Source organism: Diabrotica undecimpunctata, chromosome 2, assembly GCF_040954645.1.
Source record: "Diabrotica undecimpunctata isolate CICGRU chromosome 2, icDiaUnde3, whole genome shotgun sequence".
NCBI classification, from domain to species: domain Eukaryota; kingdom Metazoa; phylum Arthropoda; class Insecta; order Coleoptera; family Chrysomelidae; genus Diabrotica; species Diabrotica undecimpunctata.
Window position 1 is genome coordinate 167,951,210 of NC_092804.1, and position 66,021 is coordinate 168,017,230.

The following is a 66,021-nucleotide window of genomic DNA, read 5'->3' on the forward strand; positions in this document are numbered from 1 at the left end:
GATCTACCTATTTGATAAAATATATTTTTTATTTGCAAAGCTCAAGAGAACAATTTTGTCAGATTATAAACCTAACCCAAGGTTATCTTATTATATCGCTGATTGTTTTAAATCTAACAAATCGTAAAATTTAAAACTTTTTTAAAAGAATGTTAAAATGAATTAAATATTAATTAAAAATATTCACTATATACCGACAAGATCAAACTACGAACAGCACAAGTATTGTTATTTGCAAAGTTATTCAGGAAAATTCAAAAAGTTTTATCAAAGAAAACAGCTAAATTATATACCTAGGTAACTTTTAATTTGTTATTTTTATTGCATTTTTATTGTATAAAATAATTTTGACGCCGTCAGCGCAGTAGGAAAGGAAACTCATGCTACTACAAACTATGACCTTTATGTATACTGTTATAAGAGCGTTTTTAAAATATGTTAGAGGTTAATGTAACACGTGGTAAAATGCTCCTGCGCCTACTATCATCGGCAGTGAATAAAGTTCCAGTAAACGTTATAATATATAGTATTGTATGAATTAATGTAAGTATAAAACACAAGTGACAATTATTGGAAATGGACATTTATTAATCATAGACAAAGGAAAAAGAGAAAAGAACACATTTCATATTGTTTTAATAAACAATAAGTCCTTTTTTGGCTTTTGTATGTTTTCGGCATAAAATCTTGTTTTTTACACGTTCTTGAATCCGTTTCGGCATAGAATTAACAAGTTTTTTTTACGGTTTTCTTATATTTGCTGTCTTCATATCCATATTTCGATTACAGCATCAATAAATGTTGTTTTTCCTGTGTAATATACTTTACAATGGCCAATCGGATTAAGTTCGGATGAGTTCCCTGACTAGTTAAGTTTTGCATGTTTTGCCTATGAAAAATTTGATCATGAACACGTGATTTCATCAATCTCAGTTTTTAATCTATTTTCTTACAATTCTCCGTAGTTTTACGAGTTTTTTAACCTCCATCACCACCACCCATTTAAAGTAGCAGTTCTATTTTGAATTTCAAAATGCGTGTAGTGTGTGTGTATAAATGGATAATATTCGTTTCTCATTATTTTTTTATTATCAAGTACCTACAAGATTTATCTATAAAGCTAACATATATCTTAAAAACCTAAAAACTAAAATAATTTTAAAATTGTATAAACTGTAATAAACACTTTTTATATTTTATAACTTTAAGAGGAAATATTTTGTTTTTTTTCTTATTTCACATCAACCACGCAGGGTTATTAGTGGGATGATAAACACAATAGTTTTAATAATAATCAATATATTAAAATAATTAAATATTACTTAGCAAGTGGAGCAGTTGTTGCAAATTGGTGGTGGATCTTTACCGATTAAAAATTTGTGCTATTCAAAGAGCTGTTCACCTTGAAGCATTGGTTTTGGGTTTAATTTGTTTGCTGAATTTTCCCAGTAATTTTGTCAAATGTTATTGCAATGAACTCTAATCAGATGTTTCATGTCACTATAAGGATATTTTGTAATTTTTGTAGTATCTTCCAAGTTGATACAGCTTGTAGTTGCTAGTTATTCAGCTTTTTCATTTCCCCTGATTCCAGTGTGAGATTGTACCCAAATTAAAGCTGTGTCCTTTCCCGTGCAATGAAGTATTTCTAATTCATTTTTTATTGCTTGTATAATGGAATTTGTTGTATAAATTTGCTTTAATTTCAATAAAGCATTAAGTGAATCTGTAATGATGACGCACTTCATCGTGTTACTTGTTTTGAAAAAGTTAAGGCTTTTAATATAGCTTTGGTCTCGCCTGTGAGTTTACTACAATTTGTAAGTAAGTGTATGCTGTAAGAATTTTCTTCATCAGACTAATAAGCAGCAGCATGTTCATCTAGAGTTTTAGAGGCGTCAGTAAAATTTGTAAGTAGTTGGAGTAATGGGATATGATTTCTGCAAAAAGATGTTTAATTATCGAGAAATTTGTATTTGATTTGGGGTACTTTACCATAAGTCAATGGTCAGTAGGCGGGTTGTCCAAGGAGAAGAAATTGCATTTGTATATGGCAACAGACTAAGTTGATTCATGTTAAAATTTGTGATTTTTATCCTTTCTATTAGAGGTATACAGTTTGTTGTCTTTTTAAAAGAGAGGAAGCCAGGGTGGAAAATTTGAGAGAAAATAGGATGTTGTTTTTGAATTGAAATTTTGGCAATGTAATTTAGTGATAATTATTGTCGCCTTATGTTTGGAGGTGGCTCTTTAGCTAGAACTTGTAGACTACTAGTGGGACTAGTTCTTAATGCACCAAGTGCCAATCTCAACGCTGTAGATTGAATACTGTTAAGCTTTTTTAAGGTACTTTTGCTTGCGGCGTTATATCAAATGCAACCTTAATCTAGTTTACTCCTAATGAGAGATTTATATAAGTTTATTAATATTTTAGTATCGAACTTTATTAGACATAATTTTGAGTATATTTAACCTAGATTGACAAGAATGTTGTAGTTTGTTGATATGCAAGTTCCAATTTAAGGTTCTGGTAAAAGTTAAACCTAGATTCTGATTGTTTTAATAATAAATTATTTAAAGTTAGGTCAGCTGAATACCGACATCTGTTTTTATTAAAAATTATGTATTGTATTTTTCTGTAGAGAAGTTAAAGCCAGTTTTTAACGACCAACTCAAGCAGAGTTAAAAAAATTGTAAAATTTTAGTTGACGATTCTATATTGTTTGATTTGGTATAAACGACGATGTCGTCTGCATAAATACTGGCTTTAAAAGGTGCTCTATTTTCATGAATAACACTATTGATAGCAATTAAGAATAATGTTGGACTTATTAAGGAACCTTTATCCCATTATCTAATGTTTTTGTTAAGCTTCTAAGGCTATTGATCCTAATTCTTATTGATCGATTATTTAAAAAATTGTTTACAAATGCTAGTATGTTACCTTGAATCCCGTTATCGCTTAGATTTTTCAAAATGCAGTGTCTCCAAGTTCTCTCAAGAACTTGGCTTATATGAAAAAATATTGCAATCAGTTTTTGGTTGTTTGCAAAAGCTTCGTAAAGTAACATGGTTATCTGACGTCGATTTGCTTCTTCGGAAGTAGCCAAGTGCCATATTAGACGAAGGTTTAAAATTTTTTTCCAAGATTTTACACATACTACAGGTAAGCGAGATGGGACGGTAAGGAGTGGGCTGTGGGCTTATCTTTAGGTTTATTTGGCTTGATGATGGAAATTATTACTGCCTGGGAAATATTTTAGTTAGCAATGACCTTTTTTAATTGAAATCTTGATGACATTATTATTCATTTAATTTGATATTAGATTGTAGATGGATTGTAGATTAAGATATATTAAAAAATGATCATAAGAGTCAGAGTACCAGATCATACTTTATAGTTACTTGGTTTACATGCAAGAAGTCTATTATTTCAAAAATTTAATGAGTGACTGTAGATGGTAACTGGTATTCCCGACGGGCAAAATTACTAGTTACATAAAGTTTATTTACCACACCACCAGGAGACTTAAATCTAACCTCAAAATATGACGACAAAAATAGTTTTATCTACATAGGTATTTAATAGCGGAATAATAATAGCTGCTCTAATTTTTTATCGTAATCATTTTTGATTAAGTATTTGGTTTAAGTTATATTAGAAACAAAATAAAATTCGCAATTTTAATTTTATGGAATCATTTGAATGAATCTTTTTTGCCGTAATAATCGTTCTCGTTTTTTTAGGAATAATGTCAAATTTATTTTTAAAAACAAATATTAATTAACGCTGTGACTTTCAGTCTCTCAAATGAGTTTAAGGTGCCATAGAAAATAATCATTAATTCCATTATTATTCAATCAATTACCATCCATTTCAACATTATCTTCATTTTCTACAATAAATTTCTTCTTCATTCCCGTCGTTCGTTAACTTAGTCACGGCAGAAGTTGAAAGCCAACAAGGAGTGCTCTACAACCGAACTGTAAGCCCAAACAAGTATTGAAGACGTTTAACCGCAAATTATACCAAGCTTACAGTTGAGTAGCTATAACCTCAAATTCAGAACTAGTTCACAACAGAACTAATATAAAGCTGTCTATATAAGAGAATTTATCCAAAAATTGGCAGCTTTTGCTCGGAGTTAGCCGTGCGGATTCATGTGCCTTTAAAACAAATTCGTGTCGGTTTTATTAAATACCTAATATTTATCAAAAAGCTCAACAAATATGTTTAAATATTTAAGTTTCGTTTTGTTTATTGTGGGCATACATCATACCCAATGTCAAAAATTGAACTGGGGTGAGTAGACTTTTAATATTTTTGAAATTGTATCAATTTTCGCGCGCCATCAATGGATTTGGATTAGTCACGTAGACCCTGGTCAGGCTGTTATTAATTTTCGTAATTTTTCATTCTTAATTTTTTATTGCTAAATAACTAGTCGGCTGTTATGTAATAGGAATGGTGTTATGGGTCGTTAAAATGTCATTTATTAATAGGTGATATTTAACTGTAATGTAGTTTTTACCACTATGGAAGTACTTTAAAAATTTGATTCTTAAAATATTTATAATTAAGTATGGAAATTTGTCGAAAACGAAAATTAAAATAACAGTAACACTAGTAGAACACAGTATATTATATTATATTTAACTGTTTGTGTTTTTTACAAAATAATATAGTTTTACAGTACAGTAGCTACTATTTTTGTATTATTACAGGTATCTTTAATGGTAATTTATATACGTTTGTTAGGTTAAAACCTATGCTGATAACTTTTCGAAATACATATCTAAACCACAAATGTGGTTTCAAATTGTGGGAATCAATAAAACTAGTCAACTTTATATTTTTATATAAAACTTTTATGTAATAAATGATAATATCATTCATATAAAACAATGCAAAATTATTAAATAACCGATTTTTAATCAAACAAGATAATACTTATTCTGATTATTAATATTGTATAGTGCATTGTAGTAATTTATTGATGTATGACAAACATTGTGTCTTGCCAATACTCATGTTACATAAATTATTGAAGTTGTTCTTTATGTAATGAAGGACTAATCGGCTTAAAAATTACTACATATTACTTTTTTAATTTTTGAAGATTCTATACTTCAATTAATTTTTTAATCTTACAGCTTTCTAATACCCATATTACAATGAAAGTTAAGAAAATTGCAAAAATGATAAATTGTGCACGCAATTATAATTATTATATGTCAACCTTGCAGATTAACATTCGTTATTATCGAGTAGACTGCTATATTTTTTTACGACTATTACTTTAGTTAGGCGGATTGTTATAGTTTAAACCTTTTTTTCTATGAATATTTTAATACAATTCATAGAACTGGCATAATTAATCATCATCATAAGTTTGTCCACTGCTGGATGTAAGCTTCTTTCGAATGCATCCATGTCTCTATCCTGTGCACTTTGTACGTATTATCTAGTTTTTATGCATACTTTGTAGATCGTCTTTTTGGAGGACTAAGACTCATTTCATATCTCACTTAATTTAATATTAATACCCTATTTCTAACGGCATTTTCCATTCGATATTTCCTTTAATCCATCTATTACCGTCCATTGTCGCGACATGACTTGCCCCAATTCCATTTTCGCGTTCTTATTTTTCTACAGCATCTTCGGATTTCTGTGTTTGGAATCCGATCTCTTAGAGGTAGGCCTAACATTGATCTATCCATTCCATATTCCATGGTCCGTATTTTATTATCTTTTCTCTTTACCAGTGTTGGCATTTCTGCACCGTACGTGAGGATAAGTAGGACACATTGATTGACAATCTTTCGTTGAAGACACTTATGAGAACTAAGTTTGGTAGACTGTATCAATTTATTTGAAACTTACATCTTGTCTAATATCCGATTTATCTGTTATAATGAAATCTACCACATTTTTGACAGTACCGTTAGGATTTGCCAATGTCCATTTTCTGTGTGACTTTTTTATTGAAAAAGATGAGAGACCATGTTGCTGAATATTATAGTCCAATAACCCACGTTTTTTACCTACTCATCTTATTTTTTACCTATCTTTATGTTGAAATTGTCAACAAGCATTGTATAAAGAGGGCTTCAATTATATCGCTGTAGAAAAGTTATGGGTTTGTCGTCATCAGAACTTGATGTGGGAGCATACACTTGTATGATTTTGACGTTATATCTTGAATTAGCCAGTGGTATATTAGTTTTTGTTTCTCACGTTGTAACCAATACCCTCATACCTGATTGTCATCCCTACCGGAATATTAGAGACGATTTTCATTTACTGTATCCATATAACTCGCTCCTTTCGATCTTATGTCACTCATTTCAAGCATGTCCCATTCTATTCTCTTCATTTCGTTTATATGTGCCAGTTTGCCGCTTCTGCTTAGATTTTTAACATGCCAAGTAGCGATTTTTCTTGGCCTTTCGGGAATTCTTTGCATTCCTTGATGATTGAACGCTTGCTGGGGACTAGGAGCTGAATTTCGCTTTTGAATGACCTTAATATTTTCTTGGGAAATATTAATGCAACGGTTTGCCAGGATGCCATTGATGATTGAAATACCCAGAAATTTTGTCAACGATCAAACGAAGAAAACTCGAATATTTGGGTCACCTGATGAGAGGATATAAATACGCATTACTTCAAAATATAATGCAAGGAAAAATAGAAGGAAAACGGAATCCAGGCTGTAGCAGAATGTCATGGTTGCGTAATTTGAGAGAGTGGTTTGGCTGTACCACTAATGAACTCTTTAGGTCAGCTGTAAACAAGGTCAGTATAGCCTTGATGATTTCCAATCTCCGATAGGAGTGGCACAAGAAGATTTGAGAAATAAAACAACGAAGGAAACAAAGAAAATCTTGATAAATATTATGCGACTAATGCTCCTTCAGACTACTCTGTCAAATTTTGGTTATGTGAATTTTGTAGTGGTCGTATATCTACATTGGATGAACCACGTATTGGAGGGCCACCAATGCAGTTACACCGAAAAATGTGAAGAAATTATGAAATGGACTTAGCTGATTGTAAAGTAAAAGTGCGTGAATTTACAGAAACCACAACAATTAATAAAAAGCTCACTAGTCATATTGTGACCGAAGTTTTGAAAAATTATCCTGCGTTTGCTGACCATTGACCAAAAATATGATCTGGTGACCATTTCTCAGCAGTGCTTCAACCTTCTGAAGCGCAATCTAGCTGACTTTTGACGTCGATTGGTAACCTAAGATACGATCTAGTGCCGTTTTGGCATTGTCTTTGCGTTTGTTTTTTGTCTTAAAATATTCGTTACCACCTCCCCTTTCCATCGATACCTTGCACGTTGTTGTACGTTGAACCGTTTAGACGTTACAAGCTAGTGTCCTTTTGGCAATACGCCGCCATGTTTTTTTTCTGTCTCGACGTGTTCCCCGTCTCCTGCCTTTCCAACGAGCCCTCTTATGTGACGATCCGATGGGCCGTCGCGCCGCTACCACAAAATGATCAGAATGGACCTTAGAATTTCTTATGGAGATTTACATGCGCAAATGACCTGTTTTGTGCTCGCAGCCGTGCTGCCCTTTTGGAACCAGGATCCACCACTACACTACACGACGGCGGACTGAAATCGACAAAGTGACTCAATGAGTAGGAACAGTTATGACCACGGTATTTTGGGTGTGTTTGCTAAAGGTGACGTTAATGAACCACCAACACCAGAGGTGACGACAAACGAAGCAATAAATATTGAGGAGGAAGAGGTAAAGGAATCATTAAGGAAATTAAAAAATAGAAAATCACCATGAAACGACAGAATATCGAACGAACTCCTAAAGACCGGATCAAACAACTATTAAAACTAATCCAAAAAATAATAGAACAAAACAGAATTCCTCAAGAATGGAGATCAAGCATCCTAATACCTCTCAACAAAAAGAGAGATAAATCGGACCTAGAAAATAACAGAAATTAACACTTAAATTAACAACCAAAGTGATAATAAATAAACTGAATGAAATTATAACACTAGCAGAATAAGATTTTTTTTCGGGAAGATCATGCACCGACGCTATATTTATAATGAGGCAAGTGCAGGAGAAATCATTAGAATACAACAAACTGGCATATCTATGTTTCGTGGACCTTTAGAAGGCATTTGACCGGGTCAAATTAAAGGACGTTATCCACTTATTGTACAAAAGAGAGATACCTCTAGGAATAATCAAAACGCTCGAAAATATCTACCAAAACAACTCAATAAGAGTAAAATTAGTAAAAGTAAAACAAGTGATGGAGTTTAAATATCTAGGCCTCACATTATCTAACTAGGTACGTAAAAACTCGAAACTGAAGTGGAAGATCAAGTGAATACAGCAAACGGAGCCGCAGGCTGCCTGAGTGAAACAATATGGAGAAATAAAAATATCGGGAAAGAAATGAAAGGCAGGATTTACACTACAGTCATCAGAACAATAATGACATACGCGGTAGAAACACGATCTGACACAGAGAGGACAAAAAGGATGTTAGAAACAGCAGAGATGAAAACACTTACAACAATTGATGATAAGACACTATGGGACAGAGCTAGAAGTACATATTATATACGGCGTAGATGCAAATAGAGTAGTAAAGACAGCAAAAGACGTTTCCACAATCGGAAGAGGATCAGTAGGAAGACCACGAAAACGATGGAACGGCAACTTACTGGAGGCAACAGACAGAGTCATGTCTACATAAAAAGGAGAAGAAGAAACAAGCCTCCTCCGGCTTATTCTCCAGATTTTCCCCTTTGATTATTATGTGTTCTCAAATATGAAGAGATGCTTCGTAAATAAAAAAATATCTCGAACGAAGAGATATTCACGAAATAAGCACCTATTTTGTAGATCTTTGTATTATTAGGTCGTATAAACAAGTTAAAAAATCGCTGTCATCGTTATATTGATCTAAAAAGGGACTATATTGAATAAAATAAAATAATTTTCTGGAAAACATATTTTTTATTTCAAATATTTGTAACTCTTTATACGATCGAGGCATTAGACTTTGCTTCACTTTTCGGAAAGTTCAATTTATATTTTATTGACCGCAGCTCTATAAAAACCGTAAAATAATCCAATAATTAAATAATTCTACAAATGCATAATTATTTGCAATGTTCAGCTTTGATAAACAAATATTACAAGGTGAATTTTGCATTAATGCAGATAATATTCGCCAAGTTAATGAATCTTTTGTAACAAAAACTTAACGATTTTAAAGGAAACATTAATTTTAAACCTTGGAATGTCTGGCGCAGTAATCTTTTTCTTGAAAATATTAATCTAAATTGAAACATTTTTTTTTGTTTTTTTCATGATCTGTGAATTTAATATTAATAAATCAATATCGTTTCGGATATCCCCACATCTACGTATTGGACTTTAGTGACCTTCGAGTTTACCTTTTTTTCGTAAACATCTTTGATAAGAAATTGAAAATATTATTTGTTATTCTATAATTTAACACATTTATAAATCGTGTTATCATATTCTTCTATTATGTTGTCTTATATTTTACCGAAATAGTTCGCATCTTGAATTGAGGCGATAGCTAGAAGAAGGGCCTATCTGCTAAAACTGAAGTTTGAGAAACAACCATTCAAAGATTTAACATCCATGCCTAAGGCGAACCAACATTTGTATTGTTTAAGTGTTAGTCTTAAGTATTTTCGATCCATTGGTAAAATAATAGAGAACATCTTTATAAAATATGTCCTTTTTTTCTTTTCAAATGAAGAGTATTAAAACACGTTTACATAAGCCCTTCTTATGGAGAACACATTTGGCAGATTAAAATGTTTTCTGCAGAAGAAAGGCCTATAAATTTTTACTGTTGTATAAGTATACTTCTTCTTTTTCACTGGCTTTACAACTCGGCGTGAGCCTTCGCCGCATCCACTATCGCCCTCCTACGATCTGGCGCTTCTATTTCCCATTGTTGTATCCCAATTCTAGATAAATCAGCTTCAACAATATCCTTCCATCTTTTTCTCGGTCGGCCTACTGATCTTCTACCATCTGAACTTTCAAAAAACACCGTCTTTAACAGTCATCCTCTGATCGTACCACGTGACCAGCCTTGATATGTCTATGTTTTCAGTTCCATACAGAGTCACCAATTCAGCATTGCGGCGTCTTCTCCAATCCCCTGTGAATTCATCTCTTTGAGGGCCAAATATTATACTGAGAACCTTTCTTTCAAATACTAGAAGCTTAATGATTTCCCGCTGGTTGAGAGTCCATGTTTCACTGCCATATGTAATAATTGGGTGAATAATCGACTTGTACAGTGTTAATTTAGATTTTCTTTTTAGCAGCTTCGATCTTAATAATGTTGAAAGGGAGTATAATGCTCTATTTCCCGCAGCTATCCTTGTTGAGACCTCTTTTTCTATGTGGTTGTCTGCTGTGATTATCGCCCCCAGGTATTTTTCGAAGTTGTGAGACTGTAAAAGACTGTGTGTGAGACTGTATTTATTGAGACTGTAGAGTTGTATTTATTCGGAGACCCAGACTACCTCACGTTTCTTGTAGAATGCGTGATTGCATCTATATCATCAGCAAAGGCCAGCAACAGTTTTGATTCTTGATTAGCAAATCCTCCTGTCAGCTCAGACGATATTTTACTTATTGCATATTCTAAAGCAAAATTGAACAGCAACGGTGACAAGGGGTCCTCCTGCCTAAGTCCTGAATTGATACCAAATGGCATCGATGTTCTGCTTCCTATCTTTACTTGTACATATGAGTACATTTTCTTGGTATTCCCATTTCTAACATTGCTATCCACAATTTGCTTCTTTTTATGGAATCATATGCTTGCTGCAAATCTATGAAAATTTGGTGCACATAGTTTTTCCGAATATGGTGTGAGTCTCTTTAGCAAGATAGTTGATAGCACTTATATGATGTGCTAATAAGCGATATGCCTCTATAGTTTCGGAATTGTTCTATTTGTTTCCTTTCTTATATATGGGAATTATAACGCTTCCATTCCATTCTTTAGGCATTTTCTGTTGTTGCCATAAGTATACTACAGTTATATATTATAGTATACAAAGGTTTAAAATAATAATCAAGGTCTTTGTACAACAAGAAAACTTTTATTTTGTTTACACTACATTATATTTAATATAATTTTATGCTACATTTCCTCACCATCTGAGTCATCAGCACTACTCTCATTTTATTGTCCTTTTCAGCCGGTGTGCTTTCTTGAAATAAAAGTTTATGTTTGAGGCAGAAAGAAGGAGTTTGTCTGCACTGTACGATTTTTTCTAGGTAGACGGCCTGTCTTATAACCCCAAAATTTCTGTCGCACTGACTAAAGGAGTGTCCACGAACAGGATAAATATGTGTCACTTCGACTCTGCATAGTTTTGATATCCAAGAACAAAACCGTAATAAAGTCTGATTTTTATTTTGGCCTCCAGAAGAACAATATGCTTGGTATTGGATAATCTGCTAATTTATTGCCAAAATTAAATGGAGCTTCGCGGGCCACACTGCTAGACAAAAAGACCAACGTTGGAATACTACAATACAACATTGGAGACCTTACGAAAGTAAACGACTAAGAGGAAGACCACAGATGATATGGGTTGATGATATTAAAAGAATAGCCGGAAGAAATTGGAAATACATATGTTGCAGACCGATGGAAGGAGTTGGGAGAGGCCTACGTCCAAACATGGACAACAGAAGGCTAAGAAGAAGAAGAAGAAGCTAATTTATTGTGAATACAGCCAAAGATGAATGAAACAACACTACTTGCTCCCTTTTTCCATTCAGATTCTATAAAGGAATATACATAATATGAGGATCCATCATTATGCAGCACGTATATATTACGTATATATTGAATACGTACATCCATAAAAGTCTTTTATAGAACTGTTTTGTTATGCTGAGCTTTGGCAACCGTAGATTTTGTGCGTAATCAAATTCCAGGACAAGAATGCCACTATCATCTGTTGTTATTCTCAAGTAATCATTTTTTAGCTTGGAATATGCCTCGAGTCTCTTTTTATGGAGATTGTAATCAACACGGCATTCATCATTCCGGTTCTTTTCTAGTTTGATTTCACACTCACGACAATAATCACATGTGTCAGTCTTAGGTTTTTTGAACGTCAAATTAGTTTCTCTGAAAAACTTGAAATATGTCTTGTATTTCAGGATAAGATTATTCCCAGTAGTGTCTTTAAACAACTTTTGAAACTGCTCAAAAATGTTCTTAATCATTAGGTCTGGGTCGTCGAAGGTTTTTCCAGGTGTATAATGACTTGGTTTATCTGGAATAGATTTTAAATGTTCTAAAGCCATAGAATAAACGTCATCTGAAATTTTTCTTTGGCTTCCGTGCTTTCCACGTTTTTCATCAAGTGGAGTTTTCCCAACAATTTTTTTTGTAATACATATTATTACACGCTTCACTGTACTTGATATAAGTCAACAAAAAAAGAACGGCACATGGACACATCACAACCAGAAGTTTTAAGCTTGTATTTCCAGTGATACTCTCTGCTAATTTTGGGATTTTCTTTTTCTATACCTTTCTGGAGGCTCCCCTAATGCCATTCCACCTACTAGAAGAGTGTATTATTCTTTTTTGAACCATTATCATAAAAAGCGTCAAAAAAACGATTTTGATCTTGCGAAGTTATTTTTGCAAAATATTTTTCTACGCAACACTTACGGACAACAGAAAATACCTTACTCTGTATAGTTTTTCCCGTAAATTTTGACACATACTCCTGTCCACTCTGTCTCTTAGATTTTGCCACGTTTTCTTTCCAATGGTCTTTCTGAACATTTTTCTTTTTGGCACCTTTTGACACTGTCTTATCTAAACTAGCTTTACGACTAGCCATTGCTTTAAAATACACTTAAACTTACAGTTTAAAATGAAAATCTACAAAACGACCAATAAAAGTATATGCTGCAGAAACATTTACATTAAGAGCAAGAGAAGAAGAGCAATTGAAAGTTTTTGAGAGGAACATTATCTTAAATAGAGAAAACGAAGAGAATGCAAGACAATGGATGAATCACGAAATACAAGAATGGATGGGTCAAGAGAACATAGTTAGAGCAATAAAAGCACAAAAAATTAGATGGTATGGAGTATGGGCACATAATGAGAAGAGAGAAGAGCAATCTGTTAAGAGTTATAACGGAATGGATACCACCAGGTAAAAGAACTAGAGGCAGACCTAAACTGAGATGGAGATGGAGACAGACAGATGGAGATGAACCAGAGACAGACAGAAGTGGAAGAAGACTTAAGGAATATGGAAGTTAGAAATATAGAAAGGACAATCAAAGAGAGAGAAGAATGTAGAAAAGTAGTGAAAACAGCAAAGTCACACCAGAATGGGATGATCCCCCATACACAAAAAGGATCTTCAAGTGAAAACAGCTTCAGTTTCTTTTCTTGTCTTTCCACGGAATTTCCATCGCTTTGGCTTTTCCTTCCATCATGTGCACTATCCCATGTTCTCCGTATATTGCTCAAACGACTCAAACTAGCCAGCTAGTTTGAGTCTAAACGTTGAACGAACTCATCCCAGCATTAGTTCCTATGTTGTTGTAGCTGTGATTTGAGTATTTCGTATTTCAACATTTTGCAGAGTAATCATTTTCTTTTTTGATACCATATTTTGCACAATATTTCAAAAAATTATTGTCGAGTTCGGTTATTGCTCGTCGCGTGTTCTCCGATTTATTACCTGTTCATACATAACTTTTTATGAGTCATATCGTTGGATTGGATTAAATTCGCAGTAATTTGAAGGTAAATCGTAAGTGTGAACGTCCATGGAAGTTGCAGATATTTTCTATCACGAACTCGTTTTGTAATTAAATGTTTTTATGTATTTTGAGAACGATTTCCGAGTTGAAAATATGTAAAATATTTTCAATTATAATTGTGACTTGTTTCCAAAAATAAAGTAGTCAAACAAATGCTTTTATGATCTGTAATAACTCTTGTTGTCGGAATTTCTTTCCGAATACTAACATTTCAGTTTTATATAAACTGTAAGTTGTCTTCTTTTCTCAAATTCCATACAATACTCGGAAAAAATATACTACATGTTCCTAATTATCACAATTCTTTTTTGGAACAAAATATTCAAAAGTTTCCGTGATGTGTTTTTTTGAAAAACCCCCTTTTTCATGGTGATTTTTTTTTCTATACTTATGCTAAGGTCTTTGTTAAAACATTACTTTTTGATGAACAAAACGCAAAAAATTACTTTGTCATTTGAATTTTTGCCATTTTTTTTTTTGATAATTTGTTTAAAATTATAATAAAATTAACAAAATTATTAGACAATTAAATTGTGTGAAAAAAAAAATAAATAAGAAATTATATTTAACAGTTTAAAAAATATTATTTTCACACTGTACACTATGAAAAGTTAAAGATCTATGTAAAAAATTAGTAATGTTAGTAATTAGTAAGTTAAAAATTAGTAATATCACTTTCTTTTCTCAAAATTTTCTAGTTCTTTTGAAGTACGTCGACCTGATTACTTAATTGTTCAAATAAACACTCCGAGTTTGAGACTACATTATTGTCTCTTCGTTTTTGAGTGTTGCCTTGTTAAACAATGAAAGAATTTTTTTTTTGATAATCTTTGCCGTACAATCGAATAGTGTAATTTTTTTTATTTTCTATAATTTTAAACGAATTACAAAAAATCATTCACTCAAACGAAAAAAAGTAATTTTTTGCGTTTTTTCAATTTTTATGTATTTTTTTCAATAGGAACAACGTTTTTTGATTTTATTAAAAAGTAGAGGTTTCAACTATTAAAGAATGTTGTCAGCAAGTTTCATCATAACTGAATAACTTTAACAGAAATGAGAAATAAAAAACGCAAACATAGACGATTTTCTTCATTTTTCTCGGTAATTTTGAGGTTATGTTAAAAATGTATTAATACTTTATTATACAGGATATTCGAAGAGGAATTCGTTTTTCATATGTTTAACTGCAATTTGTATTTGATATGTGTGTTTGAAGCAAATTGATACACATTCCAAATTCATTTCCAGAGAATTCACACTGTAAATTTTACACTTATGATTATGATGTGCTCTAAACATGATAAGTTTGTTTTATATTTATATAAATGTACAAGTATTCACTAATAGATTACTTGGGCATATCCGTAGATAAGTTGATTACTTTGTAGCATATAATAACAACTTAAGTGCATATTTTTAATGCCTTATCATTGCTTAGAGCTCAAATTACTGGTCTACGTGACTGTTTCACACCTTAAATGAAGTGGGAAAATCAAGACATTTAGCTTTGTAATCACATCCTTGTTTTTATTTTTACTTATAAATACACATTACCGGCTTAATGCCAAAACAGGGTAACTCTACTTTTTTAAATTTTGGAGAAATCTACGTTTTAAACTGAAATCGTCTGATTTTAAAAATAAAAAATATTAAGTAAATAATATTTGGGATGACTCCTGATTGGAGTTGTAATAGATCCTGTTTTTTTTTAACTGATGAGCCCAAGAAATATTTATTTCTTTGTATCAGAACTGTGATCGTACCTGTAAAACATAATGCCTGGTTTGGATTTAAATATTTCCATTATTTTATTTGTAGTTAGTTAACTTTTTCCCCATTATTTGTGTTATAATTTTCATTATTACCTTTGACAGCGTCTCTAAGTCAAAAAAAGTCCCTATACTTAAGTTCTTCTACAATTTAGATCTACACGGCCTTGCCATACGGAAAATATTAAGCTAGTCATGCATGGTGTAAACTGGAACATACTTTTTCGCTTTTTTAATAGCACTATGAATACTATCTAGCCCCATATAGCTATGTCCACTCTCGAGAAAATTCTGTTCTATCACAGATAAGATAAAATTTATTTGTATTAAATACATAAGCAAGGCAGTAATATTCTGATTGCGATTCTGTTCAATGTAGGTGTCAAAGAAAAAATAGAGTTTAATTACAGCTGTATTTTTCGATATACCTTGATAGACATGTACCGATTCCCATGCATCCTCATTTTCCATTTTGGTTGTCCATAAAAAACAGTGAGTTTTTGGTTATTGCCAACTCATACACCGTTGTAGGTACGAACACCTAGGCTATAATACGTCGGACTTACATCACTAATTGGAATCTGCAATATGTTTTGAAGATCGAAAGTGCAATTTCTTACCAGATTCTTTTTCTCATATTCAGCTGTTTTATATAACACATATTTGACTTTGATCTTCTTCCAGGATCAAGAAAGACATATTATAATTATTAGAAAAGCTTTCAATATGTTTTTAACGACTTTTAAATCAGAATCAGTTGTTTTGTTGTAGGGTACATTTTTACCTTTTCAGTCATTGCAAACAAATAAACCTTCTCCTTTAAAACTGAAAGCATGTTCAACAACTTCTTTGCATACACAAATTGTTTTTATAAAAAAGGCCCTACAGTTCCTTCTTCGTTCAGGTACATAAAATTACATATCTACAAATTATTTTCTATGCACAATATCGTACTACGCTGACAGCTAAGTACTGTCATTACATGAAATGAAATTGTACACCGAAAATAACCTAACTAGCACTATTGTCTTGTTTTGTCAGAACTAGAATATTGTAAAAGACAAAATATTATTTTATTTTAAGACAATTCCAAATTGTTAATCGGTTTTTGGCTGAACAAAAGTGTCATCATTGGACCTGGTTTCTTTTTTGAGTCCCTTCTGTTTTTCACATTTAAAATGTGTTTGGACTTGCCTGCTTTTGTCAGTACGTTCTTTGAGAATTTTTCAGATGCAAAGGCTTAGACTCGGAACCGACAAAAAAGTGGAGTTAGCTTGTTTTGGCAGTAAGACGACGATAGTATTACGCCTGTATTTAGGGACTATACATAAATTGGTAAAAGTTGGACAGGTATAATACCTACAAAGAATGTTCTAGTGGTAATTATTCTATTTTTCTATTCTATTATCTAAACTTTACTATATATTCCTCTTTTTACTTTATAAGTAAATACATGGCATCAGAATTCTTTTTCCTACTATATTATCTGATTGTAGTTAAAGGAAACCGTATTTTGTCTTTTACATATTCATAGCAAGTGTAAAATATTAATATAAATGTAAAAACAAAATTTGTTTAATTTACTAATGTTTGTATTTTGAGAACGATTTCCGAAGTGGAAATTGAAACGTCAATAAGTGTAAAATATCTTTGCCAAAAAGGCTTAGATCAATATCTTTAACAACAATCTTCTTCTTTCTATGCCATATTAGTTCCCCTTAACGTTGGCGTTGGCAATTTTTTTGGCGAGTTAATCACAGTTTTCAGCTAGTTGAAATACCTAGTTGTTCGGTTCTGCGTATGACTGTCCAATAGCGAATATTCTTTAACCATGACATTTGCATCATTTTTACTCGTCTGTATCTCCCGATTTTACCTTATTAAATTAAAATGTATCTTAATTTTTTATCTTAATACTTAGTTCTATATAATTATAAATGCATTTATTTAATATTGCTTCGTTGGTCTGCATAGCTGTTCTGGAAGTTCGAAGCATTCTATCAATGCAACATCAACTTTTTCCGATATCCTTTTCGTGAACTAGGATTCATTTGCTTTCTATTCTGATTCTTTTGCTTTCTTTACTCTATGCTTGGCTATATTTTATATATATATATTATATTATATATATTTTTTTACCCTCCCCGGTAATCGAGCTGTAAAAGTAGTCCAGAGATGGAAGCCCCAAGGAAACAGAACAAGAGGAAGGCCCCGTATAAGATAGATAGGCGACGTAGAGAGGGATTTAAAACCATGAACATCAGGCAGTGGCCAAGTACAGTATCGGACAGGGCAGAATGGAAGAACATTGTTAAGCAGGCCAAGACTCACAAAGGGTCACTTCCTTTTTAAATCTTCGTTTTCAAAATCTATTTTCTTACCACTGTTATATAATTTTCTATATGGATTCTTATTGTTTGTGTTTTCCCGTCTTTGTTTTCTTCGTACCATATTTCATGTAATTTCTCCAATTATAGAATCTCTTAGTGAATAACCATAATTCTCCAAATTATGTCAGGACTTCCTTTCACGTTTCAGCTCATTTTATTACTATTTTTGCCGTTAATAAATCAACCTTTTTCATCCTTTAACATGCATCATTTGATGTTTTGTTCTGTTTCAATATTTTGGATTATACTATTAACCGCCGATTCATTGAGTAAATACATTTAAATGTGTTAAATAGATACATTCGCGTCAATTTAAATCAGTAAAAAAATATTCTTTATTATTATTATAATTAAAAGTTAAAGTCTAAAAATTTCTCTACAAACTATAAATCAAAACGAAGTAACGAAGTGCCGGATCATTTAATAAAAGTGATCGTATTTAGTTAGAAAGACAAACGCAAATTTCGCATTTCTCCTCACTATCCTGTTGCAGACTTGGCCTACGTGACTAACGTCATGTACTCGACTCAGTCCACGTGGTATATCGATTAAAAAAGCTTACGCCGTATGCGCCAAGTGCCAAGCTCCTTTTAGTTCACAAGCTGATCCGTCAAAATGTATCTATTAAGAAGTGCAAGCTAATGTAATTAAATGGAATGAAATTGAATACGAGGATCGGAAGTTCTAAATATTTTTTTATACAGAATGATCAAGTAGACTAGGAGGGTATTTTTGCGTTTTTTAACGGAATGAAATCAAGAGTGGGAAATCAGTTTGTGGGGATGGTTTTTAAAGAAATTACTTTAAGCGTTTGTTTATTGTCACTTTTTTATTCAAAGAGTTTAATATTTTATTATATGGACTTCGCAAGTATGCAAATATTATGCGCATAAATTACTTTGTTTTACCCAAAAAAATTCATAATATCAACAAAAGATAAACATAATTTTTTTTAAGAAAACCGACAGTTTTATTAGAAACAACAAAGTGGAATATTTTTTTATTAGAAAGTTGCATTTTATGCTAGATATTTAATTTTTGACGTTTGTTATTATAGCGTTAACTTTATGCCTACGCATCATAATTTTTTTATTTAGAATTAATGTGCCTCGGCTCCTATGGCTACTTAAACAAATATTCTTACAATAAACAATATTTTACAAAATAAAAGTGGTTATAATGATTTATTACAATGTCTTCTTCTTCCTTGTATGTAGGCTTTAAAGCCTGTTTCTTCTTCAATATTAGCCTCCTAAATTGTTTAAATTATCGCACCATCTTTTTCTTGGTCTGCCAATACTTCTTCGTCTATTTGGTGACTTATCTCGTGCCATTCGTACTATCCTATCTTCTGCCATTCTACTAATGTGTTCGTTCCACTCCTGTTTCCGTTTTGTCACCCATCCATTTATGTCTTCTATATTGCATGCCCTTCTTATGTTTTCGCTTCTCTCCCTATCCAACAGACTTTTCCCTGATATTCGTCGGAGTATTTTCGTCTTGTCTCCGCCGTGTATGTTAATATACGTCTAATTGCCGCATTATAGATTCTTGTTTTTGTGTCTTGGCTTAGGTGTTTGTTCTTCCACCTCTCTTTGGCTTATTTGACTACTATTTTGACTCCCTTTCGTGTTTCTTTGTAAGTTTTTTAATCCTCAGGGTCTCTTTGTTTAGTCAATTTTTTGTTTTTGCTTGTATCTCCTCTCTCCACCATTCGGTTCTTCTCATATTCATATTTGGTATTTTTGTCTTGCCGCATATTTCTTTTGCTGCTATTATCATGCTTTTTTCATCTATATTTGTGTCCCTTTCTCTATCTTTTAACAAGGTATCTAATTTTTCCTGATACATTTTTCTGTAGTTTTCTTCTTTTAGTTTATAACTTTTTATTTTTTTCATTTGCCTTTCTTTTCATTTTTTTCAGTCGCATGATCACCAAGTAGTAGTCGCTTCCAATCTCTGCTTCTCTTTTTACCTTTGTGTCTTATGCTCTACTCCATTTACTGGCGCTCACCAGAAAATAGTCTATTATTGATTTTTTGTTTCTGTTTTCTGTTACTTTTGTATATGACCAGTCTGTTTTCCCTTCATATTTCTTTTATTCTTTCCCCGTTTCTGTTTAATATTTCTTCGACTTCCTTTCCCATTCATTCCTGTAGTCCTTTGTTGTTATCCCCCAACTCTCCCATTTAAGGCGCCCTTTACAATTATATTCTCTTCCGCATTATCAATCTTTAATTGTAGCTCTTCAAAAAATTTCTTCAAAAATTCAAAAAAAAATTTGCGTGCTTGTTTTCGCCGTAAAAGTATTACTGATCATGTTTCGTCTTTCATTAATTTTATTTTCACTGTTAGTTTTCTCTCGTTGACATCATTTTGTTCTGCAATATCTTTTTCCCTATTTGGTGCGATTATTAGTCCCATTTCTTTCGCCCTCTCCTTTGTGCCCACTTCTGATCAAAATAATCCCGATCCTTATCTTTTGTGTATTTTTTTAATCGTTTTTCTTTTATCTTTGTTTCAGCTATTCATAATATTTCTATTTTTGGCTTATCACTTTGTTTTTGTATTTTGTGATTTCGAATTCTTGTCCCTATTCATCGCCTTGTGCGCCATTGTATTCGTTTCTCTTTTTTATTTCCTTTCAGTTTTTTGAGATAATTTTTTGAACCATCATTGTTCATTATTATAGTCCTCTTTCCCCTCTCTTCCATTTATCTTCATATATCCCATCTTTTACCTTTATATTTTTTATCCTTCGTCCTCTCGCGATTTTTCTGATCTTGGCCTGTATTTCTCTTCCTTTCTTTGTTAAATCGGACTCCATGTAAATTTTTTGTCCTTCTTTTTCTTAAAAACAGAGTTTACTTGATCCGTAATATCCGTATAATCCATACTGTTGCATGAATATTGGTGGCATTCCGTGAATATGTATTTCATTGTCAAGTGTGATTGACAATTTTGACAGGAAGGACGTGTACTAGAGGACATCAGGTAGCCATGGGTTAGTTTTGAATGACCTATCCAAAGTATTCTCATCAATATAAGATCTCGTCATCAGATGCCTATAGAGCCAAATGTAGAATGGCTGTTTATCGAACATTGTATATCATTACCCTTTTTTTTATTAGATAGTTCGAATATAGGCTTCTTCTATTTCCTTCCTTGCATCTCTGTCCCGTGCCAGACGTTTGCATAAGTCTCCTGCAGACTTCTTTTGATAAAAGATTTTGAATTTGAATGTTCGTGTTCGAATTCATAATGACAGATGATGACAAGTTGTGCGTAGTTCTCTGCAATTTCATTATCTGCTATGCCAATAAGAGACGGTAGCCTAATTATGGTAGCTGTTATGTTTCGGAAAGAGATAATTTGGTGAGACTCTAGGATCTTGTGGAAAATTGGATGATCGAAGGCATTTAAGAGCTTTTAGTATGTTTAATAACGTAAATTTAAATTTTTCGCCTTTGTGAATTTTATGATCGTAGAAAAAAAAAACACAAATTAACTGTCTACGTACATTTTAATAATTATTACAAATTAATTGATATTAATTGAAATTAGAAAAAAATTAATAAAACGACTTCTTACACGTCATTAGAAAATTGTCGAAAGACTTTGGACTTGCACAACATAACGAGTGGACAACTACCCACACAATTTTAATACATTTAAGCCACACGTTTTTAATACATTTGGAAGTGACCACAAATACTAAGGATAAGCTCATAAGAAACCAGATCGATTATATAACAATTAATGAAAAATGCTAAAACTCAATCACGATAACTAAAATATTACTGAAAGTAGCTCTTTCTTCAGATCGTAACTTGTCGATAAGTGACATAAAACCCATAACAACCGACTCATTGACTAAACACCGAGTGTATTCAAAATGATAGTAACGAAATAAAAAAAATAAAAATAAAGAGGTTTTGGAAAAGAAATTAAAATACCGTTAAATTTAAATATGCAAAAGGAACAAAAAAATTTACTGTCCAGTTATAATGCATCTTGGGTTAAACCTGTTTACGCTGCAGAAGGATAGGCTGGGACGACATTTGGTTTTAACTTGAGATTAACTTCGGACCACGTTTGGATTAACCTTAGGATTACTTTTTACCACGCTTGGAATTAACTTTGGGCAATATTTGGACTGACAGGATCCTCAGTAGACGAGAGAAAAAGAAACAAGTAAAGATAGGCCAAGAAAACTAAAGATGAAAATATAAAGAAATATGAAAGGCATCAAAAATATCTTGCCCTTCGACAGGGGTCTCCAAAACACACTAGTCGAACTTCACTACATACTGCTCAGCTGAAAATGACAAAATTGAAAAGATATGCCCTTTAGAGAGAAATATTTCAATAGAAAAATTCCTTTATTTATCTTGGTTGGTCGAGAATAGACGGAACTTATCTAACTAACGGCATATTTTTGACAATAATAAAACGGTATTTGGGAATATTTGCAAAGAAGATGAATTGAATTGGTAGATTTAGCAACGTTTGGGTAAACAACTACACGGCACTTTTTTAAAATGGTTTATTACGGGTTTTACATATACGGGTATATCAATCCCTTTTACCGACATGTTGTGTGTACTAGGCCTCCCCTCCTACTGCTCAAAAAAACTTGACAATTAGCAATTCTTTGTACCGTGTGATTAATCTGCTCAGATCATCTTAATATTTGCTGTCTCAGTTTGTTAAAACCTAATTTACTCATTCTTAATTTTATCATTTTTTTTTTCACTCAACTCATCTTCACTCCATTCTCAATTCCGCCACATTCTTTCGTTGTTTCTCTTCATTCAGTTCCGCACATCAGAGCCTCCTAAAGCTATCCACACTTTCCTAGGAATAACTTTCTTTATTTTTGGAAGAGCTTTAACCACTTCCTCGTTTGTTATTTTGGTGACCATTGCGGTTCCTGTCTCCGTTAACTGATTTTCTGTCAAAGTCTTTATTTAATGAATTGTCATTTAGTGAAATTTAATGAAAGATGCCATACGAATGCCATTAGCGATGTCTATCATGTCACAAAATACGTTTTCTTGGTTAGTAGTAAACATATTCGTCGATTTTTGTAATTTATATGAGAAATATTTGTTTCTATTAAAATAAAACATTTGAGTGATAATTTGCTACTTCTTAATTATAATAATCTATAATACATTCAAATACTTGACAATTACTCGTGGTGCGATACTAATAATCTCAATAAATTGTATCGTTTGCTCTACAGACAACATTGTATTTGAACGTGAACACCATTAGCAATTATTATAAGAGTAGTTCAACCACCTGATTTTTTAAACAGCATATTATACATACAGTGTGTAAAAGCCAAATGGAATAAATTCATTATTTAGGTTACTGTACATATTTATAAAAAATCCCGAAACACGTCAAATTTAAATTATAACTTGACATTCTTTAACGTGAAAATGCAACCCCTACCTTCAACCCCCTTAGAATGACAAGATTGACAGGTACAACCCCCAATTTTTAAAATAGGAAGTATAGGCTTGTGATATATCGTTTGAAAGGTCTTTTCATTCTTCATTCAAAAATGTTGCCGCTTTCAAGTTTATCAAGATTAATTAAGATAAAATAAATTAAAATCATGTGGTTACCGAAATTCGCTAAAATATACTCAAAACTTATTTCCCGTTTAGGTCTTGATAATGAGAAAGTGAACAAAAACCATAGCAATGTGGTTTTTAGATGGTAACCATTAAAAAACTTTAAAGAATTTCCGTGGCAACGTTATTCTAACACGCATTAGTAAATTGTTTTATTTAAGTTGTCAGTATTTTAATTTAAGTAAAAAGTTCGTTCAATTCAATTCTGAAAAATGGTTAGATTAACGGAAATGCATAAATTAACAGTTTTACAAATGATTGGTTACGGAGATGATACCCGAACACAACAGGAAGTAACTCGCCTATTTCATGAGAAATTTCCTAATTTACCGCCTATATCCCAGGGAACAATAAGTACAATAGAGAAGCAGTTTCACGAGTTTGGTCATGTAAGGCAGATAAAAAAAAAGCAGCTGCCAATGCACTGAGCGATGAACTCAAATTAGATGTGTTGCTTGAGTTTCAGGAAAATCCACATACATCGTGTAGACAGGCATCCACTACATTCAATGCTAGCCATACATCGATAGTAAACATATTAAAAGAAAATAAATTGCATCCCTATAAGATGATACCTACTCAGGAGCTCATGGAAGACGATTTTGATAGGAGAACTTTTTTTTGTGAGCAAATGATGGACATGTGTGATAACAATATTATCCAATTAGAAGACGTTATGTTTTGTGATGAGTGTACTTTTTCACTTAACGGTCATGCTAATCGGCAAAATTGCCGCTACTGGACCACGGAAAATCCTCACTGGATGAGAGAAGAACACACTCAATACCCTCAAAAGGTTAATGTTTGGGCAGGGATTGTAGGAAACAATATCATTGGTCCCTTTTTCATTGAGGGCAACTTGAATGGCAACAATTATTTGGCACTACTTCAAAATGATGTCATTCCAACGTTGGCAAATTTATATCTTGATCCAGGAAACCCTCAAGTTCCAGCGAATACGATATGGTTTCAGCAGGATGGACCACCACCACATTACCAACTTAATGTCCGGCAGTACCTCGATACAATATTTCCCAATCGGTGGATAGGGAGGCGAGGATCGATTGAATGGCCAGCGCGATCACCTGATCTTACATTATTAGATTTCTTTTTATGGGGATATGTGAAGAGCCATGTGTACAAAACTAAACCTTCTGATTTAAATGACTTAAAAGAACGAATAACGCTTGCGATTAGGTCGATCACGCCTGTTATGTTAAATAATGTTAGAAGACAGTTTTATTTGAGATTAGGATGTTGCCAAGACGTTCGCGGTGAACATTTTGAACATCTACTTCATTAACATTCATAGTTCTTTTTCGTGTTCTACATTTTATTACATTTTGCATTACATTTTAGTTTTTGATTGTATTGTAGCGAATTTCGGTAACCATGATTTTAATTTATTTTACCTTAATTAATCTTAATAAACTTGAAAGCGACAACATTTTTGAATGGAGAATGAAAAGACCTTTCAAACGATATATCACAAGCCTATACTTCCTATTTTAAAAATTGGGGGTTGTACCTGTCATTCTAAGGGGGTTGAAGGTAGGGGTTGCATTTTCACGTTAAAGAATGTCAAGTTATAATTTAAATTTGACGTGTTTCGGGATTTTTTATAAATATGTACAGTAACCTAAATAATGAATTTATTCCATTTGGCTTTTACACACTGTATAACATATCACTCACTATCCACTACAAATTGTACCTACTAGAAATACTGTCGTAGTTTGTTTTTGACATTCATAAAATAAATAAGTAATCTCTATTTCCAACAGGTTTATACATAATCATAGGAAGTATAGAGATAACCGCATATTAAGTGAACGTAAAAGAGATTTTCTAATACAACAAAAACAAATGATCAGCAACGCTTTGCAAAAACTTCAATTGAACGATATTGTAAATAATTACGGTGTATTACAAAAAACTATTGTTCCTGTAACATTTAATTATCTTTTGAAGAGAATCGAAATAGATATCGCAATTTGAGTTTCATTTAATATGTTACATATCCTTATAATTGGGGTCTGCGAATAGGAGTATAGAAAAAAGTATTGTCTAACATATAATTAAATTAGTTAAATTACCTCCTGTTTCTTGTAGAACGAAAGTCTTTTAGATTTAGAAATATTCAAATCAATTTTATTCCCAGCCTAGTCTACTTGACTAACAAATTGAATGATGTCTATTAGTTGTCACTATCTTTGATACTGAATATTTTACGGGAATAAGAAAACAAAATATCATATCTATCTATCCTATCTATCTGTCTAAAAACCTATCAAATATGAAACTGGCATTAGACAAGGAGATTCGCTGAGCCCATTAATTGTATGAAATCATAAAGAAAGTTAAAAAAAGAAGAGGATATAGAATGGGAGAAAAGGAAATAAGGATAATATGCTACGCCGACGACGCCATAATAACAGCCGAAAATGAAGATGACCTACAAAGATTAATTAAAGAATTCGAAGATACGGCGCTCATATACAACATGGAGATCTCAACAGAGAAAACTAAAGCGATAGTGATATCAGCGGAACCGAGAAGATGTAAATTAGTTATAAATAACAAAATAATAGAACAAGTGATGGAAACTGAATACTTGGGAATAAAACTGTTAAGCTACGGAAAAGTGGAAGAAGAAGTACAAAAACAAGTGAACATGGCAAACAGAGTAGCAGGTTGTCTCAACAACACAATCTGGAGAAACAAATACCTCACAACGGAAACGAAAACCAGGATATATAAATCAACAATAAGACCGATAATGACGTACACAGCGGAAACACAAAGACTACTGGAAACAACAGAAATGAAAGTCTTACGAAAAATAACAAACCAAACTCTTAAGAGTCAGAGCAAGAAGTGAGGAAATACGAGCGAGATGTGGTATAGAGGAAATAAACGCGTGGACCAAAAGAAGAAAAGTGGAATGGAATCAACACATCGAAAGAATGACAGAAAATAGAATAGTACGAATAACAAGAGACAAATCGCCAAATGGAAGAAGATCATTGGGACGACCGAGGAAAAGATGGTCAGACAACGGCTAATAACCGAAGTAAAACAGGCATTTTGCCTATTTATAAAGTAGGAAGAAGAAGAAGAAATAAACAGAGAAAAGTTTTAAGTCATTGGAATTGTCATCTATGGATATCAGACAGAGTAGGAGCCATAGGTTAGGACCGTGAGGAACTCTGGAGCCAATTTGTAAATTCGATCGACTTTCACAGTCGTGTACTAGAAGATTTTATTTCAATTAAGTAAAACGATATTAATAATAAAAGTCTATTCGAAAACCCTAAAAAATCCAATTTAGCAGTATCACCACAAGATCGAAGTGCTAGTTTTATTTTTGTATACGCCTACTAATATGTCACTTTCATGTACTTGTGTTAGAATTTCGGTATACAGTGATGAGTGTTTTACCACCCGGCTTTTTAACGTAAGAGATAGAAAACACAGTTACCTTGTGAAATAAAAAGAGATGAAACTGGTAGAGGTGGGAAATAATCGGTAGAAACCTATAATTTACATTACATCACATTACCACTATCGATAGTCTCACACCTTTAGACGTTAGCTTCGAGCTAAATCACCTCGGTCATAATTATTATGAGTAACGTCGAATGTGTGACGTATTTCCATTTTTTAATTTCGCATAAAGTAAAAACTGATTGACCACAATAAAGCAAAAATGTAAATAAAATAATTTAATTAATAGTAATTATTTAATCTAAAGTTTTAAATTATTAACCAAGAATAATTTCTACTATGATTTGAGTAGTTTCATACACTCTTGTCACGGAATAATCACAATCTTTCGTGGATTAGTGGTAAGAATTCGACACAGACGTCGCAGACGATTAGAGTTCAAAACCCACATGTGGTTTTCTTTTTTTTTTAATAATTTGAAATTATGCAGATATCGTTTTGCTTTGAATCGCTAAACATTTATGTCAGTCGTTACTAGTATTAGAAGTGTTTAAAGTTAAACATAAATATCTTATTGAAAAAAAAGTATCGTCGTACTTTCGAAAATAAAGTAAAAATTCTTCAAATTTAAAGAACGTTTAAAGAATGTTTAAATAAGTAAAAATAAGCCTTCATTAGCAACAGAACAATAACCCAAACTGTCACTAAAGAAATATAAAAGTTTGATGGATCAGAGTTCAAGTCACGATGTTCTCAAGCAGGCGCTCAGGGTTCAAATCCCACATGAAGGTTTTACTTTTTTACAAATTTGAAATTATGCAGATATTATATCGTTTTGCTTTAAATCACTAAACATTTATTTCAGTCTTTATTAGCCGAGCATTCATTGAATTGTGACGGCCCTGCAATGAAAACGTACATTCATCGGTAAACAAAACGTTCTCTAAAAAATGTTCATCTTGGTGTGACATTTCCATTGCAGTTCGACAAAATTCTAAACGTCTATATTGATCCCCAGGGAATTTTTCGTTGGATTTATGAAGTTTATAGGGACGGTATCCATGTCTTTTCAAAATTTTACCTACTCTAAATCTTGAAATTCCATATTGTTCTCCGAGACGAGATGTTGATTGGGTAGGATTTTGCTCAATACTTGCACAAATCAAAGTGTCCCTTAGTTCCAAATCTGGATTTTCCTCCCTTCGTCTACGAACTCCTCTTGGAGCGAACACGGATCCATAAGTAAAAAAATTACGTATAATAGACTGAATTGTTGATCGTGCTGGAGCCGGCCTATTTGGCCGGCTCCAACATATTTACGAATTGTTGTCTAATCATGTTGTCTGATAATCCATTCACATGCCAGACAACAATTTGCACTTTTTCTGTATTAAAAAGTTTCTGTTTACCGTGCAAAAACACTTCTCGGTATGTTATTATTTGATGGCTTGATGATTTGGTTAGCTGTAAAGCAGGCAGCTGTTCGCGCGCATCCATTACAATGTTGTTAATTGTTTTGAAAATCATTACCTGAACAGAGGAATTGATATTAACACTGAGAATTTAGTGATGGATTTGGCATTAAACAGTCTTAACCGGATTATTTTGCAATCACAGCTGAAGACTGTAAAACTGAAATTGAATTTGAATTATTTTGTATTTCTATTTTTTAACATTGGAATAAGAATAAATTGTAAATAATGAGTTTTTCGAAAACTTTTTATCTAATATGTATCATATTTTCTATTATTTTTTGATTGAGTAAAACAACAATTTTATCCTTGGTGTGAATTGAACCTCAATCTTCTTGTCACTAGACCACGTCTCTAACTATTACACCAATTCCACATACAATAATTGTTTTCGGATAGAACATACCTACCTTTAGTTTAATCAAATATTTCAGTTAAGTTATTTTTATTATTAAATAAACTTAAAGATTTATAATTTAAAATCGCTAATAATTAATGTTTTTTACTATAATATATCTTAATTTATTCAATCATTTATTCTAACATCAGAAATTATTAAAATAAAATATTTTCGATGTCATCCGTATCATTATGACTGAAGTGAAATAGCCACGTCAAGAACTAGCTTTATCTCGTACTATCTCACAACTTAATCTGTCTTCTATCCTTTCCGCTATTTTGCCGGGTGGTAAGACACTCATCACTGTATATTATAAGTTAATCACAGTTCAGCGTCCCCAAAACCATTAGTTAAGAAAGTTTCCGTAAAAACCAACATACTTCAAATCGGTCACCGTAGACAGACGAGAAAAAAAAATGTTAAAACATATTACTGTAACGAAGTAAATGATGATTATTAATGTGAACTTTTCGGTTGTGGAGCCTGATAAAACTGGCTCATATCTGCCAAAAAATATCACCAGAGGTAAAAGAGGAAAGATTATTGACAAATAATAAAACATATATGATACAAGAATATAAATTTGGTAACCGTTGATAAATATGTACCATTGTTAAAAGTATTTGTAAGTGACGGTTTAACCTTTGCAAATCAGAGTGCCATGACCTTGAATAGACTGATAATCCTATTAAGTAATGTTTCATTGTGTTCTTTCAAATACGTAAAATAGTAAATAAGTCGCAAAATTTAGTAAATTTACATCACAAAAAACGTTCGCTTGGTCAGGTACACCAAATTTTTAATTTCATCATAAGTTTGGACTTGACTTTAAATGCGTATCTATAATGTTTTTATTTCATCATTTTTTTGTAGCCGTCTTATTTTTAATTATCGTCTATATTTACCGGTGTTCTTCATTTTAACAACCTCGTTATGGATTACTTGATTGCCTATTCGAGCGTTAAAATCCCCCAATATTATCATCTTCCCTCTGACTTGATCTTCTACTACTTGAGCATTGATACTTTCTGATAAGCATTGACACTCTTTGATGTGATTTTGGTGTATTAGTAAGGCTACACATTCTTCGGCCATGTTTTCTTTTGCTACTCCACTGTAGATTAGTAAAGATGTAGTTTTAGTTCTACAAATTAGATGATAATAATTCTGTATAGAAAATAATCAATCTAGGTATTTACTTTTATTTGCGTGCCAGAAAAATTGAAATAGAAATCCAGATAATTATTATGTTGCGTATACTAAATTCTTATAATTGTCTAAGATTCCTATGTATGTAAATTTAATCTCTTAAATAATAAAACTGGTATCGCTGAATACTATGTTGCATAATTTTGAATTATAAATAATAGACGTGAACTATAAAATCCTTAAATCGATTCAGTCATAAAATGAAACATAAAATATTCCACAAAATCGCAATTATTAGAATCTAAAAGAAAAATTAACAAATATTTTCACTCTACATAATATTTTATGTGATTATATAAGTCAGTAATGTGATTAAAATTTCCCAAAACAAATGCGTCAATTTCAAGTTTATTATTTAAATTTAAATAAACCAGATACGATTAAATTAATTCTTGTATATTCCCATACATTCATGGTGATACTGACTATACTTTTGAATACTCTTCCTCAAGGTTCTCTTCATATAGCTTTTTTGTCGTCTTTGTCGGAAACATTATTACTGCGAATAAGGGAGTATACAAGCAACTTTAACCGAACTTGTCAACTTTAACCGAACTTCAATTATTTACCTATCTATCTTCTTCTTCTTCTTCTTCTGGTTCCTATCCGTTTCGGATGTTGGAAATCATATTGGCAATCATGACCTTGCTCGCTGCGGCTCGAAACAGCTCCGTTGAGGTTTTCTTAAACCATGTTCTTAAATTCCGCAGCCATGATATTCTCCTTCTACCGGGTCCTCGCTTACCTTTGACTTTACCTTGCAATATAGACTGCAGCAGGGAGTAACGGTGCTGATTTTTCATAACGTGTCCCAGATATTGCAATTTTATGCGTTTGATCGTAAACACAATCTCTGGTTCCTTCTTCATTTTTTCTAGAACTTCCTTGTTCGTGACCCTTGCTGTCCATGATATTCTCAGCATTCTTCTATAAAGCCACATCTCAAATGCTTCAAGTTTTTTAATAGTGGTGTCTGTAAGCGTCCATGCCTTCGCCCCGTACAACAACACAGAGAAAACATAGCATCTCAAATGTCTCATTTTTGTATCTAGGGATATGTTGTGACTTTTGAAGATGGCGCTCATTTTGTTAAAGACCGTTCTTTCCTTTCCTATGCGGCACTTTATTTCCTGTACATTGCTCCACTGTTCGTTTATAATAGTTCTCAGGTAGCAATACTGTTTTACTATACATGTATAGATGAGCCCCATTTATATTCTCCTTGCTGATAATCATTTGTTTCGTTTTGTGGGTATTAATGTTTAGTCCGTACTGTTGACTCTACTCGTTTATTCTATCCATTAGCCTCTGAAGTCCCTCTAAACTATCTGCTATCACCATGGTGTCGTCGGCATATCTAACATTGTTTACTCTTTCACCATTTAGAAGGATGCCTTCGTCTATTCCGTAAAGAGCCTCGTTAAAAATTTTCTCTGAGTACATATTAAATATCAACGGCGATAGGATACATCCCTGTCTAACTCCGCGTAGTATTTTTATGTGATCTGTTTCTTCTCCGTTAATTTTCATGTATGCGGTCTGATTCCAGTATATTTCTGAAATTATTCTGAGGTCTTTGTCATCCAGGTCTGCTTCTTTTAAAATGTTTATCATCTTTTGATGTTGAACTCTGTCAAATGCCTTTTCATAGTCGATCAAGCACGCGTATACGTCGCAGTTAACGTCCCTGCATCTTTGAATCAGTACCTGTACTCCGAAAAGTGCCTCTCTGGTACCCACTGCGTTAATGAAGCCGAACTGTCTGTCCGATATTTGTTCCTCGCACTTCTTATAAATTCTTCCATGGATGACTCTAAGAAACAGTTTCAACATGTGGCTCATTAGGCTGATTGTTCGATATTCTTCGCACTTTTTAGCCCCCTGTTTTTTAGGTATCGCTATGAATTCTGATTCTAGCCATATATCAGGGATGATTCCTGTATTGTATATTTTATTGAAGACAGCCGTGATCCAATTTATTCCTTCTTCCTCCAAGAGTTTTAAAAATTCAGCTTCGATATTATCAGGCCCTACAGCTTTCCTGCTTTTCATCCGTTTTATTGCTTCTTCTACCTCGGATTTAAGTATGTCCGGGCCCGTCATCCTCTCTGAAAATGGATGCCTATAATCCGTTCTTTGATCTTGAAAAAGTGTCTCCAAATATATTCTCCATTTGTTTTTCATCTCTTGGGTGTCAATGATTAATTTTCCATTCCAATATCTATCTTAATAAATAATAATAAAAGTAATAAAACATCATTGGTTAAAATGGACTTTTAGACATCTTAGTCCAGGACGCCGCCTGACTTCATACTCCCGGCGGTAGTTCCCGAGGTACTTTAAATCGCCCTGTCGTCACCTAGACTATCTTTTTTCCTTTTCGGTTTTTCTTAATCACTGCACGGGCATAGTTGTTTAAACTAATCCAACCTGCTTTATTTTCAATCATTTTTCTCACTATGACAAAATTCACACATGTCTCCCTTTCCAGTTTCTTCCTTTGTACTATCCATCTGTTGCACTCTAACGTCGTATGTGTCACAGTGTCCGCAGTATAGGCATTCATCCGAACCTAGAGAGCCTTTTCGAACCTAGAGAGATAGGCCATAAAACACCCGTGTCCTGTGAGCATCAACGTTAGGAAATAATCCAGTCGCCTGTAGTCATAGTCCACCCAATCTCTCATGTTCGGGATCAGCATTTTAGTTCACTGTATCATTTTGATGGTAACAACACTCCTTTGGATGGTGAAACATTCTTCTTACCATGTTTCAATTAAGCTCTCCCTTTCCTTTCTTCTCTTGGCCATAGTAATGGCCATGGTCTCGCTCTTTTCTTTCCACTGCCAACACATGTAGCAGACTTGTTCCGTCCACTCGTGTCATGAGCCTCCTGTAGGCCGTTATCTCTACCGCCCTACTCAAGACTGGTGCACAGTGATATTCCGTATAGCTGTATCAAAATCGGGAGATACCTTCAACAAAAAATCGGTAGATTTCAGTAGATCATATACACTGGAGTGCAAAATTAACCGGACACTTAGATTTTTATGTATTTTGTCGTTTTTAGACAAAAACAATAGTGTCTTAAAATGAAAAAAAATATTTTAAGTTTATTTAAGTATTATTATAAGTATTTTCAAGTTCGCCTTTATTTTTTTTTGTTTTCTGCTTTTCAAAAATTGCAATAAAAAAATGATGATAACAAAAGAAGTAGCACAAGTTGTTGTTTTAGAGGATGATGGGCGAAGCATTCGTTACGTCGCCAATACTTTAAGAATTTCTCGAAGTACAGTGTTTGATGCAATAGAACGATTTCCGGAAACAGAGCAATACATCAGCAGGTTAGGTCAAGATATACTAAGAACCACAGGTCAATCTGAAGGTCACTTTTTTAGATTGCGAGCGGTACGCGTTCGCACACTATCACAACCAGTATTTATTCAACGATTAAATGATGTCCATAGAAACACAGTTTCCATTTATACCTTTCGAAAACGCTTAACTGAATATGGATTAAGATCCAAAATAGCTGTCACGGGACTATTTAAAGCAGAACTTCGCTCGCAAACATCTTAATTGAGGTGTTGAAAAATGGGGTGCTTTGTTATTGCCAGATGAATCAAGATTTAACAGATACTCATCAGATGAGCGGCTTAGGATTTGGAGAAGAACTTGTGAACGTTATCACCAATGTTGTTTTACTGCCACGAGTTCAATTTGGTGAAGATGGTATAATGGTGTGTTCAGGCATTTTTCTAGCGTCTCATACAGAAATTGTTACAGTTCTAGGGGGCAATTTAAATGCTGAAAGGTATATGAAACAATGTTTGTAAGATCATTTAGTGTCATTTGCCCCATTTGTTGGAGAAAACTATTGATGCAAGATAATGCTCGTCTACACATTGCGAGAATAACACGGGATTACTTGGATGAAATTAAGATTCCTTTATAACCAAGGCTCCCAAGGAGTCCAGACTTAAATCTAATAGAGCATGCGTGGGATATTCTGGGATGACGCATCCGACGTAACCATATTCAGTTTCAAATCATCAATGACTTGGAGCAAGCAGTTTGTGACGAATGGAAATAAATTCCTTAGGAAGAATTTGCTGCTTAATCCGAAGTATACTTGATCGAATGAGCGCAGTAATTAGGGGTCGTGGAGCTAATACAGCCTACTAAATATCGTTTTTTATTAAAAAATGTTCAAAATTGAATTTTTGTTTCTTTGCAGATTTTCAAATTTTTCGATTTTTTTTTCTTTTCTCTTTGTTAAATTCTTGACTTGTAATAAATTTTACTATTCAATCTTGTTTATTTATTAAATACTCAATTAGAAATATCAAAACTTTTTTTAACGCCAGTTTTTAGGAAAGATCTGGGTGTCCGGTTAATTTTGCACTCGCACTCGTTTATATGACGTATATCATATAAACACTTCATCATCAAAAAAAATAAGTCAAATAAGTAATACTTAATAAACAAATATAAAATTATTATGTTAAAGACATTATTATAGAATCTTCGGGACTTTCCCTATCTTTTAAAAAGTAATCTCCGGGGATTTCCCTATCAGTTGATTTGGTTATGTATTAAATGCATTAAAAATGTATACAAACGTATTAAAAATACTGAAAATTTTTTGATGGTAACACAAATTGTATTATCAAATTTATTTTTAAGTAAAATATAAGTGCATTTTAATATTTTTTCTCAAATCAATAGATCCAAAGAGTATTTCGGTAGGTGTAAGACCCTCCTTTCGGATTTGGTTTCCCCAATGTTGGGCATCACCCTCCCCAACGCAGCCCCACTATTCTCAGTCTTCCGGGCCACCTGCCGCACGTGCTATCCTATTTTCCATTCTGGTTCAACGTCACTCTCAGGTACTTTACGGTGTTCTTGATTGTTAGACACCCCTTCGCACATTGTACTACCACACTTTGCCTGTTCCTTTTCCCCTTCAGAATGACGACTTCGGTATTTTCTACCGCGAGTTTCAGTCCGTGCTATGTCATCCATTTCTTCACGATGCCGTCTGCGTTCCGAACCCGACATTAATAAAAAATGTCGGAAAATGAAGAGAGGAGATCCTGACAAGTTGTGGTCTAAATTTAAAAAAATATCAGTAAATATAAAGAAAATCACAAACAAATAAGACGAAAGATAGTGGAGGCAAAGGATAAGTGGCCTTCAGAAACACGTGAAAGACTTTCAGCAAAAATACTATGGACAAACTTCTCCACAAGACAATAAAGTAAAAGGAAGGAAATTCTTCATTTAATAACTGTAGTTTTTCAACACATTATCATCCGCGCATTTCAGATCCGTTGACAGTGATACCGACATCACCTCTGGCAAGTGCCTCTTTGAGAATATGCTCAGAAGACAAAAGCAGTGGCGACAAGATCCACCCCTGTCAAACCCTACCGAGAATTTTAATTGATTCAGACGTATTTAGGCGAATTCTGACATTTCCTTGATGGTGATCGTATAGCTTAAGTCTTTGTCGTCTATTTCTACTCTCTTCAAGAATTTCCATCAATTTTCCATGTCCAACCTTGTCGAATGCTCTCTTAAAGTCTATAAAGCACATGTACCCATGATTAATTGACATCTCTACACCTCTGAACCAGTACTTGCACGCTAAATAGTGTCTCTCTCGACTTCTAAGAGAATACAATATTAATCAAATGTATAAAAATTTATACTTTTGCACAAGTAAATATTTTTAAGGAATAGAAACTTAAATTTACAATGGTTATTCAAGTAATATTATTTCCAGGATTATTTGGCTCTTTAACCTTTCCATTTCTGTCGGAAAATATGTTTTTCCATGACAGTTATTTCCGTATTTTTAGCTCTAGTATATTTTGTATATCATCATCATCTTGGTGCTACAGCCCTTAGAGGGCCTCGACCTTCTCAAGCTTTCTACGCCATTCTGTTCTGTCCCTTGCTTGCATTTTCCAGTTGCCGACTCCGATCTTCTCGGCATCTTGTGTTACCCCGTCCATCCACCTCAGCTTTGGTCTACCCCGTCTTCTCATTCCCACGGTTTGCGCTTTTTTATCTTGTTGGATTCAAGGGCCCGGTCTACATGTCCTGCCCACTGCAGGCGGTTTCGCTTAATTATAGTGGTAATATCTTTACCACCAAACGTATGCTTGTAGATATTCTGCAGTTCAAAGTTATATTTACGCCTCCATATTCCGTTCTCACAGACCGCTCCGAATATCTTGCGTAGCACCTTTCTTTCAAAAATCGATAGGGCGGATTCATCTGTTTTAGTTAGCGTCCATACCTCTGATCCATATGTGAGAACGGGGACTATCAGTGTTCTATACAGCCTTACGAGTTTTTTGAGACAGACGTTTGTTAGCTAAGTACTTGGATAGACCATGACCTGTTTACAATTATTATTCGCCTTTTTATTTCCTCAGATGTGTTCTTATTGGGATTAACCGATGTCCCTAGATATATGAACTCTTTGACTGCTTCGAAGTTTTGGTCATTGATGATTAAATCTGCGTCAACATTTCCAGCTCTTGTGTTTGTGTTAGTCGCCATGAATTTGGTTTTATTTTGATTCATATGTAACCCCATTCGTTCTGCTACTGCTACTAGCTCGGTTAGGATTTCCGCAGTTCTCGCCCTGGTTCTTGTTATAATGTCCACGTCGTCTGCATATGCTAGAATTTGAACTGATCTATTAAATATTGTTCCCCTGCTATCTAAATTAGCGTCTCGTACAACTTTTTCTAAGGCGACATTAAAAAGCTGACACGCCAGCTCATCTCCCTGCCTTAACCCCCTATGTATTTCAAATGGGGTTGACGAGTCGTTTTGAATTTTTACTGCTGATAGCATCTTCGCCATTGTCACTTTTATCAAACATGAGTTTTTTTGGAATTTCTAACTCATTCATAGCGTTGTAAAGACGTGGTCTTAAGACACTGCCATATGCCGCTTTAAAATTGACAAAAATATGATACATATCTAGGTCTATATTTTGTATATACAAATATTAAAAAAGAGTAATTTTGAACGTAATTTCTGTTTTTTTTTAGATCTGGCAGTAGTTGTACGTAATGAAATCCAACTACTATCTGCAACTGGATCCATTTTAGAATCTAGAAAACCGTTTTCTTCATTAAGAGCAATTACGTACGATGGTATCAGGGATCAGTTTGTTGTCAGCGACACTGACAGAAACAACGACACAATTTTCACTGTCCGCCTATCCAAAGAGACTGCTACCGAACCAATAATACATAGTCCTCCCGGTGACGTACAGGTGAGTTAATTTTTGCTTAAAATAGTGACTCTATTTGTGCCTTTTCGTCAACCATTATCGAACGATTTTTTTAATTTTGGTTCTTTCAGAGGAGTTTGTAGTGGCTTTACTTTTACCCTTTTTATTACTGGGTATTGGGATCTTGTAATCAGACCCCACATGTTTGAAATTATTACATAATCTTAGGTTCTATAGGTTGCTGGTTCACTGATATAAAAGGTAATTAGCTGTGTACGTAAGGTACCAATGAGACTGCTTCTTAAAAGCTTAAATCTAGCCCAATAAATATAAGTGAAAGGTGATTTTAACAAATTTATTCTAAATGCATACTTAACATAAAAGCATATGAAAATATGTATCAAAGTATAATAATAATAGAAATAGTAAAACTAATGTAAATGCCCGGAAACTAAAACTACGAAATTATACCTTTAATAATGTTCCACTCACTAAGAAAGTCTGATCTTTTCTCTCGTCAGGCCTTTACGGGAAATAATATATGAGCTCATAAGGCCCGGCGCGCATATTGAACCCAGTCGAGACGCAGTACACGCCGGCGAAATGCGTGGACAGTTTTGTGAAGCACGGTTAGAAGCGATGTACCGCAAATTGAACAATTGTACACACTCTGACTCTGGACTCTGGTCTGGCCCCTCTACGACCAGCTCATGCACACGCCGCTCACACGTGGAAAGGTTTCGCAATCAGCCAGCGTAGTTTTCGTGAGTCGTGGCGTGCGTGTTCCACTCCCACTATTCCCTGCTATTTACTTTTATTTGTTTTTGTTTCCGAGATGGACATAGTGATAATAGAGGAGCTGATTTAACTCGTTCGGGATCATGCCGTGGAAGATGATACCATTCATCTACCGATTCAGAGTCCAGTAAATTGATTAATAAATGCTTCTCGATTGAAGTCATTTTAGCAACTGGCCACGGTGGCAGACCACGAATTGGTTCAATATAAAAACACGGGTCGCCCGTGGCCTCGGCGTGTATTGGGCCTCGGCTGGGTTCAATATGCGCCAGGCGCCAGGCCTTAGTCATATTCCCTTTCCTCATTGACTGTGTTTATTGGTATCACTTGTCTAGATAGATGCCGCAACTTTGCAACTCGATCTTACAGCTTCCACTAATTTCGCGAGGAATCACTTACAATTCAAATGTAACGAGTGTTACTGGTTTCTAAATCGTTTACGAGTACGAGATACAAGTACTTTTAAGACACCACGAGTGCTTGTGTCCTCTTTCACAAACATATATCAACTGTCTTTCGATATTGTGTTTTTAGTCACTTAAGGTAAGAAAAAGAGGTTGCTGTGTGAATTCAGCAGATGTTGGCGTTTCCTGTCTATTGTATAAATACCGTTCAAACCATTCCCAATAAAAATGGTCCATGTACTTCTCTGAAATTAGTGGCTGGGTATACTTAAGTAATGAACATGGAAATAGTCTTCTGAATAGATAAATATTGAATCACTATTTTTGTGAGATTTTCGAACACTCGGTAAGGTGAAAAGCGTGAGTAGTTTGCTCACGAGGCGACGACTGGAGCAGTATTCTTGAGCCAAGGGCACGGAGTGACGTTTCGTTACGTTGTACCGTTCGTCAGTTTCATGATTCCGACAAGACTTGCCTTTCAGAAACTCTGCCAGCATTCGTGTGCTCCGTTTTGATCCTCTACTTAACTCTAGCCTGATTTGATTCGAGGTGTCAGAAAAGTTACTACAGGAATAAATAGCTTGTGGTGGCCATGCGTTCATAGCGACTTCAGTTTTGATCTTTCGATGTCAGCTTTTCTTATTGTTGCTTAGTATTTCAAAGAGTAAGTACGTATTTCCGTTGAGATTATCACTTCGAACCGGATGATCTCCGAAAGCGTGATACGTCACACTAATCCCCTTAAAACCACATAAAATCGTCAATTCTACATGCTATTCATACCTCACTAAGATATCACTATTTATTTATACAAACTGTTCAGGGAACTCGGGTGGAATATTTATTTAATATTTTGGTAGTCTCAATGCAGCAACTCTTGTATTCATTTATTGGTGTATCCATTGATTGGTGCACTCTCATTTAATAATTTGAGCGTTTAATAAAATTTGTAATTGTTATAAACAAATAAATGATAGAATTAATCAAACAAAAGATGACCCATTCCTAACAAAATGCAACATTTGCATTTTGTGCATAAATTTTCCTCTATCCTTCCTTTTTTTATTTTCTTTTTACAAAACAATTAAATTAGATAAAATTAAACAGTTATTATTTAATTCATTAATTTCATTGTCGAGTGTTTAGTGTAATTTGATTACAATGTAATGTAAACCTCGACGGTAATGTAAACCTCGACGATATTATGTAATTAATAACGAAAAGTTGTCAATGTATGCAAATTTTTCGTTTGATTTAAATACACAAATAAAATCGTTAGTTTTAATTCCTGACATTTCTAGAACAACACTTCTAGAATGTTAACTTTTAAGTTTAAAAACAAATTATTTGTCTATTGTATGTAGATAAACCTAAAAAACCGATATAAACAATTGTTAATAAGTTAAAGTTCCTATCAGGTATTTCCTATTAAAATTTTGTATTTCGGTCATTTTTTGGTGTTTGTTTGTTTCTAATTTTAATTAAAATTAATTATAATAAAACAACGAAATATTTACTAAAAAACCTCAACAAAAAAGATGATTAAAGTGTTCTCTAACAAAAAGAAATATTAAGTCAAACTTAATCATATGTGTGTTTCAATGATTTTGAAAAGACGTTTGATCGCGTACAGCATACTCAGTTAATTACCGCCTTGCATTGCCGCAGAGCATTCAATTAGATGACATAGAAGTCACAATGATTTCCGAACTTTACTGCAACCATACATCCATTATTAATACCAAAAACAGATAATCCAAGCTCTAAGCCAATCTGTTACGATAGGAATTCATATTCCCTCTCACTCTCCTTAACGTAAATATTTAGGAAGGCTTTAAAAGGTCCAAAAAAGGAATTATTATAGGAGGAGAAATAATAATATACGATACGCAGACTATACTGTGATTCTAACTGAAAACATCGACAATCTGCAGGTACTAATCAATAGAGTTGACCTATAATGTAAAAATTGGAGACTGTCTATAAATCTATGATGTCGCAAATCCATGAAAAGTTTGCAATAGTTAGGTATGATCTGTCCTGTTGTATGGATGTGAAACTTGGAGCTTAAACCTTGAACGCCGATATCATGAATAAAATTGAGGCAAATCGTGGATGTGTCGAAGAATACACAGTGGACTAGCAGAACCAAAAACGAAGAAATTTTACGAAGAATAGATCAACGAACTCTCTTAAATGTTCTAGGTTAATAGAAAATCTTAGACATATCATCAGAGAACTAAGATATGAATTCCTTGGGCTAATTGTCAAAGGTAAAGTCGAAAAAAAGAAATGGATAGAACGGACGGAAGAAATTCTTTCTGGTTGAGGAATTTGCGACAGTGGAAAGGTTTGGCAGCAAACCAGTTACTAAAGGTATGCCAAGATCAAGTTAACGATGTTATAATCATGACAGTCATCGAAGTTTCGTAAGGACATGGCACTATAAGAAGAAGAATCATAATGTATATCTAAATATAATGCATGGCCTCAAAAAATCATGTAAGATATAGCAAAAGGTGAACGATATAGAAACAGATAATATACCGATTGCGAGAGGGGTCAGGCAAGGATGCGTCTTGTCTCCGACGCTTTTCAACGTGTACTTACAGGTCATATTCAGAAAAGCCTTATGGGAAAGAAAAGAGGGAATAAGAATCGGTGGAGAAATCGTAAAGAGATTTGCAGATGACACGGTAATTATGGCTGAGAGTATAGAAGAACTACAAACTTTACTAGATGCAATAAATATTGAATGCATTCAAATGGGACTCGAAATCAACACATATAAGACCAAATTTATGATAGTATCAAGGAGTACAATAAATAATGAACAACTAACTCTTGGTGGACAGCAAATAGAGAGAGTGACAAAATATAAATATCTGGGAGCTTACATCAACACAGAATTAGATCCAGACCAAGAGATCAGGGTACGAATAGAAATGGCAAGGGCAGCGTTCTTAAAATTCAAGCAATTGTTCTGTGACAAAAATCTGAATACTGCGCTGAGACTGAGGTTTGTTGAATGTTACGTCTGGTTCCAACTATTGTACGGGGTAGAAACATGGACGTTAAGAGCGCAAATAGTTAAGAAGCTTGAAGCCTTTAAACTTTGGATATACAGGAGAATGTTAAGAATTCCATAGACTGCCAGGGTCACCAATGAAGAAGTGCTGAGAAGGATGGGTCGAGACAAAAAATTGTTGAGAACAATAAAAGTATTCAAGACTGCATACCTTGGACACATACTGAGGAATGATAAATATAGTCTTCTGCAGGTCATCATGCAGGGTAGAGTTGATAGCAAAAAGGGAATAGGTAGAAAGAGGAAGTCATGGCTGCGAAATATTCGAGACTGGACAAACATACTGTAGACGAATTATTCCACGTTGCAAAAGACAGAGAAACTTTTAGAAATGTGGTCGCTAAACTCCGTTAATGGGGACGGCATATGAAGAAGAAGAAGATATAGCAAAACGTGCAAATATTTCACAAGCGGCATTTATGGATTGTATAGTTATCATAGCATTAAATAAGAAACTTGGATACAGAACTGCAAATGGAGAAGGAGCGGCTTTCACAACAGATAAATATAACAGTTCCTATCAGCTTCCTTCCCAAACCACCATATTCTCGAACAAAGTTTATTGCCGCGGAAACTTTCTACTAAGAGAAGAGACTAAGTGATCATATCCAGATTGCGACTTGGACATACAAAGGTAACCCATGATTTTATATTAATAAAGGAATCTCCGCCGATATGTTATGTGTGTGATAGTGAACTAACAGTACAACATATCTTCATAGCTGTCCTCGCTATGTACTAGAACGACAACAACGATAGTTAGGTAACACCGTAGAGAACGGTTAAGTGAAAATAATACATCTAAAATTCTTAGGTTCTTACGTGCCATAGGACTGAAACCAAATTTAGTATTAACTTTAATTTTTCACATTTCATGCAAATACAGTTCAATGCTAATAACCCTTTGTGGTTGAAGCAAATTGTAAATAAAAGAAAATTGAAATATTCGCTCGAAATAGTTCAGTTATCTATCACAAGACGAATACAATGGTTAATAACAATAAGCGTTTTATTTAAATCTTATATTTTCTTCACAATCTGGCATCCGTGTACAGGTTTGTATTAGATATCCGACATATACTCGAGTAGAACTCTGCATAGAATTAAGTTTCTGTTAATAGTTTTTAAACTTTAATACTAGAGGCCGCCACTTGACGGCAGATTAAAAGTCAAAAATTTGTCCGATAAAGATTGTCTAACAGACAAATATTAATCGTTTATTGTAAAACTCCTTGCTATCTCTACAAAATAGGTAAACACAGAAACACCGATATGTGAATGTAGAACCATTGGAACAGTGATCCATATACTCTTTGAATGTCTCAATATTTAGCACAAAAATATGGATCTGTATTTAGAACTATTAAAAGCAGGAATAGAGAGTCCAATATCTTTACATAGTACTCTATACAAACCCTCTGTATGGTTTAACCCTCAAATAGATCTATAAAAAAATTTTAAATAAGAAAAAAATTATAAATTCAGAAAATACTGGAATATCGTAACGTATAAAAATTTACGTATCATTCAAGTATCACCCACCCAGCTGTCAATTAGTAGTAAACAGAAATTTACCCCTTCTTATGCACTGCCTAGAGCAAGATATCATAACCTTACATGTACTGGGTAAATGATTATACAATCGAAACCCAAAAAGAACGAAGAAGAAGAAGATTGTCTAACTATTCTTTTTTAAACAATGCCAATACAGTTGAATACATTGAGTAAAACTCTTTCATTTTTAGGGGCTCGCAATTGATCCTGTAGAAGATGTTTTATATTGGACGAGAGCTCTCGAGAATACCATAGCTTATGTGAGATTGAACAGCTCCGAGCACATTCCTGAAAATTTTATGGCTTTCAAAGATATAGCCCCCCATGCGATTGCCATTGATGTTTGCAATCGGTAAGTTTTTATAATATAAAAATGTATTATGGTAATTTTCATTATATTTATTATTCTTTATTATTATTCATTCAACCTTTCGATCCTGGAGTATGCAGTTTTTAATTTTTGTCTATATACATCTAAAAAGGGCTAATGAATGAAATAAATTTGTTTTTATCTATTCAGCATTTTATGAACAAGAACAAATGTTGTTTCCTTTAATTTGCACTGATATAGTGTACTATACAGTGATCAGTGTCTTACCACCCGGCTTTTTAACGTAAGAGATAGAAAACACAGTTACCTTGTAAAATAAAAAGAGATAAAACTCGTAGAGGTGAGAAATAATCGATAGAAACCTATAATTTACATTACATTACATTACCACTATCGATAGTCTCACACCTTTAGACGTTAGCTTCGAGCTAAATCACCTCGGTCATAGTTATTATGTGTAACGTCGTATGTGTGACGTATTTCCATTTTTTAATTTCGCATGAAGTAAAAACTGATTGACCACAATAAAGCAAAAATGTTAATAAAATAATTTAATTAATAGTGATTATTTAATCTAAAGTTTTAAATTATTAACCAAGAATAATTTCTACTATGATTTAAATAGCAGCAGAACAATAACCCAAACTGTCACTAAATAATTATAAAAGTCTGGTGGATCAGAGTTCAAGGCACGATGTTCTCATCCAGGCGCTCAGGGTTCGAATCCAACATGGAGGTTTTACTTTTTTAAAAATTAAAATTTGAAATTATGCAGATATTATATCGTTTTTCTTTAAATCACTAAACATTTATTTCAGTCTTTATTAGAAGTGTTTATAGTAAAACATGAAAATCTTATTAAAAAAACAATGTACTTTCGAAAATAAAGTAAAAATTCTTCAAACATAAAAGAACGTTCTAAATAAATGTACTTACAAAAAATGTTTAAATAGGTAGAAATTCTATAAAAATATTCTAAATAAACGTATTTTATTCTAATGAAATGTATTTACAAAAAATGTTCGAATAAGCCTCCATTAGCAGCAGAACAATAACCCAATCTATTATAAAAGTTTCGTCTAACATTAGTTAATGTTTCTGGACTAATACCTCTCATTGAATCAAAGATCTTTTCTCTTAATTCTTGGAGAGAATTATGCCTATCGTCTTCAATTCCATATAGTTTGGACTTTATATATCCCCACATAAAAAAATCACAAGGTGCAAGATCAGGTGATCATTTACTTTTCGAGGACGCTGGGTACGAGCGACATAAATCTGACGAGGATTTCCTCGAGACCAATACCGAGCATTCATTGAATTGTGACGGCCATGCAATGAAAACGTACATTCATCGGTGAACAAAACGTTCTCTAAAAAATGTTCATCTTGATGTGACATTTCCATTGCAGTTTGACAAAATTCTAAACGTCTATATTAATCCCCAGGGAATTGTTCGTTGGATTTATGAAGTTTATAGGGACGGTATCAATGTCTTTTCAAAATTTTACCTACTCTAAATCTTGAAATTCCATATTGTTCTCCGAGACGAGATGTTGATTCGGTAGGATTTTGCTCAATACTTGCACAAATCAAAGTGTTCCTTAGTTCCAAATCTGGATTTACCTCCTTTCGTCTACGAACTCCTCTTGGAGCGAACACTGATCCATAAGTAAAAAAATTACGGATAATAGACTGAATTGTTGATCGTGCTGGAGCCGGCCTATTTGGAAACATATTTACAAATTGTTGTCTAATCATGTTGTCTGATAATCCATTCACATGCCAGACAAAAATTTGCACTTTTTCCTCGACCGTTAAAACCATTTTTACGAATTGTTGTTTCAATAAAAAGTTTCTGTTTACCGTGCAAAAACACTTCTCGATATGTTATATATTATATATATGTTATATGTTATATATTATTTGATGGCTGAAGGCTTGATGATTTGGTTAGCTGTAAAGCAGGCAGCTGTTCCCGCGCATCCATTCCGATGTTGTCAATTGTTTTGAAAATCATTACCTGTACAGAGGAATTGATATTATCACTGAGAATTTAGTGATGGATTTGACATTAAACAGTCTTCACCGGATTATTTTGCATTCACAACTGAAGACTGTAAAACTGGAATTGAATTTGAATTATTTTGTATTTCTATTTTATAACATTGGAATAAGAATAAATTGTAAATAATGAGTTTTTCGAAAACTTGTTACCTAATATGTATCATATTTTTTATTATTTTTTGATTGAATAAAATAAAAAATTTTATCCTTGGTGTGAATTGAACCCCAACCTTCTTGTCAATAGACCACGTCTCTAACTATTACACCAATTCCACATACAATAATTGTTTTCGGACTGAACATACCTACCTTTAGTTTAGTCAAATATTTCAGTTGAGTTATTTTTATTATTAACTAACTTAAAGATTTATAATTTAAAATCGCTACTAATTAATGTTTTTTACTATAATATATCTTAATTTATTCAATCATTTATTCTAACATCAGAAATTATTAAAATAAAATATTTTCGAGGTCATCCGTATAATTATGACTGAAGTCAAATAGCCACGTCTAAAACTAGTTTATCTCGTACTATCTCACAACTTAATCTATCTTCTATCCTTTCCGCTATTTTGCCGGGTGGTAAGACACTCATCACTGTATAGTGTTTTTTGGTTTTGACTAGAGACTGACAAATTTTAAATAACTTACTACTGTATCTTATAGAAAAAGGGTCAATGTCCATTTTTACTGTTTGGAGAAAATTGTGTTAATACATAAATATACTTTTTGAATATATGAGTATATTTGGATCGGATCATGTAATAATGTTAATTTTTTTTTAATAATCACGGATATACCATTTTTTTGTCGCTTCTAGTAAAGATAGTGCAAACACTCCTGACCATGGAGCTGCGCGAAGGCGGAGTCAAAATTCACGTAAAGACAAAAATGTTCTATTGTAAGTGGAATTATACTAACCAAACTGAAACGTTCTACCTTTGACGTTGCATAGTACAGTACGTTTCGCATGGAAGTGGGGACAACCAAATTTCGTCTACTGCGCCGTGATCAGGAGTGTTTGCACTATCTCTACACGTATTAGAAAGAAATGCACTGAAAAAGGCTGTGAGGTATATCTCTAGATATACAGTTGAATTAAATTTAAGAACAAAATTATATAATAAGTTGTCTTATTTGAATTTTTGTTTTTCAGCTACATTTATTACACAACAAATCCCTCAGGCAACAAGCCGACTATTGAAAGAAGAAAATTAGATAGCACAGAACACCAAATTTTAGTTAATGACACGATTTGGACTCCGGTAGGTTTAGCGATCGACTACAAAAATCAACGACTATATTGGGCGGACAGTAGAATTGGATCATCAACTGGTAGGATCGAAAGCATCAGTCTTGGTGGAAAAGACAGAAAACTCTTCATGGAAAGAAATACAGTGCAGCCTTTCGGATTAGCTGTAGATGAAGAAGCCGTCTATTGGACCGATACTAACAACAATGCTTTATACAAACTATTAAAAACCGAAACAGATCCGTCTACGGCCCCTGAGAAAATCGCGCATTTTGCTGATACACCTATGGGGTTAGTAGCTAATTTTTTTATGAACGACTGTAAAGGACTTCCAGAAGCTATTAAAGAATATCAACAACACCAAATGCAATCCAACCAAAGTAAAGAATTTGATACAGAAGAAGTCTTCCAGTGTTTCAACAGCGGCGTCCTTAAAAACAACACTTGTGATTGCAAACGTGGCTTTAGGGGAAAATTCTGCGAAATATCCGTTTGCAGCAACGATTATTGCTTGAACGGAGATTGCTACCTATCGTCATCTGGTAAACCAACATGTAATTGCAATAAAGGTTTTATTGGTAACAGATGCCAAAAGAATAAGTGCGATAGTTACTGCTTAAATGCAGGAGAATGTATTATCACGTCGTCCATGAATACACCCACGTGCAGTTGTCTTGAAGGATTCATTGGAAACCGATGCGAATACAATGAAGAAATTTGTGATTTGTACTGCAGTAACCAAAAAGACAGCGGATTTCCCGATGAATTTCAAATAATGTGCAGGTAATTGATCATTTATACTATGCTAAGTATTTATATCATCATCATCTGGACGCTCATATTCCTACGTCATGTGGTTTACATGATTACACATACACAAATTACATGAATACATTCATTCATACATTCCCTCAAGTTACGAAACCATGAGATTCTTCTCCTTCCTACACTTCTCTTGCCCTGGATTTTCTCTTGTATAATTAATTAAAGTATGTTGTATCTTACATTACGCATAACATGCCCCAGATATTGCAGCTTTCGTTTCTTGATGGTTTCCAATATTTCCATTCTTTTGTTGACTCTTCTCATGATCTTGTTGTTTTGTTACATGCTCGGTCCATGATATGTTCAGGATTCTTCTATACACCCACAGTTCAAATGCTTCCAACTTTTTAGTAATCGACGCGTTAAGTGTCCATGCTTCTATCCCGTAAAGCAGAGTCAATATAATTTGCTAGTCCACAAAGCACAAAGTACCTTTCTCATTTTATTGAAGTTTGTTCGTTCTTTATCTATTCAAACTTTGATTTCTTTGGAGTAATCGTTTGTGTGATTAATTATTTTGCCAAGATCATTGTAGTTTTCAACTTGTTCTAAAGTTTTGCCGTTAATTGTCAGGCTTTCATCATTATTTTGGGTTTTTGATGTCCTCATAAATTTAGTTTTGATAATCCATATTCTTCTCCATACTCAACTGTCTTGTTCATTAGCTTTTGGAGGTCTTGTAGGTTGTCTGCTATTATGATAGTATCGTCCGCATATCTAATGTTGTTAATCACAATACGAGGAAAGCATTTCTACAAAATTGTAATGCATGGTGACTTACTTCTAGTTAGACATTGATTAGCTCTATAATCGATTGATTCTTGTGTCGAAAACAGAAAATCTCTGGTTATCTTCATATGATCAATATATAATGACATTTATGAACGTCTTAAATGCTGTAGACTTTTCCATAGTCGCCTAAGAGGCATGGTAATTTGCCCAATTTTTATAGTAGATGTTTCGAGTTTTGATGGGATTCAGTGTAGTAGGAGCTGTTAAGCACACAATACTCAACTGCAGGAAACAACCGAGCTCAGACTCGACACTTAAGTGCGGTAGGAGGTGGTCCCCACGTTGGGCCCCATTTTTATTTGTAGTCTCAACTTCTCAATAGTTTTTAGTTAAATTCACTTCTCTGCTTTTCTTCTTAATAGTATCTTTTCAAAATAAACTTTAGGGCAGTTAATTGTTTAGGTGACTGCCTATTTGTAGGAAACTTTTGAAACTTAATAAATATCACACAATGTCACGGTAATTAATGACTAATCATCTTCTATACAACTTAATAAAACCAAAAAGAGGAAAGATCTTAAAATGAACCCTATGTGATGAAACTTGTTAAATTTCACGCCAAATATCTTCTAGGATTTATCGTAGAAAGTTAATAAAAAGTTTCTAATAAAAGAACATTTAATTTAAAACACGTTATATATAAAAGAAAACAACAACCTTTAAAGCAGAGCCAAGGGTAAAATTTTTTAATTAACTGGATTTAACATGTTGTGACGAAGATCGTTCCATAAAATAAAGTTGAAGCCGACCCTGTTGATTTTAAAACAATCCAGAAAGTTATATTAGTATTTTTGCCTTTTTGCTAGACAAAATAAGTTGAAAAGCAATCTTGTTTGAAAAAAGATATTGAGCGAATTTATTAGTGATTGTTAATAAAGTGAATTTTTATGGTTAAACATTGTTTTTATTGAAACTCACGGACTTTGCATACAGATTTAGATAAAAACGAGACAAATACTAAGGAACAATAATTTTTTTAGGTGCAGTTATATTTATTCAGAGAGAAACAACAGCTCTCCTCTCCAATCTTCGTTACAAAGTCAACCAGATCTCCTTTCCAAATTTCAAGATCCTGTGGTTTACTTGTCGGCCATCATTTTAGTTTGTGTGGTGGTTATCATCGGCATGTTAGTCTACATCCACGTCGTTCAGAAGAAACGTCCTAGAATTCAGAAGCGAATCATCGTCAGCAAAAACGTCACTCCTCTTACATATCGACCACAGCCGAATACAGAACAGTGCGAGATTACAATCGAGAACTGTTGCAACATGAACATTTGTGAAACGGTAAGTTAAGTTTAGAAATTATGTAATACAGTATAAAAAAGATGACGACATACGGTTACCTTCGACCTGGAGACCTCTGATAAAGAAAATATCGTCCGCTTCACCCGCCAATCAAAATCCTACTGTCGAAATGTTCGCGCCAACTCCCGAGCCAATCCCCACTCAAACGACGTCACCATCGACGGTATAAAAGAACCGTCATCTATTTCTAGCACCAGTTGTGATTGTTTAGTGATCAGTGTAGTAGTATCTGGGGGCTCGGGAGACAGACCCGAGCCCCCATATTCCAGTTAAACCCGGAAGACTGTTATGAACATTAATTCCTGTAATAGCATTAATATTAGCTCTAGGTTTAAAATATTACGTTAAATTTTTTGAGTGAAAAAGTATAGAAGGAATCAAGAGTGATGTAGCGAGCATAAGTGGACGTGTATTAAGAATAATTTTTGGATCGGTCAAAGCAACAATATATCGGTCAATAATTAGCTAAAATCTAAAAATAGATCTTCTTCATGTGCCTTGTCCGTTCCGAACGTTGGCAATCAACATGGCTATTCTGACTTTGTTTACGGCAGATCTGAATAGTTCAGCAGATAAAAATAGATGGACATCTCAATATGCCATCCCAATAAAGATATTGAAGTTCCTGAATAAGGGAAATATACAGTTGTTCACGAAATGGTCAAATGCCTGAAGACTGACCTACTGTCTTTGTTATAATACCACAATGTCAGAAAGCGATGGATTTTGTACAATTAGATTGAGTCATGTCCTCAGAATCGTTCTCACATACACATTGCATAAGAAGCGCGAAGAAAATATGGGAAATCTCAATTTGGGAACTTTGATGGCGGCGAAAAGGTACCGACTCAATTTGAAGTGCAATGAACATTGATGATAACCAAGGTCTAGAGTCTGTGATGGTGAACTGAATTACCAAGAAGTAAACTTTAAATAATAAATCTCGTGAGAAGGCGGAGTTTCCAGTGCGCAGAGAGAGAAAAAATATTCGGCCAGAAAAGAATGAAATTTACCAAACATTACTAAAATTGTACCGCTTGATAAACATTCGCTACATATTAAAAATTTTACAATGTTGTCAGTGATCACTTTTGGGTATTTTTAGTATATCGAAATGAGTTTTAAATAATTTACACAGCAATTTTAATAACTAAATGGATAAGGGAATGTTTTTTAGTGAGATGGATATACGGTGTGTCCCAAAAAATTTTATACAAATGAAGACAAAGTTTATCTAACATTTTACAAAAAAAACTATTCTTGAAAAAAGCTCAGCATAGAAGAAAAACAAAAGTAATGATTTGATTAAAATATAATACTTACCAAACAATAGATAATTATTATGTCATTCCAATACGATTAAAAGACTTTCGTTTTCAAATATCCTACTTGGAAAACTTTATCGTTTCATTGTTTTACTGGTAAGTGTTTACGTTTCAAAATAGATATTTAAATATTGCAATAATTATATGATTAAAAAAGGTAAAAGAATTAATAAGTTAGACTTACTCACAATCAATTTAATTTAACTAATCGGACGACCGGTTTCGCTTTCTATAATATGCAAAGCATCTTCAGGTCACGATACAAAGTTAAAATGCTGAAAATAATAATCCCATATTAGGGTGTTGTCTAATAAAGATAAAACAAAGGTAGGTGATATAAATTATATAAATTACAGTAATTATGCCAATATTACATGTCTGTGGTTTTATAAATGAATAAAATGTTTAAGCAGACAAGGTAAGACCCACAAATTGGTAAAATAGTCTATTAAACTGTAATGAATTAATAAATAAACATTACTTACATGCCGGTACTCTATTAATTGATGGTTGAAAGAACATGGTTCAAACTATCTTGTATTGTTGATTGGAGAACTCAGGTCAACTATTGTAATTGTTTAACAGTAAACGGGGAAGTTCTTGAGGAGACAGATTTTATCCAATGAAGTAGAGATAGGTGATTACATTACATTTCACCTACCTTTGTTTTATCTTTATTAGACAACACCCTAATATGGGATTATTATTTTCAGCATTTTAACTTTGTATCGTGACCTGAAGATGCTTTGCATATTATAGAAAGCGAAACCGGTCGTCCGATTAGTTAAATTAAATTGATTGTGAGTAAGTCTAACTTATTATTTCTTTTACCTTTTGAAATGGACTCACACAAGCAACACATTCATGATTTTTCATAATTATATGATTCATACCATCATAATTTTTTTTTATTATAACAATACCACATTCAAAGACACACAGACAAAGCAATCGAACACAAAACAGCCGATTGTAAATATATCGTATAAAAACGATAAGTTTAGCACTGAGATTGCAAAAACTATTCGCATGTTTTAAATAACGTTTTTGCCGATTGACCATTTACCTAAAAAATAACTAAGGATATAATCTATTAGCAATTATTTTTTGACTATTAACCGGATAATTTGCTCTTAAACTCCATGCCACTAATTTAAATACCTCTAATTTAGGTATATCTACTTTTTTATATCACAATTATTTATTTCCCTTAAAGTTTTTAATTTGAACATAGTTCTGGAAAAAAAACTTTTGCATAAAATAAGTAAAACCAAAATAATGTTAAGAGAATACAAAAAAACTAAAAAATCACAACAAAATCAAATTTAAATAACGCGAGTAAAAGAAACAATGCAACAGTGTAAAAATATTCATCACCTCACCGCATAATGTTTATTTCACAAATGGTTTTGCTGGACCCCCACTTTCAAATTTGTTTCTGCGCAGTAATGACCTTTTAATTTCATACCTGTTCCACTGTAAATTGAGTCTCTTATATTGTTGTCAGAGAAACTTGATTTTACATTAATTAAGATTATCTGTTAACCAGGTTAAGACTGGGTGGTGAGCTTTCGACACCAGTCGAATCTTAAATAAAAGGGGGCCACCAAATTGGGTTTGGAAGCCTCTGTCCCTACTGAGATAAAAAGAGGGCACCATACTACGGTTGTCCATATTAAATGCGAGGGCCTCCATCCTAGGATGAAAGTGCTAGGATCCTAATTAGATGAGAAAGTGCCAAAATAAAATATGCGAAGAAACAAAAGGTACAAAAAATAAGATCTTACCCTAAAAGGAGTCTGAAACACACGTAGAGTCGTCGTTCACATCTTGCAAAACGGAAAAATAAAAATTAAAAAGGTGTGCCTAGCTATAGAAAAATGTCTACATGAATAAAATATCGTTAACGTCCCTAGGAGGTCGAAATAATCAACCCTGTTTAACCCTTAATTTGGCAAGCCTTAATATAACAGTAATTTTTGTATGTAGTATGTAGTGTGATTATGGTATATCACAAGGCATTTTGACCATTTTTATATTATTCTTTTTATAAATAAGGGAGATATGGAGTGTATCCCACAAGATACATAGTCAAATATCCAAATTTATTGTAAAAGTTTATTGTGTATCTTATAAGAAACATAGTCCAAGATTTTAGGTGAAACCTCACAATAAAAGCAGAAACTGAAAGTACTAAAACTAGTTTTTTAATAAAAAATGGAAGCGAAAAGTAATAAAGTAAGATATTCATTTTTCATTCTAGTCAAAAAAACCAAAAGTGTTGTAAAACTTACTTATGTGAAAAGAATTAAAACAATTTCTATCCTTTACTAAACAAAATCTAGGATAACATTTTGAACATGACCAGTATGTCTCTCCTGGCTTGGAACATTTTGAACATGACCAGTGTGTCTCTCCTGATTTGGAACATTTTGAACATGACCAGTGTGTCTCTCCTGATTTGCAATAGCTACACCTGCCTTTGGTATCATAAATAGAAAAATGATCAACTTTATCAAATCGTATTTCCTCTGATGGTCTCGGCAGAATGCACTTTTTATTTTTTTTTTAATTTCTTCGTTTCGCTCGGCCAACACTCTCTTATTTTTTCTGCCCTTTGCTGTTCGAGCCTCTGTTATGCACTGTCTAAAATATTTGAGAGTATAATCAATCTTTGGACGTGTGTTGTAAAGGGTTAACCGAACTGTTTTCGTAGGCGGGCTCTTTGGCAACATTATGGCAATATCTTTAAAGGGATTAGTTAGAATACTTGCCAATAAAACGTAAGGGCATTTTATTAAAGTTCGGAATCGGTACCTTTAAGTGGATTATAGCGGGTATAGTGGAATGCGGCATTATTATGTCTCAAATATATGTCTTTGTCATCATTATAAAAATATATTTTTTCTTTTCAGCCATGTTTCGAGCCGACAGGCGAGGACAAGAAAAAACTTCTAATGAACATGGAAGGCGAAGATCTTTACTAAGATTTTCCGATCTAAAATCGGCTGTGACTGTATAAAGTATTAAAACCATTGTTAAGTTTTTAATATTTATATTTATAAAGACTGTATTTACCAGTCCTTCTATTACAGCTATTGGAGAGTTTTACACAAACATTATAAATGAGACTGAGCGGTTTGTAACACTTATCATTCCCCATGACACGACTTTGAATATACAAATGTAGAAATTCTATGTGAATTGCTAGTAAGAATAAAAACAATAATATTGGTTAAATACTTAATTTTTCAATCGAAGAGATCAAATACGATCTTTCCTTAATTCTAAACAAGTGATTAGGCATAACAAAATTTTTATTGTATATAATATTGTTGGTAACATGTATCTAGTTTCCTTATTGCAGCCTCAAAAAGGTTTATTTCCCTTTTGCGTATAGCGAAAAATATCACACACTTGCGAAGGTTGTCGACCTGGAGAGACTGTATCCTTATGAAGGGCAGAATCCACCGACCTGGTGTATTTAGGTTTTTTTTAGTTATATACTAAAAAAATTTTCCCTGATTCTAATTCTGTTCATTACATCTAATATAGACATAGATCTCATCACAGTTCGTTGGTTGTTGTTGTTATATCCCATCCCAGTTGGTTGGTTGTTGCTATTAGATCCCAATATTATACAAAATAATGTATAATATAATAAATTACTGACCTGGGTTTACCTAGGTTACCTTGATTTACGGAGAACCTGCCACTAGAAGCGGAACCAAAAGAGGTTCTTTCTGACTCTAGATACATTACTATAACTATGGGCGCCGGTAGCGGAGTGCAAGCGGATGCAATTGCACCCCCCTGCCCCTACAGACAGTACATGTGTAGTTCTATATTTTATATTGGTTAATAGTATGTGTAGATGCAAATGCACCACCCTGAAAAGCAGATGCACCTCCCTGAAAATAATCCTGGCGGCGCCAATGACTATATCCGTCGTTTGTGAACGCCGATTTCCACGAGTATGAGTCCACAGTCTGTTTATTTTCCTCACTGGTTGGTATCATCTAAATCTGGCTCTATCTGGAGTAGATACACTGCAATTCTCCTCTATTGTATCATCTGCATCTGTTTCCACAGTTACAGTAGATTCACTGCAATTCTTTTCGTTCCGATTATCTAAGTGATTAGTATTTTTATCGCCCTCCATTAATAAGGATGTTCACCTTCAGTCACACGACTTACCTCATTACCGACTCAAATAAAAAAATTCTAATTACATTAATAATTATCGCTTACAATTCGCACTGATATCGTTTACAAAACAATTCGTCAATAATAATAATCAAAAGTCTCAACGGGCTTATATAAGCAGAACGATATGTTCTGGAACATTACTGGTTTACAAGAACACCCCCATCCGGTAAGTGGTTCAGTGGTTCATTGACCTAAAAATATGACTCAATTTTAGCAATAACTACGGTTAATCTCAATTTTTCCGTGGCATTCTTTTAGAGGTAAACTGTAAACAGTCAGTGGAGGCCATTTCTAAAAAATACAAAATTTGTTATCTTTCCGATCGCTTGGTTACATTGTTTTTGTGAAAAAACACTTTTCCTCCTCATTTATTGCCGTTTTTCTTCCATTTTTTTCCTGTAAACTCACCAATAACGGTATATAATATTTGCCATTGACGATTCTGCCTTGTTCAAGGCAATCTATGAATAAGATACCTCACAACGCACAAAATACGAAAACGATAACCGTGCCAGCTAATTTTTTACTGAACTTTGATTGTTTTGACTGGTTTTGTATCCGTCATTGACAAGTGTCGACGTAAAACATTCTTTTTATTGCGCTGAAACAGTTAACAAACAACGCATCACTGTAAATTGTAAACTAATTCTCCGATTGAGCTCAAAATTTTGACAGGTGACGTTTAAAGGTTGACACCAATTGTTAAAGCTCCATCTACATGTCTTGCCCGTGACTTCTTCATTGATATATCATTTGTTTAGGTTAAAATGTTTTTGTAGAGAAATAATCATTACTAATTACTAGTTGGCCTACCTAAATAAAAATTATTCTGTTTATTACCACATGACTTGCGATTCGTTATAATGTGGTCTCAAGTGCATATTATGTACACTCATCGCCGTAGTTTGAATTTGTAGTAGACGCGGCACACTACATTCAAGGTCACACTGATGATCTATTAAATCTGAGAAAAATCTGTTAAAAGGGAGTAAGTTAGCGATTTTTTATTTTGTGTACCAATAGCATGCCAAGCTATATCATCCCGAACCGAATTGAACCAATTGTGTGATATTTCTGAGGAAAACACAATTATACATCCTTTTAAACAATATTTTTATTTGCAGTCAGTAAGTTGTTTGAAAATGTACATTTTTGCCGGCAATATTATTATACAATAGATAGATATACTGACAGAATGGTCACTATTAGTATATGCTTATAAATTGGGAGTGACATATTTTCCTGAAAAAATTCACCAACACAATACAAAATCTTCAAACTATACAACCACAATCATTCTCGAGTGATAATTCAAAAATTTCTGTTATCAACTACTCTACATTTAAAAACGATTCCTCTACTATTTTTTATTTGACGAAAAAAGTTTTAAAGATTTATTATTCAACAAACCGTAGACTGATATAATTGATATTCATAAAAATAAAGTAAAGTGCAAAGTCACTTCCAGTTTATAGTATGTATATTTATTACTTAAAACAACTTTTTGCGTTTTCTGTTTATTTTTTAATTATTTATAATATCGTTCTACGTTCATGCAAATCTGTTTGTTTTGGAATATCATTACGATATTTTTTAACCCTTTATAAGGGAGTATCATATATTTTTTGTACATTTTGAGTATTGTAACACGTTTTCTTGTTTGTCAAATTTTTAAAAAGATATAGGAGTGGTTTTCATTGTACCCACTGCTTATTATGAAGATATATGTAGTGGTTTCAAGAGAGACCACTTTCTTTTTTTAAACGTTTATTAAAATCTATGTAAACTTTTAATTAAGAAAGAGTTCATCTCTATTTATGAATCAAAATATTTTAGATGATACATTTAATAATAATAACACTTTAATCTCTTCGGGCAGATATTTTTTTCGGCGTCAATTCTCAAGAAATTTTTTAGCTTTTTTTTTCTCAACATATTTATGTTATCTTTAATAGCGACCACTGCCTATAAATGGTTAGAAACTATTTTCATTAGCTAATACTTGGATTTCTATCTCAACATAACACTACTTTTGAGATACTTAAAATAAACGGTAATGTTAGTAATTGAATAATTTAAACAAAACTAAAATGATATTTGTTTAATCAGAATTTCTCTGGAATTTTTTATTTACATGAACGTAGATGAATTTTTGAACTGTTGTACTTAAGTGGTACTTATTGGTTTATGTGGTATAGTGTTGGCTTTGTACTTTGTAAAGTGATTGGAAATCATGACATTGTTGTACTCGATTGAAATCATAAATCTACTTAAAATTGTACTTTTCACAATACTAAACTAATACTTATTTTTTTAATTTTGTTTTTCCTCGTCAACTTCTGTCAAAAGAAATTGCTCTAAAAGAATCAATTAATTTAAAAATTAAAATATTTATACCATATATGGAGTGGTGTAAATCTGCCTTTAATGTTATTAGTCAGCTGTCAATTGTCCAATTGTACAATAGTCTACAGTTTTGTGAACTGTTAAATTCTTAAAATATAAAACCCCAAGAAGGAGAGTTTACTCTTTAAAATTTTAATCAGAAGGAAAGAGTTATATGGTGTCTACAACTCTAGGAAAGGAAAGTTTTGGTTTACAACAAAAAGGTTTTTTTTGTCTGGCCAGTACTTTTATGCTCCCAATTACCCCTTACTACGCTTATGATAATATATCACTCACAATCCTAATAAAATCTATAAAGAAATCTGTAAGACCAAAAAAAATTATTTTTAAGAGACAAATTCTTTCACATGAAGGTACCCTTGTTATCTTCCCGAATAACCCTAGTTATTCCGCACCAAATTACAATAATTATGAGTCACAGATTAACCCTTTCGATACTGTTGCCGTAAAAGTACGATTTTCATTTGCAGCTTTGATGAGCGAGCGCCGTACTATTACGCAAATTAATCTCCATCGTTCAGATTCTGTCACCGTACATTTTTAAGTATTTACATTTTTGAAGAGCTATAATCGTAATAGTACGTTCTACATTGTCCATCTTGCTTACTAGTATCGTTCATGTACGTTACGATCCACAAATACACCATACTGATGCCGTACATACGCGGCAGTACATCACCCACCCTAGCGCCGTACTTTCTGAATACCGTTTTTTTTTGAAGTTTTACGAAAACAAATTCCACTACTTCGATAAAACGAATATAAACAAACTGCCGACAAATGAAAAACGATTCAACTACTTCAATATAAAGAATGTAAACTACTGAGTGGCCGTCTCGATCGCGAAGTGCAAAATTTTCCCGGCGCCGTATATGAGCAACGCGCAACCAATACTTGGCCCGTAGCGAAAGGGTTAAAGGGTGAATTTGCTAATGTTATTCTAAAGAACCTGTTTCTAAAGTTAAATTAGAATCATATCTGCATTTTTTACATATTGTGTATGAATTCTTCATATATTTGTTTGGATGTGTCACTGCAGACTCCAATCTTAAGTATGTCTTCTAGTTTTCTTCTTTTTAATGGGAAGTAATATTTATTACGTAAGTATTAACAATATAATTGACTAGCATGGATGACAGATGACATATAATTTGACAGCTTAATTGGGGGCCTAGACTCAACTCAAATTTTATTATTGACTCTACAATTGACAACTAACTAATGGATAATATGTATTATATAATAATAATATGTGTCTCAAGGCAGGTTTACTTATTATGAAATACAAACTAGCTGTTAATCATCCAACAATTAAACTTATATTGAAAGCTAAAGCCAAAGTTGCAGTGACAAGTTTGTCTGCCAACTTCCGACTGCTTGTTCATTTTATTCTGTTTCTTGTCCTAAGGTTAGACATTTTAAAAAGCATTTATGCATATATATTTCCTAAAATGACTCACTGCCGTTTCTAAAATGAACAATAAAATGTCTAACGTGGATTTTGCTGCTTAGTACAATCTCCAAAAGCCAGTTAAAATATTTTTGTTTCTTTGCAGATGGAAATAGATTTTATTTAAAAAGTAGTAGGAAACGCTCGTAAGGAATCTTTTGTTCTGTTCTTCAAAAAGTCTAAAATCGTTTCAGTTTTATTGTTTGAATAGAGCCATTGAAAAAATTCACAAAATCAAGCAATCTTGACGTATCCAAGACATAGTATAGAGACAACGAAAATTCCATGCATCTTAATGCTTTGTTATAGCTTCTTCAAGAGCAGGTGTTTGGTTCCAGAAGGGAATAAAAAGTGGCGTATCTGTCTGCTTATATTCTCTAAATGTCTGGATTCAGCATTATAATTGTGTTAAAGAAAATACTAAACCGGAAGTTTTCATTTGCAGTTCCGAGAAAACACAAAATAAGTCTAGAATTTTTTTTCCATATTTACTAGTCGCACCTTAGATAATGGGACATAGGCAGGCAATTATACAGTTTTTTTACTTATATATTTCTTCATCGTTTTATATAACTTTATAAAAGTTAATATTGTCGGCCCTCAAGCTTAGATTTCATGTCAGTTTCTTGAAATAAATTTTTTTTTTATAGCGAATATCTGTTAACATTTCGGTATCTGCATCTAAATGATACTTTTGGTGTTCTATCTATAAACTTTTGTCCCCATTTATTTTTCGTCTGTATTAATTTTACACGAAAGGTCTAATATTTTGAATCTCAATTTTATTTTGAGATTTAAATTGTGATTTCGAAACAATTTTTGTAATTTCTAAACTCTGTCGTAATTTGTTGCATCCCAATGCGCCATTCAAGAATAACATTCGTTTTAATATTTTGCAATATGGCCTACTTACGATTTTTTTATTGTGAAAAGAATATTTTAAATTAATTTATTTAATGAATTTTAACTGGCTAAGATAATTTTAAAAATTTACAGGACACTTGTTCAGTTTTGTATTCCTATGTTAAGTTTATCATGCATAATTCGTAAAAAATATCTAGAACAGATTTTTATTTCGGGCCATTTAAAATGTTTAATTTGAATAAAACAAAGTTCAGACCTGCATTTGAATACATTTCTGCAAACGTTTCCTGGGCTTTACCAATGTGAAATATGTAGACTTTTTAAAACTGTAGTTAAATTGAGTTGTGATCGTAGTGAATTCTATTCAATGCTCCAATTGCCAATGAATACTTTTTTTGTAATTTTTGTGTATTCGTTTTTGGTATATTGTGACTTTACTTACTTGTTTTTAGAGTAAGTTGTGGGTTGTAATATCCACATCAGAAATGTGATATTATAATCTAAGTAGTGCGAATTAATAATTTTGTATCAAAAATTTGGAAACAAATAAAATTAATTTATTAGTACTCTTTTTTTTAATGTCGGACCTTTTTTTGTAGAATTAAAGATAATATCTACAAAACCTAAGAGGAAGATATAAATCCCGAAAGAGTTTGGCAAACCCGTAAAACACAAAAAATTGGCATTTGCCTAGATTTGCGGAAGAAATAGGGATGAAGCGAAGAGGCAACAGTCAGACTCTTGAAGAAGTAAACAAAATAAGCAATGATTGTTTTAAGGCATCGGAATTTGACTATCTTCTCTCCGAACTATTTAAATTATGTGGCAAAAACCTAGCAGTACAAATGCATGATCTCGTAAGATATGAAACAAAGATAAAATTTCTAGCGTTTGGAGGTTATTTGCCCAATTTACAAAAAAAGTTATTTGTAAAAATTGTATTGCAACCCTCAATAAGGTAAAGTGAAAATATATGAGAGTATCAAATCGGATTTTGGTAAGGGATAAGTTGACAATAGATCAGTTCCTCACATTTTAAACATATTTTGGAAAAGCTATATTGATGGACATAATATATTCGTTGATTATTTGAAACAGGCCTATGGTCAATTATATAACATCTTGAAAACTTCAACCTATCTTCGAAATATATCTGACTAGTAAAGAAAAATGAATTTACTAATAGTCCCAAGCCTAAAAAAAGTTGATAAGCTTGCTCAGACACTTCAATCTGGGTCTTGACTATCTTATAAAACAACTGGAGCTTTAATTTCCACAAACACAACGGTGCAAATTGCCGCCTATGCAGATTACATTAGCATGTTCCGTAAGGTGGAGAAGGCAACAAAAACCTATTCACAATTTAAAGGAGCTGCTAAGGAGATTGAACACTGTTCAATCTGGCACATAAATATGTCTCAAGAGAGCTGAATGTCTTTAACGTAGGTAAGTCCCGTAGATTGGAGGAAGAGAGAGAAACATGTTCTGAAAACAAACAGTGGCCAAAGAGATCGGACTTATAAACATACAAAAGAAAAAACACAACACAAACAAGAGGAATCAAATCAGAAATCAAACTAGAGGACGTTGTTGATGTGATTAATTTATCCGGGAGTCGAATTAAATGCAGATGTAACATAAAAGCAGAAATGCAAAAAAGAATAATAAAACCCAACAAAGCATATTTCTCGTTGAATGTCATATTCCGTTCCAAAGCGGTACATCGGAAACAAAAAATTATAAGATATTTAAAATCTTTGGAGCAGCAGTATATTTGCTTACCACAAAAGTCCTAACTAACAAAATAAACAAACCAACAACTGTATCAGATGAACAACAAGGATTCAGATCCAGAAGATCCTACGTAGACGCCGTATTTGTACTAAGACAAATCACAGAAAAGGCCATCGAGTACAATAAACCAGCATATCTATGTTTTATAGACCTGACAAAGGCTTTCGATCGCATCCAAGTCGAAGATGTCTTAAACCTACTTTATAAAAGAAACATACCAATCAATATTATACAAACCATCGAAAACATCTACTTTCATAATCGAATACAGGCAAAGATAAATGAAAAACTAACACAGTGTATACCAGTACAAAGCGGAGTCATACAGGGTGACTCGTTAAGCCCACTTCTCTTTAATGTAATAATGGACACAATAATACAAAGCAGTACGTAAAGGTCATGGTTACAGAATGGGCAACAAAGAAATCCAAATATTATGTTATGCAGACGACGGCGCATTAATCGCCAAGACAGAAGACGAGCTCCAAAGATTAACACACATCTTCAATACAACAGCCAATAAATACAATATGATAATATCAGCAGAAAAAACCAAATATATGGCAGCATCTGAATACCCACTACGATGTAAGTTCGAAATTGAGGGGAAAATAAACCAGGAAGCAAGGTTTAGATACCTGGGAATAGATATAACTAGTTACAGAGATGTTGAAGAAGTACGACAACAAAGCTTAAAAGCAAGTAAAGCGGCGGGATCTTTTATTCACAAAATCTGGAAGAACAAACACCTAAGACAACACACAAAACAAGAATCTATAAAGCAGCAATTAGACCTATACACAGCGGAGACAAGACCTGACACATCTAAAACGAGACGACTACTAGAAACAACAGAGATGAAAATAATTTGACGAGTATTAGGGAAAAGTCTGTTGGACGGGAAGAGAAGCGAAAACATAAGAAGAGTATGCAATATAGAAGACATAAATGGATGGGTGACAAAACGGAAACAGAAGTGGAACGAACACATTAGTAAAATGACAGGATAGGATGATAGTACGAATAGCACGAGATAAGTCACCAACTGGACGAAAAAGTATTGGCAAACCAAGAAAAAGATGGTGCGATAATTTAAACAATTAAGGAGGCTAATATTGAAGAAGAAACAGGCTTTAAAGCCTATATACAAGAAGGAAGAAGAAGTATATTATGGATAGGAGATATGTTTAGGACATATCTCCCTATAAGGAAACACCTATCTTGATATTGATGATAAAAGATTGCCAAGAAGAGAGCCCTAGATAGTAAAATTAAGGACATGCGACCAAATGGGAGGCAACGTAAAAGATAGGAGAGCGAAGTGGCAGTGAACGCGCACAATATGTCGAGTGTCGAAACTTCGAGACAACCGGCGTAGGACTGTCGATATTGAAGGCAAAAATTACAGAATACTACCTAAATTTGAACTGTAGCGCCATAAGAAAAAGAAGAAGATAATGTATTTCTTTCTCGTTATTTTTCAATAAACCTAGCCACCAATAGTATAAACATACACTAAAAACTTTTTTTTTGTAGATAGATATTTTATCAAAAACTATACTCACGCTAGCCAAATATATCGCTCAAACAAAGAAGAAGGCAACTTCTATAGAATAGACAAATACGTGTAAAAGAATTTTTAAAAAGGCTTTCTGTTGCTTATATGTATGTAGGGTAGTCTAAGCTTCAGGGGCACAACGCTTTGTCATGTTCTGTATTTGAAATAGACTGTGCAATAATTTACGTTAAAGAAAACTACTATAAGATTAATAGAACAAAACAAGTATGTCCAATATGAAGCCATCGGGTCACATGTGGCCCACTGAGCATTTTCCTACTTCTTCTCATGGCGCCGTCTCCTTTAGAAGGTTGGCGATCCAAATGGCAATTGTAGTTTTGGAAACTGCTGCGCGAAAGATTTCTGAGGATGAGCGATCGAACCATCTCCTCAGGTCTTTCAGCCATGAGTTCTGCCGTCTTCCTACTGATCTTTTGCCTTGTACTTTTCCTTTCACTTAAAGTAATTCATATGTTTCACCTCTCAACACATGACCCAAATATTAAATTTTCCTCTCTTTGATTATTCTTAGTAATTCTTTTTGTTTACACATGCGACGAAGTATCTCAACATTAGTAAACGTAACATCTGATCATTCGGATTCTAAGCTGCAGACTAAAGTCTGATCTTGTAAAAAATGTTTGTTTTTACAAGATCAGCCTACGGCCTGTATCAATTTTTAAAACAGCCAAATAATACGGGACGAGAGTGTGATGATTGATTTGGTCTATCTCGACTGTGATCGTCCACACTCGTCCCCAAATGCTCGCCAGGTTTACCGCTGGTACAACTTTTAACATAGAAAAGAGTGTTAGGTTAGGTTGCTATTAATGAGTGGTAGAAATTTTTGAAAGGTAGCGCGAAGATACTCATGTATGATCCCGATAGATGACAGATCTACTTCAGTGATGCGCCCCTGGCTTATCGTCTAATACCATACAGGGGAAATCATTGTCCTATCCTGAGTCCTTATCCAAATCTATCATTTCCCTTCCAGTATGGATCCTGTCCCTAAATGGATTTACCGATAACGAGATTGAATGTGGAAATGATTTTGATCAACGAGTAAGAATAATAGTCCTCCAAAAAATAGGAAGTTGAGGCGCAAGGCCTGCTAGCCGACACTCGGAAAAAATCATTATGCAAAAACCAATCTAACACAGTCTCGAGATTTGGACGGAAACAAAGATATACTTAGGCGAAGAAAATGTACTATGAGAATAATAACGAGGAAAATTCAAGGAATCGCAACGAAACAAAATGAAATACTCCCAGAAATCGAAAGACTAAACACAGACATCATAGTCTTGTGTGAAACAAAAAAAAGGGGTCAAGGAGAGGAAATTATAGGGAAATATAGATACATATGAAGTGGAGTCTGCAAACATGAAATAATAATTCAAAAAGTTGTATTCAAAAATCCTTTTTAAAAGGTATATAATTAAAAATACCCTTTCGGGCTAGATCACAGATCAAAAGTCCATCATCAGTGTAATGAGATAACCTGGAATAAGTATTACTACTTTAGTGAAAGCAAACAAATGTTAAATTTTGACCAAGGTTGAAAAAGCAATGTGGTTTAATTACCTACTTACGAGATATACATGAGTCAAGCCACTACATGACTGGGTAAAAACGCTTTAAGTTACAAAATTGTTGTCTGTTATTTTATTCTTAAAAATTATGTTATGTTACTTAATAGGAACGAAAGTGAAAGATGTTCTCTTTCCTTGTCTAAGATGGCAACTAATTAAAATCACAGTTTTTGAACGGATGCATGAACAAAGCAGTCAATGTAACTTGTCTTAATGTGACACCACATTAAACCTTGTGACGAAACTATTGTATGAGTGGAAAGACTTTAAAAATATATGAATCTAAATTAGGCTAAACATCAATACATGTACCCAGTGGGACAAGGATAAAAGATATATTGATAAGACCCTTCATGTTGTAAAATAACATTTGGTACCTGGAAAGTAAATGGAAGATCCACGTTTGATGTTGAGTTATTAATCGACATACACAGACGGTTGAACTGTTTTGTGTATATATAGAGTTTGATGTAGAAATTTACGAAATAAAAGTAAAGAAGAGTTATTAATTTATAATTTATCTTGAAATATTGTGAAAATTGTATAATAATTATGATTATGATGGAATGACAAAGAACATATTTGGGTTGTAAGTAGGCTCTTTTATCATTGATAAAGGTATTAATGATATAAGAGATCATGAACACTCAAGTTCACTTGTAAATAAAACTCAAAATTCGACAGTTTTATAAAAATGTATTTTTAAAAATATACATAAGTACAGATCCAAATGGAATATTTTCAATAAAACCTGAATCCTGAAAAATTCTTCTTGTTTACACCATTGTGGTATTATAACCTAAAAAAGTTGCTAAAATTATAAATACATATTTAAAAATACCCTAATTATTATAATACCCGCAATATTAATAAAAAGTTATTATTGCTGTATGAAAAGTAGAGAAAAAAAATGTAAAAGACACTGAACTTTGAG

At 33.3% G+C, this 66,021-nt stretch overlaps 2 protein-coding genes across 4 annotated transcripts in view; one reads left to right on the top strand and one right to left on the bottom strand.

Annotated features, from left to right (window-relative positions):
• The first annotated feature begins 4,117 nt into the window (after positions 1-4,117).
• Positions 4,118-60,706, top strand: cue (Low-density lipoprotein receptor repeat domain-containing protein cueball). Its single transcript, XM_072523929.1, has 6 exons — positions 4,118-4,303; positions 37,280-37,506; positions 43,500-43,660; positions 46,866-47,744; positions 49,559-49,865; positions 54,127-60,706. Exons 1-6 carry the CDS (start codon positions 4,231-4,233, stop codon positions 54,196-54,198), a joined length of 1,719 nt encoding a protein of 572 aa, XP_072380030.1. The 5' UTR covers positions 4,118-4,230; the 3' UTR covers positions 54,199-60,706.
• A 5,057-nt stretch (positions 60,707-65,763) lies between these two features.
• Dhfr (dihydrofolate reductase) overlaps positions 65,764-66,021 on the bottom strand; it is a 12,267-nt gene continuing 12,009 nt past the window's right edge. For all 3 annotated transcript variants that reach the window (XM_072523932.1, XM_072523931.1, XM_072523933.1), the window contains one exon: positions 65,764-65,886. The gene's annotated coding sequence lies outside the window, so the exon portion shown is untranslated. The remainder of the gene's footprint in view (positions 65,887-66,021) is intronic.

Coding starts and splice junctions, on each gene's coding strand:
- cue (XM_072523929.1), top strand. CDS start 4,231: ATGTTTAAATATTTAAGTTTCGTTTTGTTTATTGTGGGCATACATCAT. Junction 4,304..37,279: donor ATGTCAAAAATTGAACTGGG/GTGAGTAGACTT, acceptor GTTTTTTTTTAG/ATCTGGCAGTAGTTGTACGT. Junction 43,661..46,865: donor GCCATTGATGTTTGCAATCG/GTAAGTTTTTAT, acceptor TTTGTTTTTCAG/CTACATTTATTACACAACAA.